The sequence below is a fragment of the Lathyrus oleraceus genome, chromosome 3 (genome assembly GCF_024323335.1).
Source record: "Lathyrus oleraceus cultivar Zhongwan6 chromosome 3, CAAS_Psat_ZW6_1.0, whole genome shotgun sequence".
Taxonomy (NCBI): Eukaryota; Viridiplantae; Streptophyta; class Magnoliopsida; order Fabales; family Fabaceae; genus Lathyrus; species Lathyrus oleraceus.
In genome coordinates this window covers 207,632,541-207,704,629 of record NC_066581.1, presented here as the reverse complement: position 1 = coordinate 207,704,629, position 72,089 = coordinate 207,632,541, and the positions used below count along the sequence as shown (strand labels likewise).

The 72,089-nt window shown below is 36.6% G+C and overlaps 1 protein-coding gene across 1 annotated transcript; it reads right to left on the bottom strand.

Annotated features, from left to right (window-relative positions):
• Positions 1–19,160: 19,160 nt before the first annotated feature.
• Positions 19,161–62,000, bottom strand: LOC127126339 (ABC transporter A family member 1). The gene is made up of 41 exons (XM_051055250.1): positions 61,881–62,000; positions 61,648–61,761; positions 61,134–61,213; positions 60,646–60,814; positions 60,183–60,265; positions 59,249–59,465; positions 50,702–50,931; positions 50,554–50,614; positions 50,305–50,391; positions 46,790–47,022; positions 46,583–46,697; positions 46,423–46,512; positions 39,087–39,307; positions 38,882–38,994; positions 37,788–37,894; positions 36,027–36,089; positions 35,292–35,378; positions 34,408–34,506; positions 34,148–34,332; positions 32,808–32,862; positions 32,640–32,711; positions 31,027–31,731; positions 30,725–30,903; positions 29,872–30,082; positions 29,043–29,126; positions 26,578–26,619; positions 26,395–26,491; positions 25,977–26,104; positions 25,797–25,901; positions 24,914–25,060; positions 24,458–24,712; positions 24,233–24,368; positions 23,767–23,846; positions 23,551–23,658; positions 22,713–22,863; positions 22,138–22,274; positions 21,970–22,044; positions 21,561–21,864; positions 20,124–20,257; positions 19,725–19,783; positions 19,161–19,648 (listed from the first exon to the last, which is right to left on the bottom strand). Exons 1-41 carry the CDS (start codon positions 61,890–61,892, stop codon positions 19,567–19,569), a joined length of 5,712 nt encoding a protein of 1,903 aa, XP_050911207.1. The 5' UTR covers positions 61,893–62,000; the 3' UTR covers positions 19,161–19,566.
• Between the last annotated feature and the right edge of the window lie 10,089 nt (positions 62,001–72,089).

Sequence of the window (72,089 nt, the reverse complement as noted above, 5' to 3'; positions counted from 1 at the left end):
ATTCTGCAAGGCACTGACCTTAAAGGAACAAAAGGCCAGCTCACAACGGACCCACTCCAGAAAAAGGCCCAAACTAGCTCACTCGCTAGGCGAGCAATTCCTTCGCCTAGCGAACCCCTCGTTATGACACTCGCCCCAGCGAAGCACCAGATCCAGTAAAAGCCCAAACTAGCTTGCTCGCTAGGCGAGCAACTCCTTCGCCTAGCGAAGCTTACGAATATCAGAATTTCTAGGCTTCATTCTGAGCCCATTAGGTCACAACAAGAACATTATAAATAGCCAAGCGTCAGTCAGGAAAAAAGGAGAAAAACAGACGACGACGGACGGAGACCCTGGCATAGAAACCCTAAAGACTAGTCCAGAGAGGTCGAAGTAAAGAAACCCTAACGGCCGCTCATCCGTACCGAAGTTACCGCCGTCCAACTCCACCCGATACCAAAAGCAATCTGCCAGTTCAGTGTTACCATTCAGCTGCAACAGGTTTGCGCATCACTATTGTTTTATGCTTCCAAGTTGTAATCTCTAAATACATAATGCATCATAATCGAATTTTTGGATATGTAGTTAGATTTTGCATGTGAGTTTAAGTATGCCTGCCTATCCTGAATGTTTGACCATATTATTTCTGTAATTGAATACCATAAGGCTTGCAGCATGCTGAGATTATACTGTTCTGAAATTCAAAACCCGCAGCCGCTCGCTAGCACATCGCTAAGCGAGCATGTAGCGAATATTCGCTAGGCCTTCGCTAGGCGAGGCAGAGGCGAACGTGACAGTCGCTAATATTTTGGTTGTTATGTCCTATGCTTATCTGATCTATTCTATGTTAATTCTGTGTTGTTTGCCTGACATGCACACTGCTGTGTTCGTTTTGCGGAGTAATCCTCGATTGCACCCTGATTTGGTATTCTAACCCGTTTGCTGAATGTTGCAAAGGTTCACACACCCCAGGAAAAGATTGCTGTTTAGGTCTTCCACTTGATTTGTGGGATACCCTTGTGAAGATCTACCCTAAATTGCTTAACTAATTTTAATGTAGTAATTTTAATGTATTATTTTTAATGTATTGATTTTAATGTGGAGATTCATCCTAATTACCTAATTAACTTTAAAATATGGCCTTTAAATATGTGATCTTGGACCTCTCTTTGTTACCCTACGATTACGGTATTACGGTCATGTCCCGCGAATATGGGGATACACTTAGCAAAGACCCTTCGGTTAAATCATCATAGTCCCTCGAATGTTGCCTTTGTCCCTCGATGACCCTTCGGTGTAGCCTACGGTTAAATGATGATAGTCCCTTCGAATGCTAAGGTATCCTCACAACTGTTGCCTTTAATGACCAATCGATGACCCTACGATGACCCTTTTACATCCAAAGGATAAAACTACTTACTTCTTCATAGTAAGGACAGTTTTACCCTCATAAGGATAGGAAATGCCCACAAAGACCTTGGGTAGGTATAACTCTTAATTGCTTACTCACAATTCAAAAATACTTTTCACACTTTACAAACACTAGAAAATCACCACTTGGTATACATTCATACTAGAATCATTACTGAGTTATATTTTTCTAAAACCATTTCCAAAACTAAACGAGATAACCACTTTGTATACATTCATACAAGAATCATTACAAAGTTAAATTCTCTTTTCAAAACACTTTCTAAACAATGCACAACCATTTTTTCCAGACAAACATAAGTGATCAAGCAATTAAGAGCCCATGGATAACCATGGATACAAAGGGTGCTAACACCTTCCCTTTGTATAATGTACCTCCCGAACCCAAAATCTAATTAAGGTCTTTCCTGTTCTTTTCCACCTTTCCTTATTGGATAAAAGAAAAGTCGGTGGCGACTCTTGCTATCCGCGACATTGCGATTAAAAGCAAAACACCCAAAGTCAGTTCACCGTATGACAGAACTGGCGACTCTGCTGGGGATTCTTAAAAAGAGAGGTTACCTTAAAAACAAGATTACTTATTTAAATTGTCTGATTTACTTTTAAGGGATTGCTTGGGTATGTTATGCTTGAGTGAAAGATCCTACATCCGGATCTAGTGTACCTTAGGTAAGTAGCAATAGATCATCGCGACTATCCGGCGTATACCGGAATGGTTAAAATGATGGCTACGGTTAATGTGACACTTTGGATGTCCTGATGTTCCTCATGTTTACTTGAGGGAAAATTTGGCATTCGCGTGGTGTCATCAAAGCATTAACCAGACCTTTAGAACCCTAATTGACTCATCCTGGCCATTAGAAAGTAGTGAGATAACTGACTTCGGTTCCGACTGGGGTTGGTTGATACTCGATACTACACTCTTTGAGATTGGACTTTAGGGAAGCTTTGGTCAACCACTTGGTGTTGCACTGAAGTGGACTTAAAGAAAGGTCGATGATTTGAGATCCTTCTAGAACCCGGTTACTATTCTAGGACAGGTTGAACCAACCAAACTTCAGTGGGGAGGGTACTTACCTATGGAACTCATGCAAGCCTCAAAACTTAGGAATGATTGTTGTGTGACTTGCTTGTGCGCGTTATTTACTTAACATCATAACATCATGACATCATAACATCATTTCAAGGACTTAGGGATTTAACTTTGCTCTGTTTTGTAAGGCTATGGCTCCCAGGAAGACTATCCGGATTAATCTTGTAGCAATCTCTCCTCAACTCAAGGATTTAGTGTCAGAACTTCCTGATCAGGCTCAGTTTATCCAGAAACATGGTTCTCTCCTCAATTTGGTTACCACTGGTTTCAAAGAGGATATGATGAGGGTCCTATTCCAGTTCTTCGATCCTAAACATCATTGCTTCACATTCCCAGATTATCAGTTGGTACCCACATTAGAAGAATTCTCCAGGATGCTTGGGATACCTATCCTTGATCAAACACCTTTCAGTGGTTTAGAAAAGATTCCGAAGTCTGAAGAGGTTGTCGCGGCTTTACACATGACAAAGTCCGATATTGAAACCAATTGCGTAACAAGAAGTGGAGTTAAGGGTTTACTTGCCAAGTTTCTGATAAATAAGGCCCGAGAATTCTTAAAGGATATGAATGTCCATGCTTTCGAAGATGTTCTAGCATTGCTAATCTATGGTTTGGTGCTATTTCCTAACCCAGACCAATTCGTAGATATGAATGCTATTAAGATATTTCTCACTCATAACCCTGTGCCTACCTTGCTCGGAGACATTCTGCATTCCCTTCACACTCGTACTATGAAAAGGCAAGGGACTCTCATGTGCTGCATACCTCTATTGTCTAGGTGGTTTATTTCGCACCTTCCTCAATCAACCTTGAAGAATGAGCAAAATCTGAAATGGTCTCAAAGGATAATGTCGCTCTCCCATTCAGACATCCGTTGGTGTCCTCATCTCAAAGAAAATGTTATCATCATTGACCGTTGTGGAGAATTCCCTAACGTACCACTCCTGGGGATAAGAGGAGGTATTACTTATAACCCAGCTTTAGCCCTACGCCAGTTTGGTTATGCTCGAAGAGATGGTCCACATGAAGTAATTATTCAAGGCACTGTGTTTGACTATGACAACGACTCTCAAGGTCTCCGTCAAAGGTTTGTACGAGCCTGGGGCATGGTGAAAAGAAGCACTTTAGGACAGAAAAATTCTATTCCTATGGAGCCTTATCTCAGATGGGTACGCGCCAGAGCTCGTGAGCTTGTCATGCCATATCTTGCAGTCGGACCGCTGATTGTTGAACCAGAAGTTGAGGGAGGTACTCCTCAGATCATTCCTTATCCAGATATGCCTACCGATATTGAAGAATTGAAGAGATCCTGGATCCAGTTGAGAGAGGAAAGGGATACTTTTGAAGCCCAGTTCGGTGCCGAGAGGAAGAAAGTGTTAGAACTTACCAGCCAGCTTAACGAGGAACGAAGACTCAATGCATATCTTCGCCCAAAAAGAAGCCGTCCCTGGGAGACTTGAGCTTTCATTGTATTTTCATTATGAACATTGATTAAAGAAATTATTAATAAAAGTTCCCCTCTTTTGGTTGGTTTATGCAAAGTTAAATTCCCAAAAGTCCTTGAAAACATTTCATACATTGCATAGCATGACATAACATTGCATAACAGGTATTCTAAAAGATCAATATTCTCACGGTCTTCCTTCCAAACAGAAAAATGGCTCTCGAACAAACTGTCAAAGATCTCCAGGCTCAGAATGCTCAATTCCAGGAGATGATGCTGAGCTTATCCAAAGGGCAGGAGGAACTGAAGGCTCTCTTGCTCGAAAAGAAGAAAGACAAGAAAGCTGCGAGTTACATCAACACGGGAAGAAGGCTTAAAAGACATGCCGCAGGAGTCAAGTTTGGAATTCCGAATGGTCCAGAAGAGGAGACGGAGAATGATTCAGAGGAGGAGAATGTTGATTTCTCCAACCCTGAGGATGACGATGAAGATTATGAAGGTGAACAGTACTCTCCAAGAGATGATAAGTACAAGTTGCTGGAAGAACGTATGCTAGCCATGGAGGGTTAGAAGGCACCCGGTCTGGATTTCGAAAGTTTGGGTCTGGTCTCCGATGTGACCATTCCTCGCAAATTCAAGATCCCCACTTTCACTAAGTACGATGGTGCATCCTGTCCTCAGATGCATCTGAGAGCTTATGTGAGAAAGATTCAGCCGCATACCACCGATAGGAAGCTATGGGTCCATTTCTTCCAAGAGAGTCTGTCTGGCATACAGTTGGAATGGTATTATCAGCTCGAGAGCTCTGACATCCGCACCTGGACTGATTTGGCAACAGCTTTCTATAAACAGTACCAGTATAACTCTGAACTAGCGCCTACTCGGCTACAGTTGCAGAATATGACTATGGGATCCAAAGAAAGCTTCAAGGAATATGCTCAAAAATGGAGAGATTTGGCTGGCAGAGTCAAACCCCCTATGACTGACCGAGAATTAGTGGACATGTTCATGGGCACACTGACTGGCCCATTCTACAGCCATCTACTGGGAAGTTCTTCATCAGGTTTCACTGAACTTATATTGATGGGTGAGCGTGTTGAAAGCGGCATCCGAAGTGGAAAGATACAGGCGGCTACCCCTGCAAGCGCCAAAAGGTCCTATCAGGGGAGGAATGAATCAAATGCTGTGTACGGTCAAAAGGATCGTAACAAGAAAAATCGTGACCATACCATTGGAGCAGTTACGATTGCAGCACCGCCATCTCAAAGCTTCCAGCCCAAACAAGACAAGCCAAGAAGGCAGTTTACCAGGATCAATATGACCTTGGCACAGGCACTGCAGGGAATGCTAAAGGCAAATCTGATCACCCTCAGAGATCCTCCTACGAAACCCAACACTGCCTCTTCTCGTTATAATCCCAATGCCAGGTGTGCATATCACTCCGATAGCCCCGGACATGATACAAACGATTGCTGGTCATTGAAGAATAAGGTTCAGGATATGATCGAAGCTGGAGAAATTGAATTTGAGCCTCCGGAGACTCCTAACGTCATCACTGCACCTATGCCTAATCATGACAAGGCTGTTAATGCTATGGATGACAATTCTCACATTTCTAATGTAGCTGATTTAACATCTCCTCTCCTGATCATCAAGAAGAATTTATTGCAAGCTGGTTTATTTCCAGGTTGTGCTGAAAATTGCGATCGCTGTATACTCCGACCCAATGAGTGCTTGAAGTTGAGGAATGGTATTCAACAGCTGATGGATGATCGCACAATTCTCTTCGAAAAGGTTCCTGAGGTGGAAAACCCTACTGAAGAAATATCTGTGATTGCTAGGTCCAAAGTTCCAGTGAAGATTACCGCTACTAGAGCGCCTGTGAAGATTACTGCTGAGCCCAAGATGGCTCCCCTAATCATTACTGCACCTGGCCCAGTACCGTATTCCTCCAGCAAAGCCATTCCGTGGAATTATGGAGGTGATGTTTACATCCATGGCGTAAAGCAAGTTGGTAATTCTGCTAATCCTAATGACATTGTTGGGACTAGTAAGGTTACTCGAAGTGGAAGGATCTTCTCTCCAGAAATCTCACCTCCCGTCCCTGAAACTCGAGGCGAGGAACCAGTCAACCCTCCTCAGTCAAAGACACCGGTCGAAGTTACTGCTGAAAATGTTGCCAAGCAGGAAATGGAGGAAATGCTGAAAATCATCCGTAAGAGTGATTTTGATGTGGTAGAACAGTTGGGGCATACCCCGTCTAAAATTTCGATGTTATCCTTGCTGTTATCTTCTGGATCTCATGCCAATGCATTGATCAAATTCTTGAAGACCGCTCATGTACCTCAGGAGACATCTGTCGATCAGTTCGAAAACTATGTTGCTAACCTGACTGTTGACAATGGCCTAGGCTTTTCCGATGCTGATCTGACACCAGCAGGAAAGAATCATAACAAAGCTCTGCACATCTCCATTGAGTGTAAGGGGATCACCTTGGCTCATGTGTTGATCGATAATGGTTCTTCTTTGAATGTGCTACCGAAAGCTGTACTCGATAAGCTTGACTGTAAGAGCATCGAATTGAAACCTAGTGATACTGTGGTACGTGCGTACGACGGTGCAAAAAGCGTCGTTCACGGTGAAGTGGTTCTCCCTATCAAGATAGGACCTCAAGTCTTCAACACTACCTTTCACGTGATGAACATCCGTCCTGCCTATTCATGCTTGCTGGGACGCCCTTGGATCCACGGGGCAAGTGTCGTAGCTTCATCTCTCCATCAAAAGCTGAAATACCCAATAGAGGGTAAGATTGTCACTGTGTGTGGAGAAGAAGAGTATATTGTCAGTAGTGTGCAGGCCTTCAGATACGTCGAGATGGATGGAGAATTCTTCGAGACTCCTTCTCAGTCATTTGAAGTGATTCCTCCGCCTAGTCCTGTCCTTAAGCCAACTCCCCTTGTGCCCAAGGTTATTCATGCCCCTCCTGCCATGATTTCTCTGAAGGACGCTCAAGCCGTGGTTGAAAATGGTGGTCGTACTGGTTGGGGTCAACTGATCGACGTACCATACAAGTCTGACAAGTCTGGTCTGGGATTCAACTCTGAAAGGATGGTCAAAGATCAAATTAATGTTGTAGAAGATGCTGATAGCGATTGCGATCTGGATAGCTGGATTTTCCCAACAATTGGTGACGGACTCAATAATTGGAAGGCTGAAGACACTATCCCGATTTCCTTTAGTCAGGAGTAATTGCTATTGTCTGTTTTAGTGTTGCAATTTTTAAATTTTATAGTTGAACTTCTTAAAGCATTGTGTCTATGCCCGGGGCACAATAGCTAATTTGTTAAGGGTTTTGTCATTTTCATAAGCATATTCACATTCAATAAATCAATGGACTTTTTGCATTCAAATATTGCGCTCTTTATCTTTCCTGTCATCTTCCAAAAAAGCTATGTTTTCTTACACACACTCACGTAACAAATTGCAGATCCACACCCACTCTGGATCCTGTTGATAATAGTTCTACTACTGTTCATTATGCCTTTGAAAATCCGATCTACCAAGCTGAGGATGGAAGTGAGGAAGATTGTGAAGTACCTGGAGAACTTGCCAGACTGGTACTGCAAGAAGAAAGGACTATACAGCCGCATGAAGAGTCAATCGAAATTGTAAACCTGGGTACTGAAGTGGACAGGAGAGAAGTCAAAATAGGAGCAAGCTTGGAAAACAGTATTAAAGAAAGATTGATTCAGATGTTACATGACTATGTAGAGATTTTTGCTTGGTCTTATGAAGACATGCCAGGATTGGATACTGATATAGTAGTGCATCGTTTGCCAACGAAGGAAGAGTGTCGTCCTGTTAAGCAAAAGGTTCGTCGCATGCGCCCTGAAATGTCTGAGAAAATCAAAGTCGAGGTTATGAAACAATTTGATGCAGGTTTTCTGGCTGTTACTTCTTATCCTCAATGGGTTGCTAATGTGGTACCGGTACCGAAGAAGGATGGTAAGGTACGAATGTGCGTCGATTACAGAGATCTGAATAAAGCGAGTCCCAAAGATGACTTTCCACTCCCGCACATTGATGTTCTGGTAGACAATACCGCTCAACACAAAGTATTCTCCTTCATGGATGGATTCTCGGGTTACAACCAGATTAAGATGGCACCTGAAGACATGGAGAAAACTACGTTTGTGACGCAATGGGGCACCTTCTGTTACAAAGTAATGCCATTCGGTTTAAAGAACGCCGGGGCAACGTACCAGCGTGCTATGGTGGTTTTGTTCCATGACATGATTCATCATGAAATAGAAGTATATGTGGATGACATGATAGCCCGATCTAATACTGAAGAAGAACATCTCGATCATTTGTACAAATTGTTTGAGAGGTTGAAGAAATACAAGCTGAGATTGAACCCGAACAAATGCACCTTTGGAGTAAGATCCGGTAAACTCTTGGGATTTATTGTCAGTGGTAAAGGAATTGAGGTTGACCCGGCTAAGGTGAGAGCTATCCAAGAAATGCCAGTGCCCCGTACAGATAAGGAAGTCAGAGGTTTCTTGGGACGTTTGAATTACATTGCCCGGTTTATCTCCCATTTAACTGCTACCTGCAAACCCATCTTCAAACTACTAAGGAAGAATCAAGAGATGATATGGAATGACGAATGTCAAGAAGCTTTTAACAAAATCAAGAAGTATCTCCAGGAACCTCCGATCCTGATACCACCAGTTGAAGGAAGACCTCTAATCATGTATTTGACCGTGTTAGAAAATTCAATGGGGTGTGTGTTGGGGCAACATGACGAGTCTGGTCGAAAAGAGCATGCCATATACTACCTTAGCAAAAAGTTTACCGACTGTGAAATAAGATACTCACTGCTCGAGAGAACTTGTTGTGCTTTGGCTTGGGCTGCTCGCCGACTAAGACAGTATATGTTGAATCATACCACTTTGTTGATTTCTAAGATGGATCCCATCAAATACATATTTGAGAAACCTGCCCTCTCCGGAAGAATAGCGAGATGGCAGATGATTTTAACAGAGTATGATATCCAGTATACTACCCAGAAAGCAATCAAAGGAAGCGTGCTGGCCGATCATTTGGCTCATCAAGCAGTGGATGATTACCAATCTATGAATTTTGAGTTCCCAGATGAGGATGTCATGCTTGTTACTGATTATGAAGAACCGGGACTGGATGAAGGACCCGAACCGGAATCCCGATGGACTATGGTTTTCGATGGATCTTCTAATGCGTTGGGTAATGGCGTTGGTGTTGTAATTATTTCTCCCAAGGGTTGTCACACGCCTTTCACTGCTAGACTATGTTTCGATTGTACCAATAATATGGCCGAGTATGAAGCATGTATTTTGGGACTCAGAGCTGCTATAGACCTGAGAATCAAGTTTTTAAGCGTATACGGAGACTCAGCCTTAGTAATCAGTCAGATCAAAGGAGAATGGGACACTAAACATCCGAATCTCATCCCTTATCGAGAGCGGGTGTTGACATTAATCCCATACTTTGAAGAGATTACATTCAAACATATTCCACGAGAGGAGAATCAGTTGGCAGACGCCTTGGCCACCATGTCATCTATGTTCAGAGTCAGATGGGACAATGAAGCTCCCAGGATCACCATTGAACGACTAGATGAACCAGCATATTGTTATGAACTTAACGCTGATGAAGTAGAAGAGAAACCGTGGTTCCACGAAGTAAAAAGGTATTTAGAAGCTCGGGAATACCCTGAAGGGGCGTCCATCAATGACAGAAAATTCCTGAGGAGGTTCTCCGCTAAATTCTTTTTGAGTAATGGAGTATTATACAAACGTAATCATGACTCGACTTTGCTTCGCTGTGTGGATAAAAAGGAAGCAGAAAAGATTATGGAAGACATGCATGATGGTATTTTTGGGACTCACTCTAGTGGACATACAATGGCCAAGAAGATTCTGAGATCAGGGTATTATTGGTCTACCATGGAAGCTGATTGCCACCATCATGCCAGAACTTGTCACAAGTGCCAGATCTATGTGGATAAAATACATGTACCTCCTGCTCCATTAAACATGTTGATGGCCCCTTGGCCCTTTGCAATGTGGGGCATTGATATGATCGGAGAGATCAAACCTACGGCTTCTAATGGACATCGCTTCATCCTTGTTGCTATTGATTACTTTACAAAGTGGGTAGAGGCAGCCTCGTTTGCTTCTGTTACCAGGAATGTGGTGGCACGATTCATCAAGAATAATCTCATCTGTCGATACGGCATCCCTGAAAGAGTTATCACTGATAATGGCACTAATTTGAACAACAAGATGATTGCTGAACTCTGCACGCAGTTCAAAATAAAACACCATAACTCTTCTCCGTACCGGCCAAAGATGAACGGTGTCGTGGAAGCTGCTAATAAGAATATCAAGAAGATCATACAAAAGATGACAGTAACGTACAAAGACTGGCATGAGATGTTACCGTTTGCTCTTCATGGTTATCGCACTTCAGTACGCACTTCGACAGGGGCAACTCCGTTCTCTTTAGTCTATGGAATGGAAGCCGTTTTACCAGTGGAAGTCCAGATTCCCTCTCTAAGAATCATGAAAGATGCAGGCTTAGATGAAGACGAATGGATTCAGACTCGACTCGATCAGATAAATTTGATTGATGAAAAAAGACTCGCGGCTGTTTGTCATGGGCAGATATATCAGAAGCGCATGACCCAGGCATTCAACAAAAAGGTCAAGAGACGAGTGTACCAAATCGGCGACTTAGTTATCAAGCGTATCGTTCTACCACAAGGTGATCCCAGAGGCAAATGGACTCCCACATACGAAGGGCCATTTGTGGTTAAGAAGGTATTCTCTGGTGGAGCCATGATACTTGCTACGATGGATGGTGAAGATTTCCCGCATCCGGTGAACGCGGACATAGTTAAAAAATACTACGCATAAAAGACCCGCTAGGTCGACGTGTCTAGGCAAAAGTAAGGGCATCCCGGCGAGCCGAAAAGGGTTCGGGCAAAAATTAGGGATAAACATATAAAAATGTACACCCGGCAAGTCGAAAACCTGAAAAGGCGGCTTGGGCAAAAAAGGGTATCCTGGTGGACTGAAAACCTGAAAAGGCGGTCCAGGCAAAAATTAGGGATTAAAAGCGTATGACTATGTCCCGTTCTCAGTCAGCTTCAACCCAGTTCAAAGGACTGAACAAGCTAATCACTTCCATCCGACAGCAAGGGATGAGATGCTTGAAGACATAATGACAGTAGCAGAATTAAAATCAACAGGGCTTTTCCTTCATAGCTTTTTCTTTGTTTTCTCGACAATTTCCTCTTACTAGGATTTCTGTCTCTTTGTACACGAATTGCCTGTTTATAGGCCCTCTTTCAAAATCAATACAATTTTATTTCCTAAAAGATGATTTTGTTTTTACTTTGTCTGTTTTGTTTGCATAAACGTCCATTGACTTAATTTGAATTGATAGGTGCATTTGAATATGATCAATGTGTACCAAAAATGCATGCATAAAATAGAAATAGCGATTGCTACAAGACTTCAGGATCGAGGAGAAGGTCTAACCATGCTTCCAATGAATCCGTTACCAATTCTATTCCTCAACAAAACCAGTTATTCCCCAGAAGAGGTTGGCATCACCGGACAGACTAGTCATCTCTTCTATCCCCAGCCGGGCTCTGTTGGATGTTTCTGTCATCAGACAGAAATCGAGTATCCCCAGCTAAGGAAGGGTCATCAATACAAATATCTCCAATCGTAATATGGGGATTTATTTTCCCCAGTAGAGCCCTCGGGAGGAACCTTTCAGATGCATAATTCATTCATTACATCATTTCACAGCATACGCATGCATACATTGCTCGCATTTATTGTCGAAAGCATAAAACATCTCATGCATCATGACATGGCATGAAGCTAACTTTATTTTTCAGGATAATTTTCCTCCTAAGGATGGTATCTTTAAGCCCATCCCGGCCATTTATCGCAAATACAGCATCTACAAATACGATCAGATACAGTCTAACGTACGGTTTATTCTGATTCAGCTCAACATATGACTCCTTCCACTCAGATATGAGCTAACGGACGATCCATTCTGACCTTCAACTACTCCAATACGGTCTAACTTACGACCCAGTAGGACCTGTCATTTCTCAGAGGCTACCTAGCGTGTAGTCTAGCATACGACTACCCCTCCCGGATACTGCCTAATGGACGGATACAGTCTAGCGTACGATTCAGTCTGGTATTTCATCCCCAGCGGAGTCACCGGCCTGAGGGACGGCTCATTCTGCAACTCGGATACGATCTAGCGTACGATCCATTCCGATGTTTCACCCTCAATAAAGTCACCCGCCTAAGGGACAACTCATTCTGCGATTCAGATACGATTTAGCGTATGATCCATTCTGATCCTTTATCCCCAGCAGTGTATGACTCATTCGGATCTTTATCTCATCCTGATTCGGCACAGCATACGACTCCTCCAACAAGTCCGATACGGTCTAGCGTACGACTCATTTGGATGATCTTTCCTCAGATACTACCTAGCGTACAGTACATTCCGAGGTGCAGTCTAGCGTACGACTACTTTTCATCAGATGCAGCCTAACGGATGGCTCATCCTGCAATTCAGATACGATCTAGCATATGGTCCATTCTGATCTTTTACCCCAGCGGCGTATGACACACTCTGACTCCCCAGTAAAGTCGACAGCCTAATGGATGACCCACTATACGGTCTAGCGTATGACCTAGTATGACACACATGGTTTCAGATATCGTCTAACGTACGACGCACTCTGAAGCTCTCATCATCAAACTCCCTGGATGGCATCTTTAAGCCCATCTCCATCAAGACTAATTAACAAGTACAAATTCTTGGGGCGTTCTAGTGTTCAATAATCTTCCACCTCCAGACCACGAACGACATACTTGCCATCCTAACTCTCTCGGTTCAAGAATATTGAACAGGGGCAGCTGTCATACCCCAAAATTTGCCCACTAATCTTATAAAACATTTCTCGAAGCACTCCGACTTATTCTGCAAGGCACTGACCTTAAAGGAACAAAAGGCCAACTCACAACAGACCCACTCCAGAAAAAGGCCCAAACTAGCTCGCTCGCTAGGCGAGCAATTCCTTCGCCTAGCGAACCCCTCGTTATGACACTCGCCCCAGCGAAGCACCAGATCCAGTAAAAGCCCAAACTAGCTTGCTCGCTAGGCGAGCAACTCCTTCGCCTAGCGAAGCTTACGAATATCAGAATTTCTGGGCTTCATTCTGAGCCCATTAGGTCACAACAAGAACATTATAAATAGCCAAGCGTCAGTCAGGAAAAAAGGAGAAAAACAGACGACGGCGGACGGAGACCCTGGCATAGAAACCCTAAAGACTAGTCCAGAGAGGTCGAAGTAAAGAAACCCTAACGGCCGCTCATCCGTACCGAAGTTACCGCCGTCCAACTCCACCCGATACCAAAAGCAATCTGCCAGTTCAGTGTTACCATTCAGCTGCAACAGGTTTGCGCATCACTATTGTTTTATGCTTCCAAGTTGTAATCTCTAAATACATAATGCATCATAATCGAATTTTTGGATATGTAGTTAGATTTTGCATGTGAGTTTAAGTATGCCTGCCTATCCTGAATGTTTGACCATATTATTTCTGTAATTGAATACCATAAGGCTTGCAGCATGCTGAGATTATACTGTTCTGAAATTCAAAACCCGCAGCCGCTCGCTAGCACATCGCTAAGCGAGCATGTAACGAATATTCGCTAGGCCTTCGCTAGGCGAGGCAGAGGCGAACGTGACAGTCACTAATATTTTGGTTGTTATGTCCTATGCTTATCTGATCTATTCTATGTTAATTCTGTGTTGTTTGCCTGACATGCACACTGCTGTGTTCGTTTTGCGGAGTAATCCTCGATTGCACCCTGATTTGGTATTCTAACCCGTTTGCTGAATGTTGCAAAGGTTCACACACCCCAGGAAAAGATTGTTGTTTAGGTCTTCCACTTTATTTGTGGGATACCCTTGTGAAGATCTACCCTAAATTGCTTAACTAATTTTAATGTAGTAATTTTAATGTATTATTTTTAATGTGGAGATTCATCCTAATTACCTAATTAACTTTAAAATATGGCCTTTAAATATGTGATCTTGGACCTCTCTTTGTTACCCTACGATTACGGTATTACGGTCATGTCCCGCGAATATGGGGATACACTTAGCAAAGACCCTTCGGTTAAATCATCATAGTCCCTCGAATGTTGCCTTTGTCCCTCGATGGCCCTTCGGTGTAGCCTACGGTTAAATGATGATAGTCCCTTCGAATGCTAAGGTATCCTCACAACTGTTGCCTTTAATGACCAATCGATGACCCTACGATGACCCTTTTACATCCAAAGGATAAAACTACTTACTTCTCCATAGTAAGGACAGTTTTACCCTCATAAGGATAGGAAATGCCCACAAAGACCTTGGGTAGGTATAACTCTTAATTGCTTACTCACAATTCAAAAATACTTTTCACACTTTACAAACACTAGAAAATCACCACTTGGTATACATTCATACTAGAATCATTACTGAGTTATATTTTTCTAAAACCATTTCCAAAACTAAACAAGATAACCACTTTGTATACATTCATACAAGAATCATTACAAAGTTAAATTCTCTTTTCAAAACACTTTCTAAACAATGCACAACCATTTTTTCCAGACAAACATAAGTGATCAAGCAATTAAGAGCCCATGGATAACCATGGATACAAAGGGTGCTAACACCTTCCCTTTGTATAATGTACCTCCCGAACCCAAAATCTAATTAAGGTATTTCCTGTTCTTTTCCACCTTTCCTTATTGGATAAAAGAAAAGTCGGTGGCGACTCTTGCTATCCGCGACATTGCGATTAAAAGCAAAACACCCAAAGTCAGTTCACCGTATGACAGTATGGATACGAAGGTGTTTGAGAATATAGTCGACTCGACGACGGCAAAGGCAGCGTGGGATACACTTGTGTGGTGCTATAGTGGTGATGCATCGGTGAAGAAAGTATACGCAAGCAATACGAGAATCTCAGCATGAAGAAAAATGAGAAGGTGTTTGACTACATCTCCAAAGTGATTGTGGTCATGAATGAGATGAAGTCTTGTGGAGAAACGCTCCCTGGACAATTAATCATTGAAAAAGGTACTAAGATCACTTAATCCTCAGTTTGATTACATATATGTAGCCATAGATCACTCGAAAGACACCAACACCATGAGAATTGAAGAGCTGCAGAGTAGTTTAGAGGCACAAGAATTACGTCTAACTAAAAGAAACTCTGAAAGGGAAATAGAACAGACATTAAAAGCTTATTTTGCCAAGAAGAACAAGAAGTGAGCATGGCTAGAGAACAAGAAAAAGAATGGTGGTGGTGCTCAGAAGTCAAAACTCTCCAATCAGGATGAGAAGAAACATAAGAATGTTCAAAAGGGAAAGGAGAAGTTTTATAAGAGAAAGATTTAGTGATACAATTGTAATAGGTTTGGCCATTTTGCTGTTGATTGTTGGTCAAACAAAAAAAGCAAGGGTGAATAACCCAACATAGCCAGAGGAGATTCTGCGAATGAACTTATGTTACTGATGGCATCTGAGAATGAATGTGAAAAAATGGTGGACTGGTGGTATATGAACACTGGCTACTCAAATCACCTAACTAGAAACAAGCAATGGCTAGTTGGTTTTGACTCTGGTAGAAAGACCAAGATCAGATGTGTTGGTGATGAGTATTTGAATGTCGAAGCAATGGGAAATGTCAAAGTAAAATTGAAGAATGGAAAAACAATATTCATCAAAGATGTATGGTATGTTCCTGACATGAATAGCAATCTGATGAGTGTAGGTCAGCTGCTTGAAAAAGGGTTTTCAGTAACCATGAAGGACAATCACTTGAAGTTATATGATTGTGACCAGAAGTTGATTATGCAGTTTACATTAAGAAGAAATAGGGCATTCAAGGTGAATGTTGAAACAACAATGCCTTAGTAGAACTAGTGTTATAAGGGAAAGTGAGTTGTGGCACAAGAGATTACATATGAACTTCATAAGTTTAGGACATCTGAGTTCAAAGAATCCAGTACATGGAATTCCAAAGATTGTGGCACCAAAGAAATCATGTGATATATGTATGAGAGGCAAGCAACTAAGATTGTCATTCTCATCATAATTTCCTTCAAGAGAAACTAATGTTTTGGGCGTAGTGCATTCTTATGTATGTGGGTCATTTGAGGTACCTTAACTTGGAGGAAATAATTACGTTCTGTCATTTGTAGATGAGTTAACAAGAATGGCATGGGTATCACTTATAAAGTTCAAACATGAGGTGTTTGTTGTTCAAGAAAATCAAAGTGAACAAAGGTTGAAGATCCTCAAAACCGATGGTGGAGGTGAGTTCAATTAAACAGAGTTCAAGAAATTTTGTAAGGAGCATGGAATTGAGCATGAGGTGACTGTTGCATACGCTCCACATCACAATGGTCTTGCTGAAAGAAGAAATAGAACTTTGCTTGACATGACAAGGAGCATGTTGAAAGAAAAGAATCTACCTCACACATTGTGGGGTGGAGCAGTTGTCACGTCAGCATATGTGCTCAACAGATGTCCAACAAAGAAGTTAAATGAGGTAGTTCCTCTAAAGAACTGGACTGGAAGAAAACAAAGTGTGAGCCATTTCAAGGTGTTTGGTTATGTATGTTACAAACATGTACCAAATGCTATTAGAAGGAAATTGGATGACATAAGCCAAGTCATATTGCTTATAGGTTACCATTGTAAGGTGCTTATAAGCTTTATTTCCCAATCACTAGAAAAACCGTTGTCAATAGAGATGTCATAATGAACAAATCAGAAACATGGGATATGAACAAGTCTTAATCCAACTCTAGTGCAGTGTCCACACTAGAGTCTAATTCTGTCTCTGAAGGAGATTCTGCCTCTAAAGGTGAGTCTCCCTTTGAAGGTGACTTTGGTTCTGAAGGTGAGTATAAATCTGAAGGTGAGTAAGACTTTGAAGATGACTTTGACTCTGAAGTTGACTTTGACTTTGAAGGTGACTCTGACTCTGAACCTGTCAACATCAATGAGGCACTCAAGAAGAAAGTGTGGATGAATGTCATGAATGAAGAACTTGAGGCAATCAAAAGAAATAAGACATGGGAATTAAGTGTTCTACCTAAGAACAAGAAAGTCATCCGTGTGAGATGTGTTTTCAAGATAAAGTTAAATCCAAATGGTTCAGTTGCCAAGCATAAATTAAGGTTAATATCTAGAGAATTCCTACAAAAGTCTGGTTAATAGCTAGGAATTGGCCTCTGATACATTTATTTGTAAAATCAGCCTTTCTAAATGGTTCATTGCAACAAGAAGTATATGTGTTATAACCTCATATATTTGTGATAAAGAATAAAGAAGGGAGGGTCTACAAGATGTATAAAGCCTTGTACGGGCTTAAACAAGCTCCAATGGCTTGGAATCTGAAAATTGATTCATTTTTCAAGCATCAGGGATCCAAAAAATGTGAAATTGAGTATGGTGTGTATGTGCAACATACCTCTAATGATAATGTGATCATGGTTCGTCTTTATGTAGATGACATACTATTGACAGTGAGCTATAATATTGAGATAAATAAGTTCAAAATGGTGTTGATGAAAGCATTTGATATTATTGACCTTGGAAGCATGGTATATCTTTTAAGGATGAAGATTTTACACACTGATGAGGGAATCATTGTGCACCAACTGAAGTATGAGTCTGAGTTGTTGAAGAGATTTAAGCTGATGAATTGTAAGTCTCCAGTCACACCTGCAGAGACAAACCATAAACTAAATTTTGATGTTGATTGTGAGAAAATAGATACTACAAATTTCAAACAGTTGGTTGGTTCTCTAAGATATCTGTGTAACATCATGCCTGACATATGTTATGCAATTAAAATGGTAAGTAAATTTATGAGTAAGTCAAAGTGGTCACATTACCAAGCTGCATTCAGGATACTCAGGTATGTAAAGAGAACTCTGAGGCATGGCATTATGTTTTCATCTAAAGTGTTAGATGATGTTGAACTGATATGTTATTCAGATTCAGACCAGTGTGGTGACAGGGTGGACAGAAGGAGTACTAAGGATATTTAGTCATGTATATATGAGCTCTCATTTTATGGTGTTTAAAGAAACAACCAGTGGTTACATTGTCAACTTATGAAACGGAATACATAGCTAGTGTTTTTGTCTGTTTGTCAAACTGTTTGACTTATGAACTTGCTTCAGGAACTGAAGTTCAAGGTGAGCAAACCAGATAATTGACAACAAATTCGCAATAAATCTTGTCAAGAATCCGGTGTTGCATGGAAGAAGCAAGCACATTGACACAAAGTTTTATTTGACAACAAATTCGCAATAAGTCTTGTCAAGAATCTGGTGTTGCATGGAAGAAGCAAGCACATTGACACAAAGCTTCATTTTCTACGCAACTCTAGTTCAAAATGGAGTGTTTGAGATTGTTCACTGAAGTACTCAGAAGCAACTTGCAAATATGCTAATCAAGGCAATCAAAACTAAACACTTCATCAATTTGAGGATGAAATTGATATTGTTGATTTTTAATCTTGAATGTGAATTAAGGGATGAAGTTAAATGTAATTCAAATTCAAATTATTTAATTTTAGTTTCATTTGATTTGCATTTGAACTAGTGTATATAAATTGAAAATTAGTTAAAATTGAAAATTAGTTACAATTGAAAAGAGAGAAATTGAATTTATTGAGATAAAAAATTCTCTCTCTACTTTGATCATCTTCATCTTGTGCATCAATAGAGTTTCGTTGTGTTCATTTGATGTATATATTTCAAAAACAAAATGGTGACAAAAGCCGTTCAATTACAGTAAATTAAAAAATAATAATAATAATCAAATTCAGGTGAAACAAAACTATGAAGTGGGGCAGATTCATGCGTTGATCACATTAAAATAATTATAGGTACAGTCACTCCAATTTTAAAAAATACTTATGAATTGGGTAGATACATAAACTTTATAAAATTCAATTTTTAATGATGTTATTGAATGCAATGTTAAACCACGGCATAGGGACTTTGAGAGATACACAAGATTATATTTTTGTATAAATATACTAATTAATTCATATGCCAAAAGTTTAAACAACATAATTGCTGCCAGGTTCCACTGTTCTCTCCATGCAATCACAAATGACCAATAATTGCATATCTTATGATGCATGCAAACCGTCACCGTGATGGATGCAAATTCAAATCATCTATCCCTTAAACAATTTTATAACTAGTAATCTATTTACAATTCAATTACACTATAATAACTGACACTCTAATATTCAAGACCTTAGAATCTCACCAAGGGCCCTACGTTGAATTTTACTAGTAGAAGTTAGGAGAATGTTATAATTTTGATACACTCCTAGCACAATGCAACCACCATGCATCTTTTTGTGAAAGAAAATGATGAAATAAGGGCATCTCATATGATTAGCTGCAAAATGATTAAATATTGTCTCCAGAGTTGACTGGCTTCACGAATTAGCTGCAAAATGATTGAATATTGTCTCCAGAGTTGATTGGCTGAGGCTGTACTCTGCAATCCCTAACCTATCTCTGCAAAAGTGATAGAATTTAATCACTTCTTTTAACACAAGTTTATAGAAATAAAAAACATGTATTTGTACTTTACCTGCTTGCTTCAAGAAGTCCAAAAACATCTGCCAGGGAAAACTCCTCATCACAAGGTAACTGCGCAATGAATCGATGAATTATTATTATTTGCGCTGTAATATAAAAGCCAGATGCATCATACACTGTATGCACATTCGTATGCAAGTTCTGCCCATGGCAGGAGTTTGGCAAAATCAAGCAACTCTTTAAAATTTTGATATATGTAGCCAACAAAATGGAGTGAAGAACAAAGAGATTTGCATATCTGCGTTTGTTTGTTTCCGACGAAACCTCGCAAATAACTTAGAAAGTCGAACTAGTCTACTTCATATTCAATTCAATAGTGTACATTTAGACATGATTTTTAAACCATATTGTGGAACTTTAATAGAAAACTAATGTGGTAACTCAAAAATACCTGGTATCTGATGCTTAAACCATTGTATCCTTGGCATCTTGCTCCACGATACGAAGAGAGAATAAATGAATCAATTTCTGAGAATTTTTGTTTGGACAACCACCATTCAGAAAACACTGGCAATGGGATACCACCTAGATTACCACCAACAGAAGAGAAAAAGGGGAATTAATACTAGAACAGGAGAAATATGTTATCGTCATATGCTAACAACTCACTGAAAACCTTGAGCTACCAGGTGAAGGCTAATCATTGGTTTTACATCATTTAAGCATGAATACTTCATAATGAACCTTGTGCAGTATGAACTACAAAATAAGGATATTTCACCTGTCCAAAAAGTTGAGAAAGTTTTTAAGTATCTGTTGGAATTTCCGTCTTAATTGTGATCTGCCACTAGTCGTCTTAATTGCGGCATTTGGCTTCCCTTCATTGCAGCTCCCAACACCTTCATTGTGTTGGGTTTGATGGGGTGGATTTAGTCCCACGTTGCGGAGATATGGCTTGTGTTGTGTTTATAAATGGGGACAATCCTCACCTTACAAGTCAGTTTTGTACGATGAGTTAGGCCCAACCACATTTCTTAAGATGGTCTCAAAGCCTATCCTAGATCCATTGTTGGACTTCCTGCATCGTCCACGCTTCGGGCTCATTGAGGCCCGAGCGTGAGGGGTGTGTTGGAATTTCCACTTTAATTGCCCCTAGTCACCTTAATTGCGGCATTTGGCTTGCCTTCATTACAGCACCAAACACCTTCATTGCGGTCTGCCCCTAGTCACCTTAATTGCGGCATTTGGCTTGCCTTCATTACAGCACCAAACACCTTCATTGCGGTCTGCCCCTAGTCCCACATTGCTTAGAGATATGGATTGTGGTGTTTATAAGTGGGGGAAATCCTCTCCTTACAAGACAGTTTTGTAGGGACGAGTCAGGTTCAACCACATTTCTTAAGAGTATCATGTGATTCACACCGGATAATATATGGCATGAACATACGTTTATACTATAAGTGGGACAATCCTCAGCTTGAAAGCCGATTTCGTGAGGAAGAATAAAATATAATCTCACCATATGTTTATAAATGGGGGCAATCCTTCCCTATCATGAAAGTAATCATTGTAGATTTGTTAAACTAGGGGAAAGTTATAGGGTTTATGCTAGAAGTAATTGACAGTACCAATTTATTGATTCATTACATAATTTAAAAAAAATAGCCTGTGTATGTATCAACTTGTATAAGAATAAGCCTGTAACCAGTGAACTAACATATTAAACACAACGGAAAATTGGGGATTCATTCAAGAAAACTCAGTATGAGGCATGTGTCTTTTTTCATATATACAAACACATTTTTCAATGAGAAATTTAACTTTCTGATATATTTTATTTAATAATGCTAAAAATAAGAATCAAAGCTTAAGGAAGGTTCACACATACCATCTCGAAATAATTGTTCGGATAACTGTTCCTGAGAGGCCCCGTCATAGACAGGTGTACTGCACATTAGAGTCTTCACTCTTTCTTCGTTGCCAAGCCATCGTCCAATTAAGCCTATCATATCTGGTGTCAAGCTAATCTCTGCAATGGAGGTATTTCCTGAGGAGGCGGAATCAGCACCCCCAATGCAAATTTCAAGGTCATTAATTAAGCTTCTAGGTTGAGAAGGGACATCAAAAAGCATTTCCTGAATAGCTTGGCAGAGTGCTTGCAAGTCCACAGAACTCACTTCAGTGGGTTTTACCTGGAAACAGGGAAACTAAGAGTTACATATTTGAAGGGGCTTTTGTCAGGGAAAAACAAGGAAGCACAAAGAAAATGTGCTTCTTGTTGTCATAACCATAAATACCTCTAGTTCTAGATGATTTCCAAATCTTGTCTTTAGATGCTGCGGGCTTCCAATACATCTTAGTTGTCCACCAACCTTTAAAAAACACAATATGTCTTGATCAGTATATGTTTGTCGGTGCATGACATGGCTTCAAGAATGTAAAGAGAAAAGAAAAAAAAAACATACCATAATCCCTATTCTGGTACACAAGGCTTGAGCTTCATTCATGCTATGGGTAGTAAGAATAACTGCAGTCTTTCCTCGTCTAGTTGAGATTCTAGATATTACATCCCACATGAACCTTTTGGCAATGGGATCCATTCCTAAGGGAAACATAAAATATTAGATCCATACATAATAACTAAGCAAGTCATCGAGCAGAAGCAAATAAGAAATAACTCTCCAGTCTCCATTCATAAGGGTCGCAACACATTAGACCAAAGAAAAGCCCATAATTGGATGCATGCCCTTTCAATTCAAAGCTCACCTCCAGTATTGATACATTATGAATAAATGAATATGCAGACACTACTTTGAAACAAAACTTTGATCATAGAATTGAAGGCAACACTCAACAGTTATCGAATTCTAGACCACTTGATGAGCTGGGTTTTCATAGAATGCCAAGGAATCAGTTGAACTGGAAGTTTATGATTTTAAAACAAGGGCCTTAAAAAGTGGTTTTTTTTTAACTCTAAAATTAAATTGGATAAAGGCATTTTCAAGACATCCAAAAAAATATAATAATTTGGAATAATTACCTGTGGATGGTTCATCAAGAATGACAATAGGAGGATCGCCAATCATTGCAATAGCAACAGATAGTTTTCTTTTATTCCCTCCACTAAGTGAAAATGATGGTTTATTAGCATGCTTCAATAAGTCAAACTCTACCAACTTTTCCATAACAACCTGTCCAAATTATTGTTGTCAATTGTTGTCAATTGTTGAAAATATGGTATGATTAGGATCTTTGTAATTATTGTAAGTTTATTTTAGCAGTTGTGTTATTTGAACAACTATAATTTGACAATTTTTGCGACAACAATCTAAGGGGGTAACACAAAACAAATAGGTGGTTAATTACGTTAAGCAGATGGCTAATGGGTACACTAGGTATCAGTACTCATTAACCATCCATGTAACTTCATTAACTAGATATTTGGACGTGATTGACCAAAAACAATTTTCAGGTGTTCAAATCTACATGGAATATAGGGAAACATATTGGTTAATCAATATCATATGCATCTAAATAATTTTCTCTCGATGTAGTGGAGTTTTTCTTCCCTGGCTTCATGTACATTTGGTTATGACCACACACAATTATTGGTCTTTTGGTGAAGAAGTCGAATACAAGAATAAACTTCCTGCCAGCATCATGTGACGTTCGTTGAAATATTTATAAAATAACTTTTCAGAGACTCAGAAGAGAACATTTGCCCAACACTTTTTTCAATTAAGGTACTTCAATCATTTTCTATTCCATGTTTCAACTCTATATAAGGAGATCAAATATCTGTGTGGGTTGTAATTTCTTGGCATAAATCATCCTAATGAAGACAAGCACTAAAGTAATCAGGAACTGTTTGCACATACATTGTCTATTGTGTAGTCTGAAACACTTTTTATTCTAGCATATAGCTCAAGATGCTCTTTTACAGTTAAGAACTCCAACAAAGCATCAAATTGTGGACAATACCCAATCTGGAAATACGAATCAAGATGAAAAAGTAAGAGTCAGATGGATTTAGATAAATCTTCAATATATGATTGTTTGTTTTTGTTTGAGGGGAAGGAGAAAAATATGCATACATATTTACGAACAGCCTTGGGATGGGAACATATGTCTTTGCCAAAAATAAAAGCAGTTCCGTCAGAAGGAGATTCTTCCCCTATATGGAAACAAAAAACACAACTTTTAGAAGTCAGCCCATAAGAACCAGAGTGAAATGCCAACTTTAAAGGTATCCAATTTTGAACAATCATAACTACAAAAAAAACTTTTACGGGTATAATTTGTTTTAGATCTGTCACCAGTTTTGCCTAATAACTCCACATTTGCTTTGTCTATTGTTTTTACGCAGCAAATAAACACAACATTTACTTAAAAGAGAAGAAAAGGAAGAATAAAGTAACATTTTACTTTATGAAATAAGTAAATTATTCTTTAACAATAAAGGTTTTCGTAGGAATTTAGAAAATAAGTTTGCTAGCCAAAAAGTTGGCATATCACATTAGTATGACTTGCAGTATTATCATGTCCAAATATATGATATACCGCATAACATAGAAAGTGTTGTGGTCTTTCCAGCTCCATTTGTTCCTAAAAAGCCAAAACATTCTCCTTCCTGAACTGAGAAGGTTAATGAATCTACTGCAACCTTTTTTCCATGTTTCTTCTCTTCAGAATACACCTTAAATTTAGAAAAGAAATCACTATGGTAATCACAACACGGTATTTTTAATGAAAAAACAAGTTGAAGAAAATAATCCTGGGAAGTACCTTGCGAAGATTGCGCAAGTAGATAATGGCATTGTCAACAGAGCCTGAGAGTACTCTATTTCTTTCTGTTTTCACATCCACATCTTCGTTGAGGTCCGTGACAAAAGTTTCAGGAGGTTCTAATAAAGGTTCCAGATAAGTAGAATTACGTGGGAAGATATTAATTTCCCCCCACCACTTCTTGATCATGAACGGAGTCAATTTGAGGGAAGGAAAAATTTCAAGCCCGAGTGTCAATGAAAAATAAACAACGCTCTGTAATAAAAAAGAAAATGGGATTAGATAGAGCAAAATATATTGTCCAAATCTTTGGGTAAATATTTTTAGTTATATAATATCACTGATGAACTACTTTTTAAAATACAATCGTTGTGTCTTTGCAATTTTAAACTTCAAACATAGAATATTGATAATAAGAAACTCAATAGCAGCAAAGTTAGATGAAAAGACTTGGACCTCAACAGCAAGATAACAAATGGAGGCACCCGTAACATTCCAGTCATACACTCCATCACTTGTTTTATCTTTCATTCCTTGCCGCAGAAGAGCTAATGAAGCAAGTCCATCAGCAAAACAAAATCCAGGAGATATTCTGAAAAAGTTCTGATGAAGAAAATAAATTATTAAAAAAAACAAAAACTCTAGTGAACCACAGAAGCAAACAAAGAGCAATTAAAGCAGATAAACACTAGTTGTGTATCAATGCAAATAGAATTTCTTTACTTTAAATAGATGTACAATCTAAATGAAAATATAATATTTAGCATTTCTCTAAGTTCTGTTCTTATTTATCAGTGACAGCCTACAAATGAGACCACTGATTTAGTAAATAAAAAATTAAACCCCTCTCTTATCACACGGGATACAAAAGTAACTAATCAGTTTTCAGTATCTATTCATAATGGAATTGTTGAAGATAGTAATATTCATGTAGGTTCCCACTAAAAATAGGAGCACTTCAGGCCTTAGGTTCATATATGTATAGATTCATGTATTTCGGGAGTTGGACTTGTATTTATTTCTCCTTGTAAACAGAGCATGTAATAATTATGGTGTGTACATAAATATCATGGTTGCCGAGTGTTTTCCTCATTCAAGCACATTCATAAAACTTATTCCCCCTATTTTTCACAAGAATAATTCCAAGATAAAGTAGAAAGTGATAGAAGTAATTAACAGTTCAGGGAACACATCGGGAGCTAAAAAGATGGAAGTGATCATATTTTTTTAGAATTAGTTCCTAAAATGTTCTCCTGTTTTTAGTGTTTAGGGAAAACATTTGTTTGAGTAAGGGCATAAAATCCATGTTTACGACACCTGAAAAATATTTTTGGTATACCTTCAGAAACGAATTGGCGCTTAATGTGGATGGGATGAGTCCCATAACGAATGAGATAACCATTAGTATCAATCCAGAAAAAAAGTGGACCAGGAGAACCACATTCTGTCAGACAAGCGAACATCTTAGAATTTTATAAGATTGATAACAAACTAATGAAAAATTGATGCCTTTTGATACCTGAGCCACAGTGTGGTCAAAAAAGAAAAATGTAAGGCAATAAGTTGACGATGCACTTGCAAGTCCATATTCCAAAAGCATGATGATAGTTGGAAACAAAGAAACTTCCCCAACAAACTGATCCAGACCTATAACAGTATTCAATAGGCAAGTGTTATCGTTGAAAATATGATGTTGCAAAACAAAATTTGAGGATAAGGCTTGGTTGTATTGTGGTACATCAAGAATCATATTTACCATTTCTACCTACAGGCATATATTGTTATTTCACTTCTATAAGAGTAAAGATGCTAATATACTTATATAGATTATGATAAACCTAAAAAGTCTTGTTAATGAGCCGAATACAATTATTACACATGATTACGGTATATAAGGCCTATTTACAAAAATCAGTAACAATGAATTGTAAACGTACCAAAGATGTAAAAGAGAACTATGGCAAATGAGGCCGGAAACAAGAAGCTCACGAAGTCCCAAATAAATGTAGAGGTCCAATATGAAAGGACTGAAACCTGATTAGGAAGAGTAGCATCAGATTTATATTAATGAGAAAGAAAACAATATACTGAATGCGGTTTTTTTTTAAAGAAAAGAATACCCCACTGATTAGTTGTTGATGCTTAGCTTTCACTTCACGTTCCTGCACCAATCAAAAGTTTATAAACGTTTAGCCTAAGTAACTAGCATTCTGAGAATGTCAAAAGTTTTAGACACTCTTGTAGAAAGGAAATTCCTCTAGAAAATCATTGACACTTAAAAAAAATATGGGCAACATATAGTAAGGGAAACTATTATATAAGGGATTGCAACGGCAAAAAAGTTCATAGTAATTTCATTTGTGAACTGTTGTTATTACTTTGTGCCTCCACCAGCTGGGAAGAAAGAGTACAAGTCATAAAGCCAACATGCACCTTCCTATGCAGAGAATATAGGGAGAATGTGATCAAGGAGTGGTGAGGGAGCTTGGCCTTGGGCTAGTCGAGAACAGATTGTGCTTATGATTGGAAATGCTGTGGAGTTTTCTAGATCAAAAAGTGATATTAGAATAGTTAGTTTTGTTAGTCACTGCCGACTTATTACAAATTCCATAGTTAACCTGAATCGGCCATTGTCTTTTTCGGTTCCCCCACCAAGGTGGGAAATTACCTACATAGACTAAAGCTACCCACTTCTCCTTAAACAAAAAAAGAGGAGCACACCATTAATTATATATGAACAAAAGCCAAAATTGGTGTATATTAGAGGAGGAGGGGTGGGGGGAATGTACTTGTCCATATTTGTAAATATATTGTTAAGAATATTTGCATATCGAATAGTCCCACATCGACTATATCATGTAATTAGTTATAATATTTCTATATATAATAAAGTCTCTGTAGTGTTTTTCAAAACACACGATTTATTCAAATGTCTTAGTCTCTTGTATTTCAACATGGTATTTAGAGTCTGCTAAGAGGCAATTCTTTCTTCGTCGTGCTTTACCCGGTTGATCCACTATCTTCCGGTGAGATTTTTTTTTTTTTGCGAATTCTCCGGTAACCTACCAGCAAAAGCGCAACCTCCGCACGGCCGATCCCGACAATTTTCCCACCGCTCCACTCTCCATATGGCAACCTGTTTCAGATTCGATACTCATGGTCACTCCTCCTAAAAATATTTTCTCTTCCCTCTCTACATCCGATTTCTTACCTACTATAACTTCTGCCAATGGTTCTCAAACCCGATCCGAAAGGATTGATACTATTCAAATTCTACCTTCTCTCTCGGTTACTTTTGTCCTCTATGTACCTAATTGTCCATTTAATTTACTTCCAGTCAGTCGTAGTGTCACCTTCACTAACAATAATTTTACCCTGCAGGATCGGAGTTCGGGACGGATGATTGGTGTTGGATGTGAGTCTCAAGGCCTTTATTACCTCTCATTGTCATCTCAGACATGCTCGGTCATAGATTCTCCACTCACTATCCATGCTCAGTTATGTCATCCCAGTCTTTCCAAACTACATAAATTGGTGCCAAATTTATCGAAGGTATCTGATTTACGTTGTGAGTCGTGTCAGTTAGGGAAACACACTTGTGGTCAATTTCCCAATCGAGTCAATAAACGAGCTTCATCCCCTTTTGTTTTAGTTCACACCATGTTTGGGGTCCCTCGCGTATTGTCTCTACTCTTGAGTCTAGGTATTTTGTCACCTTTATTGATGATTTTTCACGTTTCAGTGAGGTTATGAGCATTAATGTCGGTTCAATCTGTTGGTGCCATAGATGAAAAGTCTTCTCATCAAGTTTCTACGCAATTTTGAGCGAAAACTGAAGGTGATTTGATTTTTCAGCAGAATTCAAGATCGCCGGCACCAGAGTTGTGGAAATCTGAGTGGAAGACTGATGCGATTGAGACGGATGTGGTATCGCAGCCATGGATCTGACCTCGATGAAAGAATTGAAAATTACACTTTCCATTTCTGTTAACTAACTTTTAATTTCTGAATTAGATAGTTACAAAGGCTGCAACTGTTTGCTTTATATAAGCAAAACAGTTGACCTGCTATAGCAGTCTTGAGACTAGGCATATTTCTAGGCTAGACTAAGCTACACTTACTCTAATACCCCACCTAGAGATAAAAGGCTTGGTGGCTGTTGTTTTGTGTTTAGTTTCTATTCCCTTTTTCTTCATTCCCCGCCTAAATCTATATGATTCAGCAAAAAACAATGCTGAATGTCCAAAATAAAAAATCTGTCAATACTGAGAAAAGGTTATGCGTCTTTTTCAAGTAATTGTGAGGAATCTACCTAATAACAAAACACCCAATCAGCAGTCTTGACATAAAAAGGGGTGGAGTCACACGAGATACATAAAAACAGTATAAGGCTATAAACAGCCCCGTAAACGTATAGGGTGTTTCCCTAAATAGAAAACATGTAAATGAACAGTAAAACATGCCTTTAGAAAGAAGAAAAAAGGATGATGCGCTACAGACATACTTTCCCAATTCTCATTTGTAAATTTTAGGACATTAAACGAACTTAAAAATGACAAGCTGGAAGCAGTGTAACACAACTCACCTTAACAATTGAAACAGCAAATGAGGCAGGAATGAAAGAGAAGGCTATGTTAACAATGATGGCCGCAGAGAAAGCATCCAGATCCTACAAATTTTCATATACAGCTCATCAAATCATTGATTTTCTGAAGATCATGGAGGAGACCATATAACAAAACACTAATACAAGGCATCACATCTTATTATATGATTTATATGTTAAAATATGCAGTGTAAAATAATTCTTAGACATCAGACTATAGGCTTAACTAAACCCCAAAAGCGAGCTTTAGAGATGAGTATTGCTCAAACCTTGCAATGATCCATTTGGTCATATGTTTAGTCAATGTGGGATCTCAACACTCATGCTCGGGATTGGACATGTAAAGCATGGACAAATATGAGTGGTCCAGTAACAAAGATCTTAACACCCCCTTACACTCAGTAATAGATATGTCCCAATAACATATCTAGAATAGGCTCCAATACGATTTTAGAATTTGGACTTTAAGCCTAACTCAACCCCAAAAACTAGCTCTAAAGATGAGGATTGTCCAAGCTTTATAAGGACTGATTTGGCCATCCCTCTAAGCGACATGAGATCTCAACCCCAAAAATTAGCTCTAAAGATGAGGATTGTCGAAGCTTTATAAGGACTCATTTGGCCATCCCTCTAATCGACGCGAGATCTCAACAAGAATAAAATAAGATAAATATGAATGAAATACAATACAATAAGGTGATGTATAAAGAATCTCAAAGTATAGCCATTGACACTTCTAATGGGATCATGCACCATGATGCTTTTGTGAATTTAAAAAAAAAGGTTAAAAAAAAAAATCATCGCGTACATGACGTTGTAAGTGTTGGCTTTGTGTCATTGGTAGAGGGTGGTTGCGTGTCTGAATTGTGGCATTCATGTCATGAGTAGCAAGCCCAAGAATTGCAGAATTCATCAAATTGATAAAGGTGGGAGCAGCATGCTGACAAGAAAAGTTGTGTAATACAGTGTAGCCTAAGCTTCCATCAGTGTTTTGATCATCCATCACAATTGCCCCATACCTGCATATCAAAATACACTGCAATGAAGTACTACTCCGGCCGGATTTATAAGCAAAAAAGACATATTTTACGCTTATTAAAAATATAATTAAGTGCGTTTTATTTTCTTGATTTCATGTGAGAGAGATAACACAATTATTAATATACTCTCAACTAAATTGTCTTCCACTAACAATATTAAGTAATTAATGCCGGGATAAATTTGGAATAAAGGCATTAAATGTAGATAGATTTGTTGACATTTGCTTATATTTAAGGCCAAAAATATGACAAAACTTTTGCTTATAAATAAGACCGGAGGAAGTAAATTGTATTGTATCAAGTTTTTTAAAGAGTTCTCTTGTCTTGTCTTGATGAACTAGTTTGGTTTTCTTTTCCTCTCTTTTATGTAATCTATTGTTATTTTCAAATGGGTCTGGACCCCCCTATAATAAATCAGAAAGAAAAAAATTGGACAGATATTTAATCTGATCCTCACGGATGCCCCAATATCAATGATGATCCTATTCATAAAGTAGGAGTATCTATGAGTTGAGCTACAAAGAAAAAAAATATCCATATGCTAATGGTTTTTGTATTGCTTGACAGTTAAAAGATAGAAACTGAGAAGTAAGAATGAAGTAGAGATTCAGACTTTTATACCTAGATTGGTAGGACTCATTAAAGCTAGACATCAAATATTCACTCATTGAAAGTAGAGCAGGTCCCAAAGTTGGCCCTGCTGCTTCCACTGCATCAGCATATGCCTTTTCTGAATTGGGAAATTTATATGAGCTTGGGTTGCAACTTTGAATCCAACCTCCTTTGACATTTTGTGCTACCTTCATCATAATAGAAAGTCCAGTAAAAAGTCCATCAGGATGCCCCAGAGTGCATTTTTAAGCAGCAGTGAGTCTAAGACTACATAGAAAAGATAAAACATGATCCAACAATCAGTGACAAACCTTTTCTGCAATTGGAAAAGATAGGTTAAACGGAATTGGACCACCCCCACCCCCACCGCTCAATAGAGGATTAAAATTAGAAGTTGAAAGAGTCAGTGATATCTGATCAGGATGTGGCTTGAGCTCCATAAATAAAAGACCAATAAACAAGAAGAGAGCGGGAATTATTAGTTGAAACATAATTGTTTTGTGATCTCTGCGAGCAGATATTGCCCTCTTAATAAATAAAGCTTTAGAATGTTGCCAAAAAGTGGACGTAGTAATGAGACAACAGCTACAACACTGCATGCCTACGAAGTTGATAAAACTAATAACTGCATCAAATATTAAATCACAAGCTCTCCCCACCACCGTAGACATGAAGCCAATAATCTTCTTATAATTTCCAAAAACTTTATAATAACATATTTCTGTGGATGAACGATTAGCAGAAGTAAGAGAAACTATAGGTTCTGATATAAGGGAGTGGTGAGTTTCTTCAGAGCATTCAACTTCATAGTCACATCCAGCAACTCTCAAGAATACCTCCTCCAGGGTTGTTACAGATATACCATAACTTTCAATACCATGACTGTCTTTTTCACAACTGCCACTTATTTCCATGCTTAAAACTGGCCTTTTCATGCAACCTTCAATTTCCCTGAACATCCTCTCAAAGGTTGAGGAGGATGCCATAGGGAGTCTGAAGGAAATCTCCGTTCCAACCTGGAAATGCAATATCCAATAAAACCAGATAAATTGTAATCAATCAATATAATTGGAAGTATAACTAGAAAGGAAAAACTTAGAATCAAATTTAATTTTTAAACTGAGTTCAAACTTTATTATGCATGACCAAAGGCACTGTTAAAAATTCAAAATAATGTTCAAATCCACCGCACTGTATAATTATAACTTTAACGGGCATCCTATGAAATGAGATAGACAATAAAATCTCTCACAAAAATAAATGAATGTGATTCCTAGCTAGTCATTCAAGATTTTAAAACTGAAACAGTAATTCCTTGTAAGCTTAGACATAGGGGGCATAACTGCTTGCAGTTAGCTCCATAAAATGACGGTGATTTTCTCACACATTTTGATAAGGCAATAGTTGTGCAGATAAAATAACTTCTTCCAAAGTTTCTATTTCTGGCTTACTTAGTGGGATTTAAGTTCTGATTTAAGTTTTGAATGATAATTATATTTGCCCCCTGTAAATTTAACAGCTGTGCCTTTTCTTTGGATTCTTGGATCAACCTTCCTGAAAGAGCTATTCCATATTTTAATTTTTCAAAGGAGGATAACCAACCTTTGTTCATAAATGCACACATAAACTTAGAGGAAAAAAACCCAATTCCTACATCGCCTGTAGCCCGATTTATGCTTTAGATAAACATCATCTTTCAAGCCTATTTTTGGAGTTGAATTAGGTCCAAAAAATCAAGTTTAAACAGAATAAGGCAGGAAAAAGAACCATCAAGGAACACTACCATAGATTTTTGAATTAGGAAAAAATATAAAGTTGAATTTTCATGCACTCGCGTGTCTACATTGACGTTGACAAATAAACACACATTCGAAGAGTTTAATATTAACATGCATCTAAGTGAAGTAAATAGTGAAAAAAATACCTCACTTATACAGGTTGCTGTTGGAATATATCGGTATACAATATCACCAGCTATAGAAGCAGTAGGAGCAGACTAATCACAGATAAAAATTCCAAATAAAAACAACATTTAGATAATGAAACAGAAACTATAGGAATCGAAGACAACATGCTCAGGAATAGAACAAACCTTTACGAGAGTTAAAGTGTAACCAACTCCATAATGATGCTTCAAGAAAAGGGAGCTGCCAAAATGCCATTATAACTATGGAGTGAGAGAGAGAGAGAATCATATATGTTGAAATATTTTCTATATTTAGAATATTTGCTATTTTTTTCAGAATATTTGCTTATTTTCTATTGTTACTATTCTCTTTAATTTAAGGAAATAATTAGGTTGTAAATTTGTAATATTTCTATAACTACCAACTAATGCTGAAGAATAAAATTACGACAGTTTTTACCTATTTTCCAGTAATATAGTACAGGTATATCAATATTATAAGAAAAAAGATTAACGAACTTTTCACTTTGCTTCTAGAAATCAAGTTTGAATAATAAAAAACAAGAACTTATAAGGTTTTATGGATTTCCCTCAAGTTCAAAGCTAAACGGAACCATAAAATTTCATGAAATTTACTAATCTGAAAAATCAAAGATAGCATGTGTGCTTGTATGGGCGTGTGTGTGCTTTATTTAGGCCGTAGGCTCTAGGAAAATATTTGCCTTGGCTTGTCTACTATATTTTATGTGTGAATTTATGAAGGAAGGTTGGTTATCCTCCTTTGAAAAATAAAAAACAAAATCAAAAAGAAAAATTAAAATAGAATAGCTCTCCAGTTACATCTCATCCAATTAGAACTTTCCTCAGTAGTTCAGTCAACAACATATCTCTAACTTTCATGGTGGTTTTTTCTGAGGCCATGGCAGTTGTTTTGTCCATGGAAAATGTTGTTCAATGTCAAGTGAGCATGTTTAATAACACAATATCAGTGTGCTTCCATAGGTTTGACCAGAGCAATGTCAACCTAATTGCAATCCTTTACTCTTGAACTTCACAGTTTTTCCGCCTGGATTTCAACAAAGGTTCCAACAACCACCCAATTCACAGCCCATTACACCTGGTAATGGCAATTTAACTGCACCTTGGCTTATTCCTGCTCCTCCTTAACAACGGCATTCTTCAGCTCCTAGTTTTCAGCATGCTCGAGCTATGCTTTCTAGCTAATCTGCGCAACCAGCACAGAGTTGGTTCCCCAACACAGGGTCCTCATTTCATGTGACTAGTGGTGGACAAAAATTCAGAAAACCACAAACTTTTGAGGGGCCAGATCAGATATTCATTGGCAATGGTAAGAGTCTGAAAATTCACACTGCAGGGCAGGCTCATCTAATATAAGTAAAAGTCTTCTTCAGTTCCTAAAACTTCCTCTGTTCTATACACTTTGTTGCAAGTTTCTCAAATCACAAAAACCTCATTTGTTTAACAGTGTGTATAGCATGTAAGAAAATATGAAAATAGAATTTAACCTTCCACAGCATTTCAGAGAACCATTGGCCATGATAGCTATCCGGTCACCTAGTTCATCTGCTTCGTCCATGGAATGTGTTGTAAGCAAAATTATTCTGCCCTTCTTGATTTTTTTTATTAACTGCCAAGTCAATCGCATTGAATATGGATCCATTCCACTTGTAGGCTCGTCAAGAATTATAACCTGCCAAGTAAATCCAAACATTCCAGTTCTGCTCAACATATGAAAACAAAATCACGTGATGTCAATGTGTCCTACCTTACTGTTTCCAACTAATGCGATTCCAAGAGACAACTTCCTCTTCATGCCACCAGAAAGAGATCTCACAACAGTGTTGATTTTATCAGCCAGGCCCACCTGTTCAAGCAATAGAACTTATCTAACATCCAATGCTGAACCAACAGAGCAAAATATTAAAAGAAAAAAAAGTAAAGGGAGAGTGGGAGGCAGGATAATGTTTACAATGATAAAGGGAAAAAACTTACTTGATTAGTATCAAAGTAATTGTCATGATTAGTTTCTTCATTTAATTAGGATTATGAGTTTAGTATTATTAAAATGAAGAGTCTCACATAGGATGAGATATTGTCAGAACATATGTTTATAAGGAAATGTGGTCTGCACTTTATAAGCTGGCTTTGTAAGGTTGAGTTGTTAGATTCAACTCAAACTCTACGATGGTATCAGAGTTTATTCAAGATCTGTTGGGCTACCTTCTATTAGGTTTCCCCTAACGGCCACTCGGGTAACGTGTCTCATCCTCGGCATGAGGGGTGTTAAGAGTCCCACATTGGATGAGACCTCGGCGTGAGGGGTCTGTCAAAAGTCCCACATTGGACGAGATATAGGCTGAACACATGTTTATAAGTGGAGGCAGTCTTCAGTTTATAGGTTGGTTTTTTAAGGCTGAGTAAGGTCCGACACAAATTCTAAGAATGTTATTTATGGTAAACAAATTATTGGAAGTCCACAGCTGAAACTTCAAAAAATGAAATGAAAAAAATAGTGTATCAATTAAGAAGATAAGTTAACATTTTTTAACCAATTCAACTCCATTGAAATGATCAACAAATTTTTTCAAAGACACTTATAGAATTTGGTGATAAAGATTCAATTTTTAGACTTAGAATTACTGAACACACCTCATCAACCATATTAATAATAACGCTCTCCAGAGTGTCTTCCTCCACACCCTTTAATATAGCAAATAATTCTAAATGCTCTCTCACCTGCAGAGTCAACAGACGAACCCAGCATATTGTACTCAGTAAAATAAAAGTGTTAATAAATATAGTAAAAAATATTAGTAACAGAGCAATCTAATTGGAAATTAAACGTACAGTTATATATCTTTTTATAGAATCGTATCAGTGAAGAGACCCTTATTTGTTTAAATGTGTGAATGTATAACACTGCATTTAAGTGTTGTTGATAAAAGAGAAAACGGCTATACATTAGTGGTGGACCGAGAAATTTTGGATGGAAGGGGAAAAACTGAGGGCAATATATACACGGGAAAGATAAACATATACACAGAAAATAGTACTACAAAATGAATAAAAATGCAGTTTCAATTATTTCTAATATAATTGCATATGAATATAGGTTACAGATCTATAAGAATATGTTGATTACATTGTCATGACGACTACATAGTAATGGTAATGCAAATCTAAAATGGTTTAAATTTGCCAAGATGAAATAAAAAAGAAAACACTCACTAAATGTTCATGTTATAAATTAGGTGTATAACATAAAACATGCATTTAGCTATGGAGAAAACAGAAATGATTCATACTCTAAAATCGACATCAAGAAATATGAAGACTGCACTAACTGGCTTCAATACAGAGAATGAAAAATATGCTTCTACTTACGGTCAATTCAGGAAAGAGTATATCATGTTGTGGACAGACACCCAAAACCTTCCGTATCTCATCCTACACAACAAGACAACATTATTTAAGGAAGAGCATAATATGTCTGACTGCACAGTGTAACATTATGATAAGGATACAGAACTCCTAATCCTAAATAAATAAAGAAATCACAAAAAAAAAAAATCATAAAAATATCCGAGTAGTATATAAACTAATCCTAAGAGATAATCTAAGATACTCTAAAGTTATACTTATTTTATGCGATAAACTATAATACTACTATATACTATAAAGATATTTTCTAGTATTCTAACAGTTGCAATAAGAATTTAATACTGTTTGGGATTAAAATGTACAAATTATAAAGGGAATAAACTCATGAGTAATACTATGAAGCTTAAAAGAGAATAACTTAGCGGAGATTGAAACAAGAGACACATATCTCATTAGCAATTTGGTTCAGTGCCGGGAAGGTCAAGTGTGGAGGCTATAGTCACGGCAAAGATTGGTGGAGGAACACCAGAGGAATCAACTAGGCCTAGACATAGTTTTCTTTGATTTTGAAAAGGCATAAAATAGAACGCGTGGAGTGGTTTTGAAGACTCTAAAAATGGTGTTCAAATTGCTTCTAGCCAAATAACCGAAGATATGTATAACAAGATCAACATTAGTGTAAGAACACGGGGTTGGAATGCGTAAAATATTCCATAATCCCTATAACTATTGATGTGCATCAGAGGTCAACTTGTATCCCCTATTTATACTTTTATCTTGGTTTCAGATATGTTTGATGAAGGTTCTATTCATAATCTAATTTCCTAATGAAGTGTCCATTTTTCTCAATATATTTTGTCCTGTTATGCAGAACCAAATAATATCAATGCTGAATGCTAATCTTCGGTAAAAATAAGGTTCATACAAGAGGCCATCCAGTATGACCATCAAGCATGATAACTCCCAAATTCATCGTGCTAGATAAATATAAAATATTAATAGAGAAACTAAACTATCTCACTGTCACTAATCTTCTTTGTTGTTGATGCAGTGGGAAAACTTATTAAGTTGTAAAGGGCATTGGGAAGATATAACTCGAAGCACATTGAAGGAGCTCTGGAAAAGGACATATCTGTAAAGGGCCATCCATACTTAGGTTGTAGGATACTTAGATATTGATTGGGGATTGGGCAGACTCTCCTGATGACAGGAGACCTATTTTTTGGTATGTATTTGTTAGTTATAGCCTCACCTCCTGGAAATTTAAGAAATAAAGTGTTGTTGTTTCAAGGTCAAGTGTAGAATAGACTATCAACTTTCAAGCCATGGCATCAGCTACCTATAAACTCATCTAATTCAGACTATCATTCTAAGGACTTAGATTTTGAAAAATAAGCAAATGATAACGATTTGAATTCATGTTACTATTGGGAGTTGTAGCAAATATATCCATGTACATAGTTAACCATGTACTTAGGTTATATCATACTTGCACTTAGGAAGTAGCAATATCATTAATTTCCTTCTAAATTTATATTATATTTATATTAACTGCTAAGAATGTATAAATAGTGGATCAGCTGAGTGAAAATCAGTCAAGTATTACAGAAATTTGTTAATCACTAAGACTCTAACAACCGCAAAACAATACATATATACCTAAAATGTATCACCACTGTCTTGATCACAAAAACGCTAAGAATTACTGATACTCATGCCTATGAGCAAACGCGGTTGTAGCAAAAGTGTAAAAGTTAAACTTACAATATCAGAGACAATGTTCTTTCCAAAAATCAAAGCATCCCCAGAAGTAGGAGGAAGAAGACCAACAAGCATTGATATTGTCGTGCTTTTCCCAGCACCATTATGTCCTTCAAAACAAAAACAAAATGATTGAACATTAACTTAGCCCAAAAATTTTAGTGTAGAAAAAACCAAATCAAAAGAGTCGATCATAAGAGATCCTCCTAAAACAAAAATAAATAAATAAATAATAATAAATGCTTAAAAAATTCATTTTGTCCTTGTAATATACCCCATCTCCGATTTTAGTCCTTAAAAAACTCTGTTTTAGTTCCTGAAATATATGAAAAATTGTATTTTCATTCTTCTTCCTTGACAGCTAGCTTTTAAGAAAGAGTTACCCAAGGGCTTAGATAATTATCAAATGGCACCAGATTTGGTTGACGACGTCTCAGAATGGGCTAGCTACCTATGGGTGTTTATGCCTCACACTTTGTAGTATGGGATGCTTGACGGAGTATTTAAGGGGCTTAGTTCTTCCACTTGATAGTTTCAGAATTTAGATTGGACTTAATTCAACCCTTAAGAAATCGGCTTGTAAGAGGAATACTACCCACCACTTATAAATACATTGTCAGGTCATATCACATCCAATGTAGGAATCTTAACATACCCTCATACCCAAGACCAAACATCTGGAGTGTGGCCCGAATAGCATGATAGTGGTGACCAGATAACAGGTGGCCTCACAAATCTTAGATAAACTTTGATACCGTCTTACAATTTGAGTTAGGTTTAACTCAACCTTTACAAGACCGATTTGGAAAATGAAGATTACCAATGATTTATAAACACATTATTAGGTCATATCCAATGTGGGACTCTTAACATATATCTTGCTTTTAGGGGGTTCTCCAAGTTCTTAGATACATATCCCAATTCCAATCCCCATGTAACCACACACTTCCTTGGTTATTCAAAAAATATGCTCGTCCCTTCTATCACTATAATAAATTGAAGAATCAAGCCCAACATAGAGCAAGAGAGCCCTCTCTCTCTCACACATACAAACAAAACAGATTTATGTGTTAACAAGAAAGAACAACTATACTTACCTAGAAGAGCAAGAATCTGATTTTCATATAATGTCAGTTGTAATGAGTTAACAGCACAGCAATCTCCTTTTTTAGTATCATACACTTTATGCAAATTCCTGATTTGAATGCACCTAAAAGTTTTTATAAAAGAAAAAACTATAAGAAAGAGACAATGTATCATATTATACTAAGTTGACGCACTTGGAGTGTGTATCATATATACCTGCCATCAAGCTCCTGTTGTTTCATGTCTAAGCTTATTGCTTCTATAGCAGGATTTGCAGTATCTTGCCCCAAAAGATTCCTTTCTGGCTCTGAACTATTACCGGCAATTTTAACTTTAAAACTGGAGGAACAATTATTTACAATTTTTTTCTTTCTCCAGAAGTCTTTTTTGAAAATGAAGTTCCATGGATATTGCAGTCCATACTCCCTTGGAAGAACCTTTCAAGATGAGAAGAATTTTAATTGTTGTATCATTCAATAAGGAAAAAAAAACATCATTCAATTGGAATATGTACGTGAGCACACATAAGCACTGTGTGTGTATCATCATTATCTTAGAAATAAAACAATGAAGAAATATAAGAAATACACCGGAAAATTTTAATGTTGACGTTCAAAACAAACAAATAAAACAGGTAGGTCTTTTAATCGTCTTAACACATAGCCATAAGTTATATAAATTAATACAATGCCTCTTTCTCCCTACTAAGTAGCAAATGATTGGATTTCATCTAGACATAGGTAGGCTACATAAAGGAGATAATAAGGACATTCTAGATTGCCGCAATTCAATTCTAGTCCAATTACTCAAATAGGCTATAGTATAAGGAAGTATTTGTTAGACTCTTGAGTTTTGTAACTGATATAAAATTATTAGGAGAGTTAATGGGTAATTATTAGAATTATTATATTATTAATTAAGAGTGTTTAGGTTTAGAATAAATAGGGGAAGACATTGGGGAGTTGATCATCTTGAAATTGGATAGGAAAAGGGGTCCTTTTGACATTGGGAGGTGCAGGCCCTCGAAGTTCTCCGGTACTATTCTGTAATTCAAAGGGATTTTCCCTTTTTTTTATATATCAGTTGGTTTCTATCAACTCGTATTAGAGCGGTTCTGATCCAAAAAGATTTGACCATTGTGCTGGAAACTTCGGCATGAATATGGTTGCAGATTTGATTCCAAGATTTGACGAAAGGGAGGCCTATTGGTGGCTGATCCAGGCTGAGCAATATTTTGGGTCAAGAAGAATGAGTGAAGAGATGAAACTTAAGTGGGTTGTTGCATTTGCATTGAGAGGAGATGCTCTTGTTGGTGGATTTCTTGGAAGGAGAGTCATCCAAATACTTGTTGGTGGAATTTTGTAAATGTCATTCTCAAGAAATTTCAACCAAAAGTTTGGGATTGTCTACTGGAGTTTGAAAATGAAACACAGGAAATCCAAGGATGCGATGAAATTCAAGAACCAATAGCATCTCCAACAGAAGAAAAGATTGGTGGTTAAGTTGAAGACTCACAAATCTAACAATACAGTGAAAAAGAAGTTTGTAAAGTGGATATCAAATCTGATTGCGTGGGCGACGAAGTGAAAAATACAGATTCATTGATGGATATCAATGGCCCGTTTGTTTTAGCTTTTTTTTAAAATGATTTGTGTAGTATTATATAATTTAGTGTAAAAAAAATTTTAATTTTTCATAAAAGCTTCAAATAAAAATTTTGTTTGAATAGTTATTCTTAAAATGTTATTTTAGGTATTTTATCATTTTATCGAAATTTTTTTTTGGATATCAAAATTTCAAAAAATACTTAATTTTGAAGCTATTTCAAATAGCTTTTTCTAAAAATCATTTTTGTAAAATCTATTTTCAAAATTACAAAGAAAAAATCCATATTTTTAAAGTTAAAACAAACTGGACCCAAATCTGATTGCGTGGGCGACGAAGTGAAAAATACAGATTCATTGATGGCTCAGGGAAGCAGAGGTCCAGGGAAGTGATCAGAGTAGGCTATTTCATCACAGGCAAAACACTCACTATTGTCGGTGTTTGCTACTATTCCTAAAATAAAGTCTAAGAACAAGAAATTTCCACCACCGGTGCCACTGTGGCCACAACAACTAGTCACGAAATGCCTGCCATTAGCAAGAAAATTTCCTATTTCATGTACAACTCAACCTTTATCTTACAAATTATGGAATCCGGGAGGATACATTTTATTTCTTTCACCTTGAGGACAAGTTGAATCTGTAGGGAGGAGTATTGTTAGACTCTTGAGTTTTGTAACTGATATTGACAGAGATAATTTTTCTTATTATTGATTAGAGCAGCCTGTGCTCTTAAATAGAATACAATATATTTAGGAAAGGAAATTCCTAATAAATACTTATCATTTCCCTCAATCAATTCTATAAGTAAGGACCAATAATTTCTATAAATACATACACAGCTAATCAAATCCTATTTATGGGATTTTAATCCTATTTAACTATAAAATATACCACTAATTAACACATGTACAGCTCGTTCTGACACTCCCCCTCAAGTTGGAGAGTGGATGTTACTCATTCCCAACTTGCCGATAATAGATTGCAATGTAGAACCACTTAATCCTTTTGTAAGAACATCTGCCAGCTGATTTCCAGTTGATACAAATGGTATACATATTGTCCCACTATCCAATTTTTCCTTGATGAAATGTCTGTCTACTTCGACATGCTTCGTTCTATCATGTTACACTGGATTATGTGCAATGTTTATTGCTGACTTGTTGTCACAATATAGTTTCATGGGTCCATTCCATTCAATCTTTAGGTCTTGTAGAATTATTTTCAGCCATAGGAGTTCACAAATACCTAAAGCCATAGCCCGAAATTCTGCTTCTGCACTTGACCTCGCAACAACGTTTTGTTTTTTGCTCCTCCAAGTCACCAAGTTTCCTCCAAGAAAAGTACAATATCCGGATGTGGATCTTCTGTCATCTACTGATCCAGCATAATCAGCATCTGTATAGGCTTCCAAAGTAATTCCTTGACCCTTTGTAAATAGAATTCCTTTTCCAGGAGTGCCCTTCAAGTATTGCAAAATTCGGTAAACAGCTCTAAGATGATTTTCTTTGGGATTATGCATGAATTGACTCACCACTCCCACTGCATAAGCTATGTCTGGCCTAGTGTGAGATAAATAGATTAACTTTCCAACCAACTTTTGATAGGATTCTCTGTCCACAGTTGCATCTTCAACAAATTCACTAAGTCTGTGATTTTGTTCAATTGGAGTTTCTACTGGTTTGCATCCCAATTTACCAGTTTCAGATAATAAATCCAGCACATACTTCTGTTGAGAGATGAAAATACCGTGACGAGAGTGTGCCACTTCAAGGCCCAAAAAATATTTTAATCTGCCCAACTCTTTTACTTCAAACTCTTTTAGCAAACACACTTTTAGGCTATCCATTTCTGCTTGATGATTTCCTGTTACAATTATATCATCCACATAAACAATTAGTGCAGTAACTCCCCCTAAGGCTGAATGCTTAGTAAACAAAGTGTGATCTTCCTGACTTTGTTTATATCCCATATCTTTCATCACAGTGGTAAACCTGCCAAACCAGGCCCTAGGGGACTGTTTCAGTCCATAAAGGGCCTTCCTTAGCTTACAAACTTTGTCTTTCTCAAAGTTAAACCCAGGTGGGACCTCCATGTAAATTTCCTCTTCAAGGTTGCCATGTAGGAAAGCATTCTTGACATCGAATTGCTGCAAATTCCATCCATAGTTAGCTGCTAGAGATAACAAAATTCTGACAGTGCTCATTTTTGCGACAGGAGAGAAAGTCTCATGATAGTCAATCCCATATGTTTGTGTGTACCCCTTAGCTACTAGTCTTGCTTTATACCTTTCTAGTGTTCCATCGGACTTGTATTTAAGGGTGAATACCCATTTACAGCCAACAAGTTTTTTGTCATTAGGAAGCTCTACTAACTTCCAAGTTCCATTTTTCTCAAGTGCATCCATTTCAACTTTCATAGCTTCTCTCCACTCTTTGCTATCTAGTGCTTCGGTAACATTTTTTGGGATAGCGGTAGTGTTTAAATGAGAAAGAAAACTTCTATGATTGTTGGACAAATTATCATAGGATATAAAGTGAGACATTGGATACCTTGGCCTTTTTGTACATGCTCTAACATCCTTCCTTATTGCAATTGGAAGATCTCTAGCATCCATGGATATATTCTGCTCCTCTAAATCAGTCCCAACAACTTCAGTTTCAGGGGGCACAGTTTGCTCCTCTAAAACAGTCTCATTGATTACAGTTTCAAGAATTGGGTCAGATTCTGGGACTTGCACAGGTTGGATAATAGGTGCTGCCCTTCTTGTGTAAACTTGTAGTGGACGAGTAGCATTAGAAGTCTGTAATGAAGTGGTTATAGGACTTGACTCGGGAGTCTTGGGCATAAAAGAAAGGTCTTTGAACAAATCATCCTTATCTTCGATGCATTCCTTCTCCCCCTGAAGATAAGGTTTGGAAAAAAAGGATTCGGTTTCGACAAAAGTGACATCAATAGACACAAAATTCTTTTTTGTTGTAGGTTGATAACACTTGTAACCTTTTTGGGTAGGCGAGTAACCAAGAAATATGCATTTAATAGCTCGGGGATCAAGTTTTCCTCGATGTGGAGAATGAACATGGACAAATGACACACACCCAAAGATCCTAGGAACTAGGTGGTTTGAAGTTTTGAAATTTGGGTAGAATTTGGAGAGGAGCTGAATGGGGCTGTTATTCTGAAGAATTTGAGAGGGTAAGCGATTAATCAAGTAGGCTGCAGTAAGAGCAGCCTCCCCCCAATATTGTTTTGGAACATTTGTGTGGAATAAAGATGCTCGGGTAACATTGAGAATATGCCCAATTTTTCTTTCAGCCATCCCATTTTGTTGTGGGGTGTGGACACATGATGATTCATGAATAATACCATGTTCAGTGAAAAAGGAAGACAATGTTTGATTAAAATAATCTTTGGCATTGTCAGAACGAAACCGTTTAATGGTAGTCTCAAATTGGGTTTTTATCATTTGGAAAAACAATTTAAATATTTGAGTGACTTCACTTTTTTGTTTTAAGAGATACATCCATGACACTCTAGTACAATCATCAATAAAAATGACAAACCAACGGGCCCCCGATATATTTGGGATATTGGATGGCCCCCAAACATCACTATGGATTAAGGAAAAAGGAGTAGACATTCTTTTATTATTATTAGGAAAGCTGACACGTTTGTGTTTAGCAAGTTCACAATCATCACAGTGAAAATTTTCTAAGTTTATACCTTGAAACAAGGTGGGAAACATATTTTTGAGAGTGCTAAATGAAGGATGACCCAACCGGAAGTGACGCAACCAGATTTCTTTATTGAGGGAAGGAATAGATTCTGACAACAAAGACAGTGGAAGTTGACTCTTAATGCTACTTGTCTCACGCGCTTCCATAAGAAGGTAGAGCCCATTGTCCTCTCTAGCAAGTCCAATCATCTTCCCTGTTTCCTGATCCTGAAATTTGCAAAGTGTAGGAGTGAATGTTACCAAGCATTGTAAATCTGTTGTAAGTTTGTGAATAGATAACAGTTTGGCAGATAATTTGGGCACATGCAAGACATCTCTCAACATTAAATTTTGACTTAGTGGAATATCTCCCTTTCCTGCAACAGTAATAAAAGTGCCATCTGCAGTGACAATCTTTTTATTACTTGGACACGGTGTGTAAGAGATAAACTCTGTAGAGGAATGGGTCATGTGATTCGTAGCCCCAGAATCAACAATCCATGTCCCTTTTCCTGTAGATTGTAAAACACTAAGAGCATAGGGATGAGAACTACCTGATAATGCCATGGAAGAACTACCTGTGTTTGTGGGTTTGACTAAAGAGTCTAGTAGTTCCCTTAGTCTTGTAATTTCTTCTGAATTGAAATCAGCAGTAGGTTTGGAATGACTTTCCTTGACAACACTTGATTGGACCAAGTGGACATGTGCTGGTCCTCCTCGTTGAATGCCTTTGGTGTTCCAATTTCGGTTCTGATTTGGCGGTTTTCCATGAAGTTTCCAGCATCTGTCTTCGGTGTGCCTTGGCTTCTTGCAGAAGGTACACCATAGAGAATCCTTGTTATCCCCTCTTTCAATCTCCATTTTTGGGAGCTCCTCCGGTTTGCCCGTTCTTCCATTGGTCAATGTTCTTCTCTCGACTTTGTGCTACTAAGGCTGAACTTTCAGTTGATTGAGGCTCCATCATCACTCCTCTTCGTGATTCTTCTGTTCGAAAGGCAGCCATGGTTTCATTTAGTGAGGGTAACTCTTTTCCGAGTACTTGAATCCTTATTGGATCAAACTCATTGTTCAGACCGGTTAAGAACTTATAGATTCTATCCTTCTCCTTATAATTTTTTAGTAAAGTAGCATCTGCAGTGCATTTTGCTTCAAAATGTTCATAGTGATCCAACTCCAACCATAGATTTTGTAGAGTTTGGGCATACTCAGTAATGGACTGATCTCCTTGCTTGGTAGTTGCAATCTTCATCTTAATTTCGTAAATTTGTGCAGCATCACCAACCTTGGAATAGTTTTCTTTACAGCTGTCCCACACCTCTTTGGCAGTCTTCATGAATATGCATGCATCACTAATCTCAGGCACCATGGAATTCCATAGCCATGATATTACAACAGCATCTTCTTCATCCCATGCAGCAAATTTCCCGTCTGTAGCTTCTGGAGTATCCTTTCCAGTAAGATGATTCAATTTGCCCTTCCCCTTTAAAAAGGTTTGGACAAAATGAGACCATTTGAGGTAGTTTTTACCATTGAGACGAAGGCTAGGTTGAACATTTTTCAGCTCAACAGAGCCGGTGTTTGGGGCAGGGGTATTAACTGGTTCAGACATTCTGAATTTTGTTGGGAAAAACGGCAAGATAGACCGTAAAATAAGATCGGCAATGCAGGCCGCACAGCGGAAACAATGGCAATGCAGGCCACAATTTTTAACAGGCTCCTATGGATTTTGGAGCTCTGATGCCATGACAGAGATAATTTTTCTTATTATTGATTAGAGCAGCCTGTGCTCTTAAATAGAATACAATATATTTAGGAAAGGAAATTCCTAATAAATACTTATCATTTCCCTCAATCAATTTTATAAGTAAGGACCAATAATTTCTATAAATACATACACAGCTAATCAAATCCTATTTATGGGATTTTAATCCTATTTAACTATAAAATATACCACTAATTAACACATGTACAGCTCGTTCTGACAGATATTAAGTTATTAGGAGATAGTGGATAATTATTAGAATTATTATATTATTAATTAAGAGTGTTTAGGTTTAGAATAAATAGGGGAAGACGTTGAGGGAGTTGAGCATCTTGGAATTAGATAGGAAAAGGGGCCATTTTGGCACTGGGAGGTGCAGACCCGGTACTATTCTGTAATACAAAGGGATTTTTCCTTTTTTTATATATATCAGTTGGTTTTCTATCAGTATTCAAATAAACAAAGACATACCTTGTCGAAATACAGTCCAATTGCACAATAGAGCAGTGTATCAAGTATCATCATTAGAAGACATGCGGAAAAGTTCACACCAGAGGACTCCTGCAAGCCAATGTCTTAGAAAATTCGGACAGGATAGTAAAGATAAAGGGCCCTACTGCAAAAAACTCACACGCCATATGTTGCTCCAACGAAGCCCAACATGAGCGCGCTCATAATCAGCAAAGTTGACAGAACCCAGAGCAAATGCGGTAGGTGAAAGTAGAGAAGCAAGAACCTTCAAGATCCTGAGGTAGGCAACCTCAAATGAAGAAAAATTTGCATTCAAATATGAAAATCTGTACTAAAAACATTAGTCATTGGAAGGTTAAGAACTCACATAGAGACTCCCTCATCGTTGACAGTGTAATAAGGGAAAAAGGCACCAAGAAATGATAGAGTTCCAACAGCTACAGCTGTTTTGGCCCTTTTGAAAAAGGTGGATATCAAAAATGACAGCATGATTGCACTAAGCCCAAAAATGAAGAAGTATGCAAACACCAGTGTCTTATCACTATATTTGAATATATTATCCATGGTGCAAGTTGTAATGACCGCAGATGAAATTGCAAACTGTAAAGATCAAATAATAGAAAAATGAGACCAGCATAATTTCTGAATCTAGAAAACTAGAAACAACTTATCACGGCATAAGTTATATAATAATGTTAACACACAAAAGTACTGGCTTGACGAATTTAACTCTAGCATGATTTAATCATGCACTAAGACAATTTCCTTTAGTGCAGCAATGGAAACAACACAACCACCTAAAGTATGAGTCTTCTAAAGACAAAAATTCAGTCTTTGAAACAGAATATTCATAATCAAATCAGATATAAATCTATCCTATTTAAAACAGAATATCCATAACATAATTTCAACTATCTCAATACAATTCATGCTATCCAAGTAGTGCAACCTGATCAAGCAGCTTCTGCACAATTAGTTTTTCGATGGTCCACTGATTCAACATAACTCATTGATCAATTAACTTTTTACACGATGTTAAGATTCTGTTGCACTTGCCGATCCAAGCACTAATCACTGAGAGGTGAAACTGAAACCAAGCAAGTTCACCATTTAAACTTGCAAAAATGTGGGATTTGCAATCAATTTTTTCTCATTCTCTACTGTGAAACTCTTTCACTCATAAGCAGCTTCTAGAAAAAAATCTCATATAAAAGCTATATCATAGAAGTGTTTTTATTTGCAACACCACGCGGTTAAAATCAAGTTGAGCCAATTGAGTTCAAACACCAGGTAATCTGGCATAATTAAGCCTCAAATCATTTACCAACTGAAAAGTATACAGCTTCGTCTATCCAAGTTAAGTCTATGGAGCCTGTCAACTTAATCCCCATCCTAATTGATTTAGGTCCAGGCTAAGCTTATACATATTTGTGATTCTGATCAATTTCTTCTATGTTTTCTTTTCTTGTTAGACTTTGGCAGTATTAAGCCAATTATAATAAGACATACCATGGGCCAGAACTCCTCGCTTCCTTGTGAGCCGGAGATATAGCGAGTGCACCGGAAAAGATCAGGAAGTGGGTTGATCTATTCTATGGGGAAGCATCCGTATTATCTCTCAAACACCTTCATCACGCAAGATCTGTTTGGTTGCTTTAAGCGGAAATTTAAATCAGATAGTATGTAAAATGGAGGCAATAAAGACCAATCTACTTAGTCATAAAGACCAATCTAGGATAGCGGCGAGGAGCGGTTGGCTCCAAAAGTGGGACAGCGAGATAGCGTATAGTGTGATGACCGCTATTTGATCCTTTTTGGACAAATTATATATAATAATTATAAACATATATTTAATCTAAAGTTATAAAAAAAATGACTAAAAATCCATAAAATATTCATAAATCAAAGCACAAAGCTTAATAAAAAAAAACTCCAAAACCAACAAGTTTTAATCAAAATTCTTAATCAACCCAAAATAACCCTTACAACGTTTTAAATTTAAGGGGTAATTTTGGTTTTTCATAGGGGAAAAGGATAGCGGGTCAGAAACTGTTATGGGCCAGGAACCGCTCTGCTCCGCTATCCCGCTATTGACCCTATAACGGATACTATAGTGTTCTGCACCGCTAAGCCTCTTTCCATACTGGCTGGCCTCCACTCTGCTCCGCTATCCTGCTATTGGCCGCTATTGACTACTCTGACTAAAGTTATGTTTGAAGAAGCTTGGCCAAACATATTTTATTAAAAGGTCTCATAAAAATAAGTAGCTTATTTTGATAGAACAAAAACTAAGAAAAAATATCTTTTACAGAAGCATGTGTGAGGAGCTTCTTAGAAATTATGTGGAGCTTCTAGGTGAGAAATCTCTGTTTGATCCAAAAATGAAACAAAAACTTGTTTCATTTTGTACAGATTTCACTAGAACTTCTCTGCTTTACCTATTTTTGTCTGGGATTGTCTCTTTTTCTTCTGTAGCCAAATATTCTTTTTTAGCTTCAGCAACTCCAATATGAAGAGTTCCAAATGTGTTTTGTTTTGTCAAAGAATTGAAAAAATCTAACCATTTCAAATTTCAATTTTTTATTCATTGAATTTTATTTGTAACATGTAACATGGTCAACTTTGATGTAGGTACATTCAAATTCACTTGGTAGCATTTATAACTTCGCATGTAGACGTGCAAAATTTTATAATTAAATATCCTGTAAGATAATTTTGAATAAAAATAAAGGACACACAAGTAACAATTTTTAGGCATGATTATTTTTCAATTTGTATTTATATAATTAAAAGTTAATATACTTTTTCTAAAGTTATTGATTTATATGTATCAACAACTTGTTTACAATAGTACACTATGAGAAAATATACTCTATTGTTAGAATAATTTTTTTTAAAATTACAAATATTTTTTAGGGATATATATATGTAAATTTTCATTTAGAATCTTAGATATTATTTATGATTGTTTTAATTAAAACCAAAGCTACTGTAAAATTATTTCATCAAATATGTTCTAGCTTTAAAGTTGTCTTTCAGCTTGCTTAAGATATTTCCATTTACCAAAAAAGAAAAAGTTTTTCAGGTTAGAAAAGTTAAGAATGCCCAAACAACTTTATCTTTACATTTAAGCTCTTATTTTCCATTTTAATTTCAAAGTAGCTTTTAAGGCCCAAAAAATATAGGCCAACTGCACCCTAAGAACTATGTGTCCTAAAACCCTTAAGTTTTTAGGTGAAGGCTTTATAAATCATTTTTATATCATGACAAAAGAGTATATTTTTTAAGTTTTTTTAGCACTTTACAAATGATTTTTGAAAGGGATGACCGTTTCTGCTAAACAGAAATTTCAGTTTGGTTTGGTTTGTCTATACAACTTGCTGTAGCATTCTCATTTGGTTGCTTTTTCGCTAGGTTAAGATGTTGGATAAAAGGGATTGTATTTAGGCAGAAAAAATAAGTAGAAAGAAAAAAGAAAGAGGAAATCCTCATAAAACAAGTAAAATGACAAAGATATTAAGAACTAAATTTAGCTTAGAAGGGGAAATCACAATCGCTTTGCAGAGAAAAGTACCATAAAGAAAACCAAGGGCCAGTTACTAACAAAAAAATAAAACGAGAAATTCAACACGAGATTACAATATTGTCGTAAATGTAGAAATTAAAAGAAACATTGTGCATTTAAGAAAGAAAAGCCAAATCACAGAAAAACAGACATAGAGAAGTCATATTAAATAATGTCCTAATGAAATATTCTTATTTAGGGTAATATAGGCCTCGAGTTAATATTCTCAAAAAGCCTCTTGGGCTTTCCTACTTAATAATCCTGATGAAGTGTGTATAAAAGTAAAAACCTGTAGCAGATTGAATAGCAAGAGTTACCTGCAAAGCATATGTGATAAACCAAGAGAGATGAAATATGCCATCTTTTAAGCCCATCATATAGAGTCCTTCTTTGATCTTTTGTTCCTGAAATGTTACATTGATAAATTGAGACACAAGCTCGACAAGAGAGGATGGCTTTCTATATCCCTATAATATTAAAAAATAATGTTCATAAAAATAGGAAGAAAAAAATGAAATAAATAATGAAGAGAAAATCATACAATACCAAACATAAGATAATCAAACCTTCTCAAACACAGAATAACTTATCAGGCGAGAAACTGGATAGAGAAACCCCAATAAATACCTGCACATACAAGTTCTTGTTAAACAATAAAGCTTATCAAAGATATAATCTTAATATCACTGCATAAAGTTTCAAAGACAAACATACAATATTCCCATGACTTTCTTTACTATTGCCTGGAATTGGTCATCAGTGTACTCTCGAGTGGGAAATGGAGCTATTCGTATGTTAGTAGGGTTAAACTGAGTCCATGGAACTTTTAGGGAGAAATCAGTGTCATTATATCCTAGAAGAGGGAGCTTTACAGTTTCAGCATTTGAGTTTAATTCAGGCTGTTGAGCTATAAATAATATAAACGAATCAACCATTTGTTGGAGCTGCAAAACCAGAAAATATTAATGCATGAGTACACAAATAGAAGTGATGAAGATTCCAATTAGAAGAGAGGGAAGGATCCCAGAGAAAAGAAAATATGTTAAAAAGTACTACTCCGGCTTAATTTATAAGCAAAAAAGATAAATTTCACACTTATTAAGAAAAATAGTTAAGTGTATTTAATTTTCTGGATTTCATGTAAGAGAGATAACACAATTACAAGTATACCCTCAATTAAATTGTCATCCACTAACAAAATTAAGTAATTAATGCAAATTTTGAAATAAAGGCATTAAATGCACATAGGTTTGTTGAAATTTGCTTATATTTAAGGCCAAAAAATTTAGAAGATTTTTGCTTATAAATAAGGCCGGAAGGAGTATATAATAGAACTCCAAGTGAAGAAGCTTCATATCACTCCCTGAAAATGATGAGCACAAAGGCTTACAAACAGAAAATAGAAAGTTCTAAAGTCAGAGACTCCTAATCAAAGCACTATGCTCTAAACCAGAGAAAAACTCTCCTAACCAACTCATTAACAATAATTCTTAATGATTCCCTCACTCCTCGTGTTGTCTCATATAAAGGCTGACTCACTAAGATTCTCTTCCATACAAATGTGATAACCATATTCTAGCTCATTAACTAATTCTCCCTTGACCCTACTCTCTTTCTTCTAGAATATGCCTAATTGTCCTATTAATGTCACCCTCTTATAAACAACCTTGTCCTCAAAGTTAGAAATGGTTTCTATTTTCCTTCTTGCATCTGTAAGAGATATTAATCTTATGTGAATACACAAGATTAAGGCATGACAGAACTCATGAATACACAAGCATTGAAACCCCGGCCATAACACAATAGCTCCATATCGTGTCTTGACATAATGATTTTGATATGCCAGCCTAAAAGCATTATATCTATCCAAACTGAGTTGCACCATATTGTGAATCTCAAGAACTAACCTCATACTTTTCACCAATCCTTTGCCAAGATCATATACCACCATATATAGTGACAGGAATGTGATATTCCAATCCAATCATTATATTGTTGGAAATTTCACCTTTATTACGGTCCGCCCCTAGCCGCCTAATTGTGGCATTAGGGTTCTCTTCATTGCAGCCTTCAACACCTCACTATGTTGGGTGTAAATGGATATATTTAGTCCAACATTGCCTAAAGGTATGGCATATGTAGTATTCATAAAGCTAACTTGGACAGCCCTCACGATACAAGCTTGTTTTTTAAAATTAAGTTAGGCTCAACTCAAATTATAATATGATAGGAGAGTATCCAATATATGTTTGGCTGCCTGCTATCAAGTTACCACTATTATGACACTCGGGTTACTTTTCAAATATCCAATCTTTGGCGTGAGAAGGGTGTCTTAAGAGCCCCACACTCATGAGATACGACCAGGACATCTGTTTATAAATAGAGCAGTCTTCACCTTACAAGTCGGTTTTACATGATTAAGTTAGACTTAATCTAAATTCTAAGATGGTATCAGAGTCTATATTAGATTTGTTATTGAGTTTTCTACGCCGTCCATGCTTCAGGCTCATTAGGGCTCAAGCATGAGAAAGTGTGATGGAAATTCCTCTTTCATTGCGGTCCTCCACTAGCCGCCTAATTGCAGCATTTAGGGTGATTTCATTGCAGCCTCACACCTTCATTTAGTTGGAGGTGAAGGAATGGATTTAGTCTCACATTGCCCAGAGACATGACTTATGTAATGTTTATAAAATTTTGGCAATCATCAGATTACAAGCCAGTTTTCTAATGTTGAGTTATGCTCAACTCAAATTCTAATATGGCATCCGAGTCTATCCACGATTTGTTAGGTCACGTGGAGTTAAGGCACCGCTATCAGGCCACTCGGATCATGCTTCATATGTCCAATTATGGCGTGACAGGGATGTGTCAAGAATCCCACATTGATGAAACTGAACATGTGTTTATAAGTGAGGACAATCTTCACTTTACAAGTCGGTTTGTAAGATTGAGTTAGGCCTAACTCAAAATTTCAGAGTTATAAACACCCAATTTCAATTTCCATTTCCATAGCCAACACCACCACTGACATTCTATGGAATTTAAAAACCACCACGGGTCACTAGGATTGTATTAGCCAATTAACTTCCACATTGTCATGGTTTTATACCAAGCATTGTATCTTCATCTTTAAGAACGGCTTAATAGGCATAACCCCACCAATCAATGCATTAACTGCTATCAGACAATCATAGGGGAAGGGGTTCACATTTTATCCTCAAATCTGACCATAATTCTATGTCGGGTCAAATTAAAAGAGAAGAACCCTTGTGTGAACGTTATTTTTAACGCATGAGCTATCAAACATATAGGCCAATTGTAATGGTTCCACTGCCACACATTTTTAACTGTTATTACATATCAAATTACAAAAGTTACCTTTGCGGGTTTTGACTTTTATTTTTGAAATACTTTAGCCTTTATTATTATTGATATCAATTTATTCTATTTTACAAATATCACACCTTGATTTGAGGAGTTGACTTGATGTATCGCTCCTATAAAAGGAGTACTCTTCTGAAATAATACAATTCATCGTTTCTCTTAGAATTTAGGTTGGGTCTGACTCATCCCTACAACACAAGCCATATTTCTAAGCAATGTCAGACTAAATCCAACCCCTCAAACCCAACACAATGAAGGTTTTGGGACTGCAATGAAGGCAAATCAAAGTGCTGCAATTAAGGCGACTAATGGCGGATCGCAATTAAGACAGAAATTTCAACACACACCCTCACGCTTGAGCCTCAATGGGGCCAAAGGGTGGGCGATGGGGAAAGCCCAACAATGATCTAGGATAGGCTCTGATACCATCTCAAATTTTGTTTTGGGTCTAACTCATCCCTATAAAACCGACTTGTAAAGTGAGGATTGTCCTTACTTATAAACATAACACAAGCCATATCTCTAAGCAATGAGGGACTGAATCCACCCCTTTAAACCCAACACAATGAAGGTATTGGGGACTGCAATGAAGGCAAACCAACGTGCCGCAATTAAGGCGACTAAGGGCGGACCACAATTAAGGCGGAAACTCCAACAATTCCTATAACTCTCTAATATGGTATCAGAGCCCTAGGTTATTTGTTCTAGGGAAATAAATTCTTCCCACTAATGAACCACCCAACTAGATGGCAGCAGGCCCTCGCCGGTCCATCCAATAGTGCAATTCATGACTTATTTCTCTTTGTTTGTCCCTATATCACCATGAGTAATCTCCTCCGTCACATTTTTGTTGTGTTGCCTTTCTTTATAGACAGCTGTATCATAAAATTGTGTCTTTCTGTTGTATTATTCTTTTATATATAATGTATACAATCTATTTTCATAATTAAGGAGATGCTAAAATAATTACATAATTACAAATCTACAATAACAAGAAATTCATTTGTAATAATAAACACTATCTTGTCATTATTCTGCTAATAATAAATATTATTTTGTAATCAATTCCATTGACATCCCCCTTCAAATTAATTTGGTGAATCTATTAGCATCAATTTACTGACAAGGAAATTATGACGCTAACATGTCAAAGATTTGGTTGGTGAATATGTCGGCAATTTGAACATATTTGGTTGGTGAATATGTCGGCAATTTGAACAGATGTGGAGACATGAGATAGAGTGATAACTCTACGGTCGTAGGCTTCCCTGATGGACGGTCACTTTCATGTGTTTTGTTCATTCGTGGTAAACATGATTTGTTGCAATATGTATGGCACTAGTATTGTCAGCATGCAGTGGAATTGGCTGTGTTTGTGAAATACCGATCTTCGAAAGAAGACCCTGCTATCAAATAATCCCAGAGCATGTTGTAGACATGGCGCAATATTTTATTCAGAATGATTTGGAGACTTCCATGAGATTGGTGCATTGCCTAAAACATACACCAGCTAGTAGTATATTTCCTTGGACATCCAGCCCAATCAACATCTTTGTAGGCTTGGAGTTGTGGAGATGCGCCAAAAAGGAAGAATAGACCACAATTGGAGGAGCGATGAAGTATCTAATAATTCGGTGTACTACTGAAAGATGCAAGTGTCAAGCAGATTGCATGAATTTGCTTATTGTGTGGACAGCAAAAGAGATGCTTGGTCGTGTAATGGTTAGGTAGATAAAACTTCCCAAAATTTTTGTATAAATAGTTGGGTCTTTTAAAAGTTCACCTTCATCCTGTCGATTTTTCACAGACTTCCATGGGGTTGTCAACCGTAGTTGCATTGGCAAGACCAGCGAGCTTAATCAGATCTTGAGCATATTTGTGTTTGCCTATTTGTGTTCGGTAACAAAAATACCTTCTTGTTGATATTGTACTTCTACACTAAGCCCTTCGATCTCTTATTTGTTGATGTATGGGGTCCTGCCCCTGTACTTTCCTCGTATGGATATAAATACCTATTGACTTATGTTGATGCTTGTTCTAAATACACTTGGGTATTTCCTCTCAAGTTCAAGTCTGATGTGCTAGTCACTCTCACACATTTTATCACAGCAGTTGAGGTTCAATTCTCCACTAAAATCAAGGTTATTCAAACAAATGGCAGAGGAGAGTTCCAATCTCTCAAATCTCTATTACACATAAACGGTATTGCCCATAGGCTAGCCTACCCTCACACACATCACCAAAATGGTTTTATGGAGAGAAAACACAGGCATGTGGTTGAAACAGGTCTAACGTTGTTAGCTCAAGCCAACCTTCCCTTGAAATTTTGAGATCTTGCCTGCCTGATTGCTTCCTACTTAATAAACAGGATGCCTACACCTTTGCTAAACATGCAGTCTCCCTACTTCCTTTTGTACCAACTTATTCCTGACTACAAATTTCTTAAGGCCTTTGGGTGTGCCTACTACCCTCACCTCATACCTTACTCCCCTTATAAATTCAATTTTCACTCTCAAGAGTGTATATACCTAGGGTACTCTTCAAGCCACAAAGGTTATAAGTGCCTTGCTTCCAATGGGAGACTCTACATCTCCAAGGATGTTATCTTTAATGAGTCTAACTTTCCCTTTCCTCACCTATTTCCTACTGAACTTCCTACTTCCCCCCAAAATACAACTGTTTCATCTCCTTTTCCCTTACTCCCAACCATCTCACACCCACCTTTGTCTTTCTCTCCTTCTCCTTCCTCAAATACTCCTCCTATAAACACCTCTTCCACTTCTACTGCATCTACTTCTGACCACTCACAAAGTTCTCCATTATTTCCCTCAACTTCACCTATAAATACTCCTCATATAAACACTTCTTCCATTTCTACTGCATCTACTTCTGACCACTCACAAAGTTCTCCATTATTTCCCTCAACTTCACCTATTTCTACCCAGCTGCTAGTTTCTCATCTAACCAATTTATCTCTTCTACCTCTGACTTTGTGCCTGCACTATCTCAGTCTGTAGCCCCTTCAGACTCTTCTTCCTCATCATCATCATCACCTACAACTCCTGAACCTCCCAATCTTCCCTTTCTTCATCCACAAAACGCTCACCCCATGAAAACTAGAAGAAAAGGTGGGATTGTTCAACCTAGACTGCATCCCACTCTTCTCCTCACAGAACTTGAGCCTTTTCTTACAAAGTGGCTATAAAAGATCCTAAATGGCTGGCAACAATGAATGAGGAATATTCTGCATTGCTCAGAAATCAGACCTAGACCATCACTTCTCTCCCACCCAACAGACATGCTATTGGGTGCAAATGGGTCTTCAGAGTAAAACAATACCCTGATGGGACTGCGAATAAGTACAAAGCCAGGTTAGTTGCCAAGGGATTCCATCAACAACAAGGCTTTGACTTCACTGAGACATTCTCCCATGTGGTTAAGCCAGTCACTGTCAGAATAATTTTAACCATTGCCATTTCAAAAGGCTGGCAGCTCATTCAACTTGATGTTAACAATGTCTTTCTAAATGGCATCTTAGAGGAAGAGGTCTACATGCAGCAGCCTCCAGGGTTAGAAAATGTTGACTCCTCCTTAGTGTGTAAACTACATAAAGAACTATATGGCTTAAAACAGGCCCCTAGGGCCTGGTTTGAAAGGTTAACTTTTGCTCTAAAAGGGTTTGGATTTGTGTCTAGCAAGTGTGATCCTTCCCTCTTCACCCTAATCACATCAATCATCTACTACCTACATGTTAGTTTATGTAGATGATATTATCATTACAGGAAACTCTACCACTCAAATTCAGGCTTTGGTCACCAAACTTAACTCTCATTTTTCACTCAAGCAACTTGGGAATCTTGAATATTTCTTGGGCATTAAAGTATCTCACCTCAAAAATGGGTCTTTATTTCTCTCCCAAACCAAGTACATCAAGGATCTTCTCTCCAAAGTTAATCTATCAGAGGCAAAAGGAGTTCCCACTCCTATGATCTCCAACCTAAAGCTCTCCAAACATGGCACTGATTTGATGTCTGAACCTACCTTCTACAGACCAATAGTTGGTGCATTGCAGTATGCTACAATTACAAGGCCAGAAATTAGCTATGCAGTAAATAAAGCCTGACAATTTCTTTCCCAGCCTCTTGACACCCATTGGATTGTTGTCAAGAGGATATTTAGGTACCTTAAAGGTACTCTGCATCATGGCGTTCTCCTTCAGCTTGCCCCCACACATATTCCTCTCTCCATTAAAGGATTCTCTGATGCCGATTGGGGGGTTGATCCCGATGACAGAAAATCCACCTCAGGCTCCTACATTTTTCTTGGCTCTAATCTTGTTTCTTGGTGGTCCGGAAAACAAACATTGGTTGCAAGATCAAAGTACTGAGGATAGAAGTATTGCAAACTCAGCCTCTGAAGTACTTTGGATTCAATCACTCTTGGCTTAGCTAAAAGTCCCTTTTTCTCCACTCCTGTGATGTTCTGTGATAATCTCAGCACAATTGCCTTATCCCACAATCCTGTCCTCCATGCCAAGACCAAACATATGGAAATGGACATTTTCTTCCTAAGAGAAAAAGTCCTGAACAAGACTCTTGTTGTGTAGCACATTCCTGCATTTGATCAATATGCTGACCTTCTTACAAAACCTCTCTCCCCTCTCAAATTTTTGCAGTTAAAGGACAAATTGCAGGTTCGTGACAAGTCCTTACTTACACAAGGATGACCCTCATCTTGAGAGGAAGCTATTAGAGTAATATAGCAGTAGTTTATCTGTTAGAATAGTTTACTATAGTTTACCGTAACTAACTTTGCTAAATCAGCACAGTTAAGATTTGCTATAAAGGTTAAGATCTAACTGAACTGTAACTAACATTCAATTCAGAGTTCAGTTCATAACAAACTTTCTCTCTCTCACTCTACTTTACTTTCTCTCTTTCTAATATGAATATCTTGTATCATTTGTAAGAGTATCAGCCGTGTTAGTCATATGATTGGATGTCCCAGCCAAAATACCAAGGAGATGCTAAAATAATTACATAACTACAACTCTACAATAATGGGGAAATCATTCTTATTAATAAACATTATCGTGTCATTATTTTGCTAATAATAACCATCATTTTGTAATCAATTCCATCGACAGCCTTTACTCGTGACCATAGTCCACAATATGGCAAACTAGACCCTTATGTAATCAAATATGTCCTCATATACAAAAGTAGATACAAATGTCATCATCCGCATAGTCAACAATTTAAAGTCTCCATGGGACGTTAAAATTCATGAAACTAAGCTCATCTATATTTGTCCTCAGGCTTTCAGGGGAAATATATGAAAGCTTGTGCCCTTTGATCTTAAGTTGTATATATTCTTAATTCCTATTCTCATCCTCCATTACTGACATATGAACAGAAGTAGGTGTCTTCTGTGGAACTAAAAAAAAGGATCGAGTACAAGAAGAACCTACAAGGTAGGAACTTAAACCAGGAAAGATCAAAGCCAACACTCCAAATTGGTGTACTAGAGCCAGCATAAACCCAAACTAGTCCAACCACAGCTTCAAGTGTTCGAACCTTGGATTAACTAGTCCAACCACTACAAACATCAATAGTTTCCTCCCCTCACCTTACAAGCCGGTTTGTAGGGGTGAGTTAGGCCTAACCACAATTCTTAAGACCCATGTTGAATTCAAGTAGACAAAAAATATAATTTGACATACATTTCAACAATAAAATACACAGCCACAACCAATCACTGCAATATACTACTAGTTGTGGATTATTTTCATCATATAGTTACTAGAGATAATAAATAAAGGAGAAGAAAGACAACAATGAATAAGATATTATGAGAATGAGAAAGAAGCAGCCATACTGTCAAAAACCCACTGAAGCTGTATTGCATTGTTGGTATAGCACTAACACCAAGTTCCAAGTCATTGAGAAAAGGGCCATTTGTATCCATTATTGTTGTAACGTCCGGAAAACCGGAGAAAGCCCATGTATGATTGAGGCGTATACTATAATCAAATGACTGAGGACCTTGTTCATAAAATACAACTGCCCCTTTAATTTTAGGATTTGAACAATTCCTACACAGGTATGAGGAAATAAATAAAAACAAACAGAAAAACAGTCCATATTTCTGCATCTCACAAAGTTACAAATATCAATCAAATACACAACAAACAATTTTCATATTGAGCTGACAATAGATGACAAAGATTCATGTGAAGACGTTGTTAGAACTATTTAGAATTATATGATTGTATGAATAATTTCTATTTTTATACAATCAAAGAGTGTTATAATTTATGCCATGGCGGCGCTATGGCGGATATACATGGCGGTTTTTGGACTCGCCGCATGGTAAGTATCGGCCGACATTGCAGGTCTTTCTTCCATAGTCCTCTATAATGGCACGCAAAGCGACCGTTATGGCGGGATTTTGGCTCTCCGCCATAGACAACACTGCATTCGAAGTATTTTTCCACTGGGCAACATCAAATATATCAGATCAAATGTTGCCACTGTGTCAAATACAACTATCAAATTTATGGAAATATAAGTTTACTTAGAGATAAAGAAAGAATCCACAATTGGGGAGAATAGAAAAGGTGGACCCCCAGGCTACTAACAAAGTATTAAATAATATGCAAGGAAACTTAATTCTCAATATCCCGGAACTCTAAAATATTCAGGTAACAAGATTACTTTTATTTTCCCGACAGCCATTGAATAATGCCAGTAGCCTGTTATTCCGGTAGGTGATAGATATACAAAGCTTTCAAGCCAGAAATGAAGTTTACCTTACGTCATTGCAAGTACCATAAGCATCTGACCGGATGTACGTTTCCAACTCCAACTCATCTTGGTACACAATACTAACAAGCTACATATAGAAACCAAATTAGATAGATTCAAATTCAATGACAACTCTTTCAGAAAATTCATTGAATTTTATATTCCAGAAAATCAAGTGAAAGGAAACTGAGCAGTCTATTGCTCCTACAAACAACCAGGGAAAATGGAACAATAGACATGAATAGACGTGGTAAAGAAGTCAAAGTCGGGTGCAAAAGGAAAAGAGCAGCCACATAAGAGGTTTAAGCATGCAGGACCCACATGAAAAGCCGCATTCAAGTCCTTGGTGAATCCAGTTCAGGAATTTGAAGTAAGCAAAGCAAAACAATATTTCACGAACATTTCAGGGATAAATTAAGCCCAGAATACCACATACTAAAATACAATGAATTGCAAACGAGTAGGTACCTTCAAAATCGGAAATTTGATCGACAGCACATCTATCATCATCCTTGTTTCACTGGTGTCTGGTGCAAAAGCTAAATACTCTCTCTTATCCAATAAGGACTCCAAAACTTGTGGGAAATTAGGGGATATGCCTTTCCCCACTTCTACAAACATATCTTTTTGAATGTGCCTGCTCCATTTCCACATTCACATTAATCCTCACAAAATATTAAACATAAAAGAAGTTCAGAAAGAAACCGCATTTCCTTCTAATTACCCTAATAAGCCAATTCCACCTACATTCACTACACTCTCAAGTCAAGTCACAATACAAGAGTACACAAAGTGGAATTCAACTTCAAATTTTTTATTAAAAAATATAAAAAATAAAACCCCTGCATTTAACTGTCTTGGTTAACTCTCCATACACCACAGCACTGAGGACAGACCAAAACAAGAAAACAAACACAAAAATAAACAGATAGCTGATGATGGAAAGAAATACTGACGATTGAGCTGGATGAATCTGTGTATCCACTCTTGTTCTCACGGCTGCTAATAGCAACAACACAATCGCAGGGAGCAAAATCTGTTCAATAATAAGGATCAGAATTTCAGCATTTACGGATTTCTACAATTATACAATCGAAAGAGAATCAACCAACATATTCCCGCGCACACACAAAACCCTAAAATATACTAAAAGCTTGCCAAAAATACATTATGCATAATGCATGTACCACAAAAGAAATAAAGTAACAGTTAAAACTAAAACCATCATGGAAACTTACTAAAATCGGATATCAACCCTACAAAACAACAGTTGGAAAGAAAAAAAACAAAGAAAAACGGAAAAGCAAACAAAGTGTATATCATCAGAAACGAACAAGGACGACGCCGAATTGGTCAACTATACACAGGATCGGAGCAGATAAACAGAGTAAAACAAAAAAGTACAGAGAAAAAGAGAAAGATGAAATTAGGAAAAGATGATAGACGAAAGGAAATAGAAGAGTGAAGAACCTCAGCAGCAGTAACGAAAGGATGACGAATTTTGAGGAGCCAGTTCTTTCTGAGCATAATCTTGAACTGCCGCGAAGCAGTTCCCATGGTTGCAAAAACCCTAGGAAATGGAAGCTACGAAGAATGCGAAGGAGATTAGAAAGTGAAAGAGAAACGTTGAACCGTATTGTTCACGCCGTTCAACTACAGTTTGGTGAGTGAGGGAAGGTGGTGAATGGAATAGAAGCACTAACCGAAAAGGACATAAGCTACTTTGCCTTCACAAAAAAACGCATCTTCCTTTGGACAAGTGGTTTTAATTTTTATTTATTATATAAAATAAAACTAACGAGTAGCTTTACTTTTTTGGTTTTTTATCACCCTGTTATCCTAATATATGTATGTGAGAAATTATAAAATATAAGTAATGGTTTTTTGTTTTTTAATATAAACGTTATGTTGGAGGCTAAAATTGAAAATTGAAGTAGGAAATATTTTATTTTATTTCGTACTTTGTGAACATCCGAGAGATATTGATCGAGACATTTTTCAGTGTTTGGGTGGGGTCGGTACAGCCACCGCTTATTCCTATCCCGTTTCAGTTAGGACTTGGCGCCCCGAAGCACCCTTTATTTTAGCGTGAAATAAAATATCTTATCTTTTGACCGATATATAGCATCGATTTACTTTTTCAAACCGTTTATTTTTTAGAATAAAGTTAATTGTAAGAGCATGATAAACTTTTTTTTAATTGAGTTAATATTATTATAGATGATAAATTATTAATTATAAAATCAGTTCAATTAATAGAGTGATAGTTGTGTAAATATATATATATAGAGGAGCGAGTCATTAGATTACTTTTTGAAAATACATTTATTTTAAAAATATATCTTATTTTTATCAACAAATAAAATTAAAATAAATTTTATAAAATAAATTAATTTTGAAATTTTGTTTCTTCATCTCTATATTTTATTATTACAAAACTTTAACAAAATTTGTGGACGAAAAAAGTATTTATAATATTAAATTTATCAAAAAAAATTATATTATTTTTTTACAATTAATTGTGTAGTCCAAAAAAAAAGCTTTGACATGGCGAGGAATCCCACAATATATTGTATTTTGGTAAATAATACTACGTATTGTACCGATTTAAAATCTCCACAAAAATAACTTCTATTAAATGGTTGAAAAACGAGAAAAAATGTATTTTGGTTGGGTAGATAGCACTGTAACTTGAATCACCTTTAAGTATTTTAGTTTTTTATAATATAGTTTTACTAAAAGAATATGTATTAGGTAGTTCAACGGGTCGCTGTTTTTTTTTTTCAAGACGAGACAAAGTTTTCAATTTACTTATTTATTTTATTCATCGCGTTATATTTTTTAGCAAACTTTGACGAATGCATACCTAAACGAGACAGGTGTGGCCTTATGCCACTTTTAGCCTTTAAAAGTGTCAAAATGGGTCAAACCCTTTTGTTTAGCCTGCTATTTTTGGCCGGCCAAGTCAAGGTTTTCAACCTACCCCTCTCCTTTACCCGCTTCACCCTGTCCTATTTTTTTGTAGGCTTTAGCAAGGTATGCAAGCTCATTTGTCCATACTATATGTTGGCTTTAGAAGGGAATGCATGCTCAGATGTATTTCTGTAATAACCCTTATTTCAAAACATTAAGAATTTTACAATATGCATTTCTGGAATACACTTTATTAGCTAAAACCACAAACCACTAGTAACAAATGCATAAACTTGAAGGAAAACATCAAAATATGTAACATTACATAAATAATCGTTAATATTACATAGATAATCATTAATATAAATTTAACATTATATTTCATCAGGACGTTGCAACATCTTTATAATATTTTTGGTCGATCTTGCAATTATCGCATCTACTTTAATCAGACCATTTGTTTCGTAAGGGTGAAATGTATTTTACAAAATCTTTAAATTTTCATTTGTCTTCAGCTTAAACTTGTTAAATTGAATCTTACTTTCGTTGTCAATCGAGGGTGAACGGTACTTGAACTTCACAACTCTTCAATTGTTTGAGTATTGTAGGGGATTCTCCGGTATGGATTTCAGATCTATAAGAGATGTGTACTTTGTGACCTTAAACTCAAGTGAGGGCTCCACGTCATTGAAGTAGAAAAATGTGGCATGTCAATATATATTCATTCTGGTGTGGTGTGTTTTGGTAAACAACATGAGATGAGAGACCATGTATTTATACAAGTTTTAGATCATTATGGACCTTATAAACCATATCCCTGCCTTAGAGAATATTCTAGATATGCATAACCGGACTCACCCTATTTTTTTCTAGCATAAGGGCTTCTACGGAGATGTTTCTCCGATATCCCCTGTATTTGGTATTTTTTTCAGTTAAAGTGGGGTTAATCTGAAAGTGCATCTCCAGACTCGCCCCACAGACCAAACAGAACATGTTTTATGTTGTTTTATGCTGGGACAAAATTGTTAAGATGTTGAAAAAGAAAGTTTTCTTAAAATTGACCCCAATTTTTATACAATTAATGTTGAATATACATTACATATGTCTCAAATGGTGTCAACAGTACATACAAAAATGAGTCACCATCTAAATATATAGTTAGATAAAAACTAAAAAGCATCAAAATATGTGTCACTGTCTAAGTCTATTTCTAAGGGTGATGTCGCCTTTAACTTTTCCTTATTTGATTCTCAATCAATCTCGTTCAACTTAGTGAACTCTTCCATCCTTTCCAGAAAGTGATCCGGCCAAGTTTCGGTATGTTTTGTGAAATGTGTCATCCACTCCAGTGATTTTGTTGGTATAAGACAACCTGATTTCAAAATGACCCTAATTTGTATACAATTAATGTTGAATATACATTACATATGTCTCAAATGGTGTCAATAGTACATACAAAAACGAGTCACCATTTAAATATATAGTTAGATAAAAACTAAAAAGCATCAAAACATGTGTCACTGCCTAAGTCTATTTCTAAGGGTGATGTCGCCTTTGACTTTTCCTTATTTGATTCTCAATCAATCTCGTTCAACTTTGTGAACCCTTCCATCCTTTCCAAAAAGTGATTCGGGCAAGTTTCAATCTCTTTTGTGAAATGTGACGTCCACTCTAGTGATTTCGTTGGTATAAGACAACCCGATTTCAAATAAACTAGAATAAAATGTTGTGTTTTTAAAAGTCACCCAATACACATGATGCGTCATGATGGATCTTGAGGCGGCCTACTCCAAAATGGAAAAAAATTGAGAAACCATATCTTGTCATATCAATACACATTTTATTATAAGCAAATGCTATAAGATGACTCATTTCAGGGAAGCGCGTACATTTTCTATTGGTATCAGATTGCTAACACAAGGAACAAGAGTATCAAGAATTGTATTGAAATGTTCTTTTTTCCTGTATAGTGATGTATATGATTACATGTGTGCCTTAATCTCTTGGAGAAGTTATTGGCCGACAAATTTGTGGTTCTTATCTCTTTTACCGACCAAACTCGAAACAACTCGAAAATCATTGTCGCCTTTAACATTATAATCCGCTAAATGTCTTTGTGTATAAAAAGCGGCATCTCTTCAATAAAAATGATTTTTGGTAACGGTGATGAGGGATATGGTTTTTTAATGCGACACCTTTGAAAACAAGTTTTTGAGATTTAGGAGTTGGAGAATTCGGAAAACATAAATCAACGTGTTCTAAGTAAGAAGGAGACCACTTTGTAAGATTTCACTCTTTGTCAGTTTGACCTTTTTAGGGTCACCCTTCATTTTAACCGGCTCCAATGGTGGTTTCAAATTCCTGGATTCATGATAGGCAATCTTCCCCGGTTGCTCTTTGATGTGCAATTTCACGTTGTCATTAGCTTTAATGAATCTCTCTTTGATCACTTTCCACTCGGTCATGATAGATATGTTTAATTTATCATCCTTCACTACACTATCATCATCAAACCGGAGCCTTTTCTAGCGAGTGTAAATCTTATCCACATGTATCAATGTAGCAAGCTTCATTTTCTTTACAGTTAAACAAGCACGTCGAAGACAATACATCTTCATAAGTTTACAACCACACTTTAAACCATATGATCCTATTTTTTCTGCTCGCTTGGCTTCATGACAAAGAAAATTCAATCCCGCCGAGAGATGTCGTCAACCAATTGTGAATAAATGATGTTATTTTTAAATCGATGTTCTAATACAGTAATGCTCCGACCAAGAGATGTTTGTATCTCATTATGTTTATCTCAGATCATTTGGTTCACATAACCTAAACTTCTACAAAAAATATGTGTACTATTTCCTAACCAAATTTTCAGTGTAGCATGTGTAAATTCAAATTTGTTAGTTTTAGCATTGCCAAAGTGTTTAATTTCATCGGTCCAAGCACATACAATCTTCTATTTCACCTGGTCTAGAATTGCAATCTCAACAGATTTAAGAAAATATAGATATTTCACACACACTCTCCTAAATTGTATGACAAGTTTTGTATACAATTCTTTTGCAGAAGAATTTATAACACTATTTGAGACATCCATTATTCTTTGACTGCTAATTAACTTATTGAATAACAAAATAATTTTCATATAAACAAGTGAAAATCTCTCAAACAAAAGAGAAAAAATAGAAAATAAATAAACTATAATCAATTTTATATATCAGTCATAATAATATATAGAAAATAAATAAAGAATATTCAGTTATATCATCCTATTAAATAAAAAATGTTCAACTGATGAATAGAGAATATTCATCAAAAACTCAACACATGAGAGTTGTTAAGATAAGGAGAAATAAGTTTTATTTTAGCAATTCCTAAAATTAAAATAAAACAAAGAGACATCCATAAAAATAGTTTTGCCCTTTTGATAAATCTATTGGACACGTTTGGTTCAAGGATTCGAATGTGATTTTCAGAATTAAGTTATAGTTTTTCCTTTTAGATAAACTTATGGGACGTTTGGTTCAAGAATTCAAAAGTGATTTTCAAGAATAAGTTAGCAAGGAATAAAATATGGAAGTTTGATTCCCGAGTATTTTTAAAAAAATGTGTTTGACATATTATTTGATATTCCTAAGAAAATTAGTAGTTATATTTTTTCAAGACAATATTATATCTGGGGTTCTTTAAGTTATTTAATTGTAAGAGAGTGGTCCTTTAAGTGCTTTTTGCTACAAGTCAATTCTTTAAGTTATCAAACACCTACATCGTTGTCCTTTTTTAATGATTATGTTAAAAAATGCATATGTAACGTGAGTGACTTGTCATTAACGATATTGACATGGAATAAAATATAATTAATTAATATTCATTAAATAATTTTAGATGTCATGTGTCAATGTATAAATGATTAATTTATAAAATAATTGTTTCCACTCAGTTGGGATTAAACCCATGTCTTCTTCATAAAAACAATGTCTTTACCAACTGAACCACCGTAACATTTGATTAATATCTGCACAAAATCGTTTTAATAGCTTGTTTTCGTATCTGCACCAATCATTCTGAAAAATCAAGTAACAAGAGACCATTTATCTAACAACAAAGGTCTTGCACAAGATATCTTGAATTCTCTTAGTAAGCTTTTTATTTTGTGATTAATTGTTAGCAGAAGATTATCTCTTTTATGTGGTTGCACATTTGTACGGGAGTGTGCATGAACATATGCTTATATATTGAGTTTGTCTTATATGAGTTTTTTCTTTCTCATATTAAAAATATTGATTTTGTTTTGCATATTAATTTTTGATAAGGTTAGTTTTGATTTTCTTTTGCCCATGATTACTATTTTAAAGCAACCCCTGATTAGGCTCACAACCTAAATATTGTTCCCCAATCAGCATTTATAATCTCACATTATATTTTTATTCAGATTACCTGTGACTTTAATATTGACCTTATGTATTTATTTAGGGATGTTTGGTTTGTGGTTGCTTCCCTTGCGTTTTGAGAACGTTAATGGTTTATTGGAATTCATAATCATGCACATAAATAAAGAACATTTGGAAGAACCCAATAAATCTTGATGTTCAGGAACCACATAATCCTTGTTTTTATCTAAAATTTGATCATACTTGTTAACTATTGAATAACAAATAGTTGGAAGGGATGATTATTTATTAAGAAAATAGGGCTTATAAATAGCCTTACAAGCAAAACATAATCCACTACTAACAAACTAAATATATGGTCAATAATCTGAAGAAAAAAAACAAACTTTATTCTTCCTAAAGAATATGTCTCTCCTAAAAACTAGGAGTTGCTAAACAAACAAAAGTACAAATAATATTTTAAGAATAATAAACTACCTAATAATCCATCCCTTAAGCTAATTCATATGAACATAGCTTACTTTAGTAATATCAATAACTCCAAGCATCTCATGCAGCTTTTTAAATTGTTTCAATTTCAATGGCTTCGTCATAAAGTTTGCAGTTTGATTCTCAGAGACACAATAGCTCAGCTTGATAACTCCATTGGTCATTAAATTCCTAAGAAAGTGAAATTTCACATCAATATGTTTACTTTTTTCGTGAAACATATGATTTTTAGATAGTTGTATAGTAGAACTACTGTCGCACATGATCATAGTTGTTGTTTTTTTCTCAACATCAATGTTTTCCAACACTCTACTAACCCAAACACATTGACACGCACATAAAGTTGATGTTATGCATTCTGCCTTTGTGGTAGAGAGAGCACTGGCTGTTTATTTGAGGCCTGAGAAATTGCTCTTGCTCCCAATTTAAACACAAATCTAGAAATGTTTCTTCGATCGTCTAAGTCACTAGCATAATCACTATCGGTGAAGGTAATAAGTTTTAGATTATTTTCTTTCTTCCTGTAGAAAATATCCAGATTAATTATACATTTTAGGTACCTTAAAATCCTTTTTGCTGCAAGCCAATGTACCATGGTAGGTCTAACCATGAACCTGCTTATTAAACTAACACCAAACATCATGTTAGGTCTAATTACAGTCAAATACATAAGGCTTCAAACCACTTGCTTGAACATCGTTTCATCAAGTGTAACATGTAACACCCCTTTTTCTACCCCAAAATACTTAATATTTAATCAGAGTAAATAAGCACACATATAAACAAAAGGGCGTCACATCGACGTTTTCAAAAACTAAAAGTTTCAAAAACCAACATCATTCATCATCAATATACAATACACCTGGTCATTTAATATAACACATTTCAATTATCATGAATATTCAAGAATATGCGTTCGCAGCGGAAAATAATGAATACTCATGTATTTCATAAAATGATCCATGTCCCATATCATGATCATCTCTCAATAATCTCCTCAAGATAAAATAAAACCATATCCAGAATATTTGGCACTATGGCCTCTCAAGCAGCAAATGCAATTAAACATGTTCACAAGTGATAACATAATACATATCCAAATAAGATATGAGTTCAATACTACTAATCTACCCAGTGTTACATGACCAGAGTATTGACTCACTACCTAGTCTCTAAACCAAAATACGGAAGCTCTCCGGCTAAATTTCGAATGAGCTACCTTCCACTTACATCAGCAAGACTACTCTTGAATATCTGCACGATGCCCATATAAAGGCAACATTCAAACAGAAAGGTGAGAATTCAAATCATTATGAAGAAGTATAATAAGGCACAATGATTAAATCAACAATTAACGGAATTCATCACACCTTGTATAACCATGTCAATAATATTAACCAACATTTATTTCACATGTTTCAAACATCCATCAAAACTCAAGGAGTACAATATTAAAATCCAATACTATATTCCCAAATATACACATAACTACAATTATCACATAATCACATATTTTGCCAAGTTATGTATCCAAACATCACCAAATTCAATTACCATATCTCATACACACATCACAATCACAACAATGCATACACTCAATTATCACATAACTCTAATGTGACTCAATGCAAGACATGTGACTCTATGCATGTGGTACCGCAATGTGAACCCAACGTTTCACCGCTTTCCGATTCAATATCTAGAATTCAAGCCACGCTTTCGATCCAGACAAGATCAAAGCCACTACGTCTATTTCCAATTAAGGATCAACGTCTGCTACGCTTATTTCCAATTAAGGATCAACGTCTATGTGAACCCACAATTTCACCGCTTTCCGATTCAATATCTAGAATCCAAGCCACTACGTCTATTTCCAATTAAGGATCAACGTCTGCTACGCCTATTTCCAATTAAGGATCAACGTCTATTACCATGTGAACCCACAGTTTCACCGCTCCCACCATGAAGCCGACCATGCCATGAATGAATGTACAAATACCAACACATATGCAATTAAGATCATTTCTACCATCTTAACATTCCACATATCACCATAATTCAACTCTATGAATTATTCACCAATGGTACATATACACATTCATAACAATATATCATTCACAAATATAGGCTAATTATCAAACACGCACACGTATATTTCATTTCAAACTGAACACAGCCTCCAAAGTCTCAATTTGTCATTTTTCAACAGTGTTAACCGGTTAACGTATTTGGTTAATCGGTTAACACAAAACAGAATGCAATTTATGAGCAGATTTTTAACAAGTAACCGGTTAACGTATTTGGTTAACCGGTTAACACAAAACAGAATGCAATTCTGCGCAAATTTTTAAGTAAGTAACCGGTTAACGTATTTGGTTAACCGGTTAACGCATTCGAAACTGGAATTTTCCTGAACGTTACCTGTACTGTAATGGAATTTAATAAAATAATTGGTTTCTCAATTCATCACTCAATCTCATCCATATATCCATTCCAAAACGAAATTAATCATCACAAATCAAAGATTTCTCATTAAAACCTAATAATTTCAAAACTATGAAAATTAGGGTTTCAACCTAAATATATTTCTACCCATTGACTCAATCATACTAACCCATAATAATAATGATTCTCCTCTTACCTATTCAATTTTCTGAAAACCTTAGCTTCTCTCTTGTTCTTCCCTTTTTCTCCTTACTTTTCCTCTTTTCTTTCTTTGTTGCCGTCAATGATCAAATGAATCCTACTTCTCACTCTCCTCACCTCTTACTTTTATAGTATTATATTTGGGCTTAAAGAATGATACCTCTAGTTTAATTATTAGGCCCAATAAGACCTAATATTATAATATCTCTATTTAGTTCAAATAAATTAAACCAACACAACATACACACTAAGTTAATTAATATAATTATTTAATTATATCTCATATCAACTAAATAATTGATTAACACACCAAATTAATTAATACAATCAATTATTATACTACCTAACAACCAATTAATTAATTAACACTCCAAATAAATAAAGTAAAATATAATAATAATAATAATAATATAAGAAATAAATATTAAAATTGGATTGTTACATAACACATCCCTCATCTTTGCATAATTTTGTATCCGGTACTATGAGATTTTTCACAACATTATTATCCTCCATACCAAATCTAGCTAAAACCTCATTTGCTATCTTCTTTGACAAATGAATATTCCACTTGCACATTGTTTCACTTCTACTCCAAAGAAATGCTTCATTTCCCCCAAATCAAACATATCAAACTTCAACATCATTGAATTTTTCAACTCATCACACATGCTTCTATCATTCCCGGTAAAAATTAAATCATCAACATAAAGGCTTATAATTAAGAGTTTACCTTCTTTTGATTTTGTAAATAGAGTATGCTCGCTGGAGCATCTTTCAAATTATTCTCATATGAAATAAGATTTGACTATGATGTACGAAGCTCTCGGTGCTTGCTTGAGCCCATATAACACCTTTTTTAGTATGTAGATTTTCTCGTCTTCTCCTTTCTTTACAAACCCAGCAGGTTGCTCAACAAAGACTTCCTTTTTCAGCTCACCGGGAAAAAAAGCGCTTTTTACATCAAGTTGAAATACCTTCCAACTAAATTGTGAAATTATTGCAAGAATTACATGGATAGTGTCAAGTCTTGCCACTAGAGCAAATACCTCAGTATGACCAATACCATGGCATTATGCATATACCCTTTTGCTACCAGCCTCGCTTTGAAGTTCTCCACATTACCATTTTCATTTAACTTTGCTTTAAATACTCACTTAACTCCAATATGTTTGATTTCTTTAGGAATGCAGTAAGCTCTCAAGTTTTGTTCCTCTCAATGGATTTAATTTCCAATGACAGTGCTTCCCTTCAGGTTTTGCATTTTTCTGCTTCTTCAAACGTTGTAAGGTCATTCTCAGTTACCATCATCACTGTGTTCAAATTTTCATCATCAGAGAGACTTTCCCCTGTTTCATAATCTGCCATCCATATTGGTTATCTTCTTCATGACATTCCCCTCCCTTCAACTAATTTGTTATCATCAGAACTTGGCTTATTTAGAGGTGAAATTGTCAGACTACTTGATTT

Excerpts from the sequence above, each read along its gene's own strand:
- LOC127126339 (XM_051055250.1), bottom strand. Across the intron at positions 24,713-24,913 it reads TTTGTTATCTTGCTGTTGAG|AGCGTTGTTTATTTTTCATT; the intron begins GTCCAAGTCTTT and ends TTTTTATTACAG. Across the intron at positions 22,275-22,712 it reads TCTTGATGAACCATCCACAG|GAATGGATCCCATTGCCAAA; the intron begins GTAATTATTCCA and ends TGTTTCCCTTAG.